The 72,089-nt window shown below is 37.5% G+C and overlaps 5 protein-coding genes across 5 annotated transcripts; all 5 read right to left on the bottom strand.

Moving 5' to 3' along the window:
• Window positions 1-17,537: 17,537 nt before the first annotated feature.
• Window positions 17,538-18,485, bottom strand: LOC101836129 (olfactory receptor 12-like). The gene has a single exon (XM_040754273.1). The coding sequence runs from the start codon at window positions 18,483-18,485 to the stop codon at window positions 17,538-17,540; it is 948 nt and encodes a 315-aa protein (XP_040610207.1).
• A 9,104-nt stretch (window positions 18,486-27,589) lies between these two features.
• On the bottom strand, window positions 27,590-28,534 carry LOC101822597 (olfactory receptor 12-like). Its single transcript, XM_005079796.2, has one exon. It carries the CDS (start codon window positions 28,532-28,534, stop codon window positions 27,590-27,592), a length of 945 nt encoding a protein of 314 aa, XP_005079853.1.
• A 7,449-nt stretch (window positions 28,535-35,983) lies between these two features.
• On the bottom strand, window positions 35,984-36,958 carry LOC101835864 (olfactory receptor 9K2). The gene has a single exon (XM_005079669.4). The coding sequence runs from the start codon at window positions 36,923-36,925 to the stop codon at window positions 35,984-35,986; it is 942 nt and encodes a 313-aa protein (XP_005079726.2). The 5' UTR covers window positions 36,926-36,958.
• Window positions 36,959-44,718: 7,760 nt separating this feature from the next.
• LOC121143349 (olfactory receptor 9K2-like) lies at window positions 44,719-45,723 on the bottom strand. Its single transcript, XM_040755211.1, has one exon. It carries the CDS (start codon window positions 45,688-45,690, stop codon window positions 44,719-44,721), a length of 972 nt encoding a protein of 323 aa, XP_040611145.1. The 5' UTR covers window positions 45,691-45,723.
• Window positions 45,724-70,703: 24,980 nt separating this feature from the next.
• On the bottom strand, window positions 70,704-71,672 carry LOC101835609 (olfactory receptor 9K2-like). Its single transcript, XM_005079668.2, has one exon. It carries the CDS (start codon window positions 71,670-71,672, stop codon window positions 70,704-70,706), a length of 969 nt encoding a protein of 322 aa, XP_005079725.1.
• Window positions 71,673-72,089: the final 417 nt, after the last annotated feature.

The following is a 72,089-nucleotide window of genomic DNA, read 5'->3' as shown; positions in this document are numbered from 1 at the left end:
TCATAGAAGTTCATTTTTCATGGTTTCTAAATAATAATATCATCCACTAAATGAAGGATGCATTTTTGTGTCTTAAGAAGAGCCCAAACCTCTGGCTCTCTCCACACCTGCATGCCTGGCTTCAAATGAGCTTGGGATCCTCCTGGGGAACCAATCCACACCCACCACACCCTCCCTCGATATTCTAGGGGTCCACTCATGGCATCAAATAACCCGCCCACACAGGAAAAATGTGAGTCCTCCCAGAACCCATCCTCAGCTCTCCCCACACCCATGTGCCCAGCTTCAGGGAGACCAGTGGAGACAGAGCGACCCCCCACCTGTACCCACTCTAAGAAGGGATGGGAAGACCATAGTATAAGAATACACTCAGTAATGGAAAGACCAATATGACTCCAACAGAATCCAGAGACTCCACACCAGCAAGACCTGAAAAGTAAAACACAGACGAAGAAGAGATAGACCTTAAAAATTAATTTATGAAAATGACAGAGACCCCCCAAAGAAGAAACGAGAAAATCCCTTAAGGAAATAGAAGAAAAATCAAACTAAAAAATTCAATAAATAAGCAAATCTCTTAAAGAATCTAAAGAGTCAAGAAAAAACAAACAAGTATAGGAAAAAACTCAAATAGTCTAAGTCTTGAAAACCAAAATTGAAACAATAAAGAAAACACAGAATGAGGGGATGCTGGAAATAGAAAAGCTGGGTAAATGATCAGAAACTACATATATAAGTACAACCAATAGATTAGAAGAGATAGAAGAGAGAATCTCAGGTGTTGAAGGCTCATTAGAGGAAATATAGTCATCGACCAAAGAAAATATCATGACCAACAAATTCCTATAACAAACTATACAGGAAATATGGGACACTGTGAAGAGGTCAAACCTGAGAATAATACATATAAGAGAAGGTGAAGAAAACATCTCAAAGGTACATATTAAACAAAATCATAGAGGAAAACTTCCCTAACATAAAGAAGGATATGCATATGAAAGTAAAAGAATCTTACAGAACACCAAATAGACTGGACCAGAAAAAGAAGTCCCCTTACCACACAATAAACAAAACATAAAACCTGTGGAAACAGAAAGACCCCACCTACACCCACTAGAAGAAGAGATGGGAAGAAGACAAAATAAGAGTTCACTCAGCAATATAGAAAGACCAAAGATGACTCCACCAGATTCTAGAGACCAAAGCACTACATAGACGAAGCAGAGGAGACAGACCTTAAAAATTATTTTATGAAGATGATAGAGACCCTTAAAGAGGAAATGAGGAAATCCCTTAAAGAAATAGAAGAAAAATAAACAAAAAAATCCATGAAATGGGGGAAAAGGTGAACCAAAAAATTCAAGAAATAAACAAATCTCTCAAAGGATCTAAAGAGTACCAAGAAAAAACAACCAAACAAATGAAGGAAGCAACTCAAACAGTTGAAGGATTAAAAGCTGAATTCGAAACAATAAAGAAAACACAGAACAAGTGGATCCTGGAAATAGAAAAGCTGGGTAAATGATCAGGAATTACAGATGCAAGTATCACCAATAGAATACAAGAGATAGAAGAGAGAATCTCAGGTGTTGAAGATTCTTTAGAGGATATACAGTCGTCAACCAAAGAAAATCTCAAAATCAACAAATCCCTAACAAAAAATATCCAGGAAATATGGGACACCATGAAGAAGGCAAACCTGAGAATAATAGGTATAGAAGAAGGTGAAGAAATACAACTCAAAGGTACAGAAAATATATTCAACAAAATCATAGAAGTAAACTTCCCTAACCTAAAGATGGATATGCCTATGAAAATACAAGAATCTTACAGAACACCAAATAGGCTGCACCAGAAAAAGAAGTCACCTCGCCATATAATAATCAAAGCATCAAACCTACAGAGTAAAGAGAAAATATTAAGAGCAGCTAAAGAAAAAGGCCAACTAACATATAAAGGCAGACATATCCGAATTACACCTGACTTCTCAATGGAAACTATAAAAGCCAGAACATCCTGGACAGATATTCTACAAATGCTAAGGGAACAAGGATGCCACCCCAAACTACTATATCCAGCAAAGCTCTCAATTACCATAGATGGAGAAAGCAAAATATTCCATTACAAAGCCAGATTTAAACAATACATATCCATGAATCCAGCTCTACAGAAAGGGCTTGAAGGAAAACCTACACCCAATGAACATAACTACACTCACAAAGACACAAGCAATAGATAATCCCAGTTTACAAAACACCAAGAGAAAAAGGGAGGAGAACCTACACACAATAACTCCACTACCAATAAATCAAGCACAAACAAGAATCATCAATCAATGGTCATTAATATCCCTTAATGTCAGTGGTCTCAAATTGCCAAAAAAAAGATACAGACTAGCAAATGGATATGAAGACAGAACTCATCCTTCTGCTGCATACAAGAAACCCATCTCAATGTCAAAGACAGATGTTACCTCAGAGTAAAAGGTTGTGAAAAGGTTTCCCAATCAAACGGACCCAAGAAACAAGCGGGTGTAGCAATCCTAATATCTAACAAACTAGACTTCAAGTAAAAATCAATCAAAAGAGATGAAGAAGGACATTTCATACTCATCAAAGGAAAAGTCTATCACGATGAAGTCTCAATTTTAAACATCTATGCCACAAATACAAAGGCACCCACATTCGTGAAAGAAACCTTACTAAAGCTCAAATTGCACATAAAAATCTCACAAACTAATAGTAGGAGACTTCAACATTCCATTCTCACCGCTAGACAGGACCTCCAGACAGAAACTTAACCAAGAAACAAAAGAACTAATAGAAGTTATGACCCAACTGGGTTTAACAGACATCTATAGAACATTCCACCCAAACACAAAGGGATATACCTTCTTCCCGGCGCCACATGGAAGCTTCTCTAAAATTGACCACATAATAGGAAACATAGCAAACCTCCAAAGATACAAAAAAAATTGGAATAACCTCCTGTATCTTAACAGACCACCAAGCACTAAAATTAGAATTCAACAATAACACAAATCGCAGAAAGCCTACAAACTAATGGAAATTGAAAAATGCACAATTGCACCATCCCTGGGTAAAGGAAGAAATAAAAAGAGAAATTAAAGACTTCCTGGAATTCAATGAGAATGAAGACACAACATACCCAAACTTACGGGACACTCTGAAAGAGGTGCTGAGAGGAAAGTTCATAGCACTAAGTGCCCACATGAAGAAACTGGAGAATAGTCACACAAGATAATTAATAGCACAAGTGAATGCTCTGGAACAAAAAGAAGCAAACTCACCCAGGAGGAGCAGACACCAGGAAATAATCAAATTGAGGGCTGAAATCAATCAAGTAGGAACCAGGAAAACACTGAGAAGAATCAATGAAACAAAGAGTTGGTTCCTTGAGAAAATCAACAAAATAGACAAACCTCTGTCCAAACTAACCAAAAGACAGAGAGAGCATGCTAATTAACAAAATCAGAAATGAAAAGGGGGACATAACAATGGACACTGAGGAAATCCAGAGAATCATCAGGACATACTTTGTACTTCTCAAAATTCAAAAAATTAAAGGAAATGGACAATTTTCTGGATAGATATGACTTGCCAAAATTAAATCAAGAACAGATAAGCAATCTAAACTGACCTATAACCATTAATGAAAAAAGTCTCCATACCAAATAAAACCCAGGCCCAGATGGCTTCAGTGCAGAATTCTACCACAAATTCAAAGAAGAGCTAACTCCAATACTCCTCAAAGTGTTCTACACAATAGAAGCGGGAGGTTCGCTGCCAAACTCTTTTACGAGACTACAATTACCTTGATACCCAAGCCACACAGAGACACAATTAAGAAAGAGAACTACAGACCAATTTCCCTCATGAATATTGATGCAAAAATACTCAATAAAATACTAGCAAATCAAATCCAAGAACACATCAGAAAAATCATCCCAAGGATGCAGGGATGGTTAAACATAGAAAGTTTATCAATGTAATCACCATATAAAAAACTGCAAAGGAAAAACCACATGATCATCTCACTAGATACTGAAAAAGCCTTTGACAAAATACAACATCCCTTTATGATAAAGGTCCTGGAGAGATCAGGGATAATAGGAACATACTTGAACATAATAAAAGCAATATACAGTAAACCAACAGCTAACATCACACTAAATGGAGAGAAACTCAATGCAATTCCTCAAAAATCAGTAACAAGACAAGTCTGTCCAGTCTCTCCATATCTCTTCAATATTGTACTTGAGGTTCTATCTAGAGCAAATAAGACAACAAATGGAGTTCAAACTGATGTAAATTGGAAAGGAAGAAGTCAAGCTTTCACTATTTGCAGATGATATGATACTTTACATAAGTTTCTAAAAAAACTCTACCAGGGAACTCTTAGAGCTGATAAACACCTTCAGCAAAGTGGCAGGACACAAGGTTAACTCAAAAAAATCAGTATCCATATTATATACAGATGATAAATGGGCTGAGAAAGAAATCAGAGAAACATCACCATTTACAATAGCCACAAACAATAATAAATATCTGGGAATAATGCTAACCAAACAAGCGAAAGACCTGTATATCAAGAACTTAGAGTCTTTAAAGAAAGAAATCAAAGAAGATACTAGAAAATGGAAAGATCTTCCATGCTCTTGAAATGGTAGAATCAACATAGTAAAAATAGCATTCATGCCAAGAGCAATCTATAGATTCAATGCAATCCCCATCAAAATACCTGCACAATTCTTCACAGACCTTGAAAGAAAAATAATCAACTTTATATGGAAAAACAAAAGACCCAGGATAGTCAAAACAACCCTATACAATAAAGGAACTTCTGGAGGCATCGCCATCCCTGACTTCAAGCTCTATTATAAAGCTATAGTCCTGAAAACAGCTTGGTATTGGCACAAATATAGACATGTAGACCAAAGGAATTGAATTGAAAACCCTGATTTTAGCCCCCACACCTATGAACACTTGATTTTTGATAGAAGCTAAAATTATACAATGGAAAAAAGAAAGCATCTTCAGCAAATGGTGCTGATATAATTGGATATTGGCATGTAGAAGACTGCAATTTGATCCATGTCTATCTCCATGCATAAAACTTAAGTCCAAATGGATCAAAGACCTCAACAGAAATCCAGCCTCATTGAACCTCTTAAAAGAGTAAGTAGGAGGTACTCTTGAATGAATTGGTACAGGGGACCACTTCCTGAACATAACACCAGTATCAGAGACACTGACATCAACAATTAACAAATGGGACCTCCGGAAACTAAGAAGCTTCTGCAAGGCAAAGGACACAGTCAACAAGATAAAAAGGCAGTCCACAGAATGGGAAAAGATATTCATTAACCCCAACATCTGACAGAAGGCTGATCTACAAAATTTACAAAGGTCTCAAAAATCAAGTCTCCAAAACACCAAAGGATCCAATTAAAAAGTGGACTACAGAACTAAATAGAGAATTCTCAATAGAAGAGTCTGAAATGGCTGTGAGATACTTGAGAAAGTGCCCAGCATCCTTAGCCATTAAGGAAATGCAAATCAAAACAACTCTGAGATACCATCTCACTCTTGTCAGAATGGCTAAAATCAAAAACACCAAACAATTTGTGCTGGAGAGGATGTGGAGAGAGAGGAACACTCCTCCACTGCAGGTGGGAGTGCCAACTCGTATGCCCACTTTGGAAATCAGTATGGAGATTCCTCAGGAAAATGGGAATCAGTCTACCACAAGACCCAGCAATTCTACCCTTAGGCGTATATCCAAAAGATGCAACAAGGATGTCTGTTCCACTATGTTCATAGCAGCATTATTTGTAAGAACCTGGAGGCAACCTAGATGCCCAACTGAAAAGTGAATAGAGAAAATGTGGTACATTTACACAATGGAGTACTATTCAGCGAAAAAAAGAATGGAATCTTGAAAATTGCAAGCAAATGGACAGCAATAAAAGAAACCATCCTGAGTGAGGTAACCCAGTCACAAAAAAGACAAACATGGTATGTACTCACTCATATATGGATTTTAGACATGGATCAGGGGAGTGCCAACCTACAATCCCACTGCCAGAGAGTGTGGGATACAAAAAAGAACTTAAGAGAGATATGCATGGTATCCCAGAGAAGGGAAGTGAGACAAGATCTCCTGAGCAGATTGGAAGCAAGGGGAGGGAGTGAGAGCTGGGGAAATGAGAGGGGGAGTAGAGGAGGAGAAAGGAGGTCATGGGGGAGCAAGAAGGTTAAATTGGGGGAAGAATAGGGGAAAACAATATCAGAAATACCATAATAGAGGGAATTATTATAGGTTTGAGGAAAGATCTGGCACTCTTGAGATCTCAAGCAATCTACAGGGATGACACCAACTTGCAAATAGTGGAGAGACTACCTTAAATGTCCATCCCTGATAATGAGTTTGACAACTCTCTTATATGCCATACTAGAGCCTTCATCCAGTGACCGATGGAAGCAGAGGCAGACACCCACAGCTGAACACTGGAACCCCTGGAACCCAGTGTCAGAGAGGAAGGAGTGATGAGCAAAGGGCTAAAGAATGGGATGGTGAAACCAATAGAAACAGCTGACCTGAACAATGGGGAGCTCTTAGACCCCAGAATGATGCCTGGGGGCCAGCATGGGACTGATCCAAACCCCCTGAATGTGGGTGTCAGTGAAGAGGCCTGGATAGTTTATGGGGCCCTGGGCAGTAAATCAGTATTTGTCCCTGGCATACAAATGGACTTTGTGTGTCCATCCCACAATGAGGGGTGCTCTCTCAGCCTTGACACTTGTGGGAGGGCCTAGGCCCTGCTCTGAATGAAATGACACACTCCTAATATCCCTTGTGGGGATAGAGAGACTGGGGGGCTAGTGGGGGGTGCAAGAGGAGTGGAGGGAGAGGGAGCTGGGATTGACGTGAAACAAGCTTGTTTTAAAAATGTAATAAATAGTGTAAAAAAGAAGAGCCCATTCTCCCTAAAATTTTGAATATGTATTTTCATGTGAGTGATATTCCCAGAAAAAAGTAGATAGTAAATCCAACCATTGGGGCATTTTGGGAAAATCCAAATTCATCATCATTTTCTAAAATAGGTAGTCTATAATATTTCATGTTGTCTGTGTAGTGAGTATTAAAACACTGAGAAGTTTATTTCAAACTGGAAGAGTCTGAGAAGATAGGACCTTGGGATGCAATGTCTACTTTTGATATGGGTACTTTTCTCATAAAAATAGTTGTTGGAAATATTGGTGTAACTTGAGTAAAGTCTCATTTTAGAAGGATTGACATTGATACCTTGATTTTTAATAGTTATATATTTAGTTTTTGAACAAAATGAATTTGAACTCAGTCCACCCACTTACAGAGAAATATTTTATTAATTTACAATTTGAATAAAGCAGATAAAAATAGGTATGTCACAATTTTATAAAACATATATAGAAGGAGTCTGTTAAAAACACTAAAATCTATAATATTTTAAGATGGGCTAAATGGCACATACCACTGAGGCTTGAGATCTGAGTTCAACCCATTGAATACACATAATGGAAGGAGAGAAACAAATTCCCGAAAGTTCTCGCTGACCTCCATATGCATGTCATGGAATGTGTATGCATATGCATGCACACATAGAAACATCCACTAAATGCAAGTTTTGTGGAAAATAATTTTCTCACATAATATATGCTGATTACCATTTTAATTCCCTCTATTTCTCCTGGTTCCTTCCCCTCCAATCTGGTTCACTTCCTTTATATATTTCACTAGAAAACAAACAAGCTTCTAATAAAATATAATAAGACGAAACAAAATTAACACATCTGAATTGTACAAAAAAAACAGAAGGAAAAGAACACAAGAATCAGAGCCAAGTAGTTCTCACTTTCAGGAATCCCATAAAAATACAAACTGGAGATAGACAGACAGACAGACAGATAGACAGACAGACAGATAGATAGAATCTGCTTGAGGTCCATGCAAATCCTGCACATTCTGCTTCAATCTCTGGGAGTTCATATGACCTTAGATAACACTGATTTAGAGGACCTTGTTTTGTTAGTGTTCTCCTTCCCTTCTAGTTCTTACATTCTTTCTGCTTCCTCTGTACCTTGATTCTCTGGGCCCTGAGGAGAAGGATTTGTTGCAGACATACCTTTTAGGACTGTGTTGTTGAATATTATTTTAACTGGGCAAATATGTGTTACATTTGTTTATGCTGCAGAATATTACTTTAACTGTGTAAAGGTGTATTACTTTTGTTTGTGCTGTATTTGTTTAATTATGAGAAGATGTGTTGATGTTTCACCTTGACTGGTCTAATAAAATGCTGAATGGTCAGTAATTAGGCAGGAGAGGGATAAGCAGGACTGGCAGGCAGAGAGAATAGCTGGGAGAAATCTAGGTTCAGGGAGAGAGAAGGAGAGAGAGGGACACTCTAGTGGCCAGAAGCCATGCAACTGCTGCTAGCCAGACGTGAGAAGCAGTGAAACCAAGATACACAAAATGAAGAAATGCAAAAAGCCCCAAGTCAAAAAGTAGATAAAAAGAAACAGGTTAATTTAAAGAAGAAGACCTAGCTGGAAACAAACCTAAGCTAAGCTTGGTTGAGCATTCAAAACTAATAATAAGTTTCTATATTATGATCTGGGACCTGGTTGGTGGCCCCAAAAAGAAATACTGCTTTCAGACTGAGTGTTCCAAGTTTTCTCAATCTCTATATGATATCTGGATCTGCGTCTCAGCATTTATTCTCATCTGCTGCAGTAAGATGCTTTTCTGAGGATGGCTGAGCAAGGTACTGGTCTGTGAATACAGCAGAATGACTTTAGGAATCATTTTATTATTACAAGTTTTGTTGTTGTTTATTTGTTTGTTTTTGTAAGAACAGTATATGGTTTTACCCTATCTAGTCTCTGGTTCTTAGTCAAGCAAGCACTCAAACAGGCAGTGTCAAGTAAAGATTCTAATTCATGAAGTGAGTATTCACTCAATGTGATATTTGTTATGTCACCTTTTTAATTCTAATTTTGTTATTTTGGATAGTCTCTCCCTACCTTTTAGTTATTTTTGATAAGGATCTGTAGATCTTATTGATTTTTCTCAAAGAGCCATCTTTTTGTTTCATTGGGTTTTTTCTTATTTTTTGTATTAAGTTGATTTTAATTCTTAGTTTAATTATTTCTTACAGACTAGTCCTTTTGGGTACAGTTTCTTCTTTTTTGTTCTAGAGTTTTCATGTGTGCTGTTAAGTCACTAATTTAAGATCTCTCCAATTTTTTGAGTGGTATTTAATGTTATGAGCTTTCCTCTTAAAACTGCCTTTATTGTGCTTTATAAGTTTGGGTATTTTCTATACTAATCTTCATTCAATTCTAGAAAGTCTTTAATTTGTTTCTTAACTTGTATCTTGACCAGATTTTCATTTAGTAGTGAGTTTTTCAGTTTCTTGTGTTTGTAAACTTTGTTGTTTCCATTGTTGATAGCCAGTTTTAATTCCATGATGGTCAAATAAAATTTGGGGTGTTATTTCAATTATCTTGTCTCTATTGAGACTTGCTTAGTGTCCAAACATTTGGTCAATTTTGGAGGAAGTTCTATGAGGTGCTGAGAAGGATGTATATTGTTTTGTGCAAAATGTTCTATAAATATCCATTAGGTCCTCTTGGTTTATAAACATCAGTTATATCCAGTATTTCTGTTTTTGTCTTGATAGCCTGTGTAATGGTGATAATTGGGTATTGAAGTTTTCCACTATCAGTGGGTGAGATCCATATGGGATTTAACCTATAACAGCAACAGCTTCACAAAAGAGGGTGCCTTTATGTTTTGGGCACAGATGTTTATAACTAAAATGTCTTCTTGGTGGATTTTTCTTTGATGAGCATGAAGTGTCCTTCCCTATCTCTTCTGATTAGTTTTGGAATGAAATCATTTTGTCAGATAGTCAAGTAGCTATACCAACATTTTTCTTAGGTCCAATTGCTTGAAGTATCTTTTTTTCATCCTTTTACCTTGAGGTAATATCCATCCTTGATGTTAGGGTGTGTTTCTTGGATGCAGCAAAAGGTGGATACTTCTTAGTTACTCTGATTCTTTGTATTGAGGAATCGAGTCTGTTGATGCTGAGAGATATCAATGGACAGTATTTATTGATTCTTGTTATTTTCTTTTTTTTAATTGAGTGTGTGTTTCCCTTATTTTCATTTATTTGTTTATTTTTGGTCTGATATTTATCATAGGCTTTCTTTAATGTGGTTAACCTCTATAGGTTAGAGTTCTTCTGTAGGCTGGATTTGTAGATAGATATTGTTAAAATTTAGTTTTGCCATGTAATATCTTATTTTCATCCTCTATTGTGATTGGAAATTTGTTGATTATAGTAGTCTGGGTTAGCGTCTATGATCTCATAGAGTCTATAGAACATCTGTCTGCCCCTTCAAGCTTTTAGAGTCTCCATTGGGAAGTCAAATATTATTCTAAAAGGCAAGGCTTTATATGTTACATTTTCCCTTGCAGTCTTTAATGATCTTTCTTTGGATGTTTAGTGTTTTGATTATTATGTGCCAAGGGGAATTTCTTTTCAGGTCCAGTCTATTTGGTGTTGTTATGTTGCTCTTGTAGCTTTATAGGCAGCTCATTCTGTAGGTTAGGGAAATTTTCTTTTACAGTTTTGTTGAAAATATTTTCTGGAACTTTAAAGTGGGTTTCTTCTCTTTCCTCTATACCCATTATTCTTAGATTTAGTCTTTTCATAATGTCCCAGATTTCCTAAATATTTTGTGACAGTATTTTTCTTTGAGATTTAACGTTTTCTTTTACCAAAGACTCCAATTCTTCCTTTGAGTCTTCAGTGCCTGAGATTCTCTCTCCCATCTCTTTTATTCTGTTGGTTTGGCTTGCCTCTGAGGATCCTGTTTGCGTTCTAATTTTTTTTCTAAATTTCCCTCAGTTTGGATTTTCTTTATTGATTCTGTTTCCACTTTCAGGTCTTGAATTATTTCATCCATTTTTTTCCACTCTCTATTTTTTCCATAGAGTTCCGTAAGGGATTTATCCATTTCTTCCTAAGGACTTCTACCATTTTCATAGATGCCACCTTAAGGTATTTTTCTTGTGCTTCAGCAATGTTATGATACTCAGTGTGTACTGTTGTAGGCTTCCTGGGCTGTAGTGGAAACTTATTGTACTGGCTGCTATTGATTGTGTTTTTAGGCCGGCATTTAAGCATATGAGTTTGGGAAAACTGTAATTCTAGTTGCTGATATATGTTCTTGTCTTTGTTGAATTCGTTTTTTGTTCCTTGGTTTCTGTTGCCCTTTCTGTTCTTAGGGAAGTGTGGTGGCACTGTGTGTTGCCTAGTAGGAAATACTTCTGATAAGCGTGAATACTTAGGGTTCTGAGTAAAATGGGTTTCTAGATATTGGGGATTGGTGGTGAGGGTGGCTGAGGGGGTCCACAGGAGTGAAGAAAGTGAATCAGGGTGTTCCACCAGTGTCTGCTTTGTCTTCTGGGAGTAGGGACAAATAGTAGCTAGAGGCTACAATAGGTAGCCTACTACAGAGTGGGGATGATTCTTAGAGGTTGTATATGGAGGGAAAGAGGGAGAATGAAGATCTAAAGCTTGCTCACCTGCTTTGCTGGCCTACTTACTTTTCTGGTTTGCTTGGTTAGAGAATTCCCAGAGAATGCCTGCTGTGTTTAGGTGTAGGTGGAAATTTCTGTCCTGTCCAGTTTCGCAGCTGTTTAGTCCCAAATATACATACAGAGGCTTATATTAATTATAAACTGTTTGACCGATGGCACAGGCTTCTTATTGACTATCTCTCTCCTAATTATTAACTGATTTCTATTAATCTATGTATATCCACAGGGTCTAGGCTTACCAGAGAATGTCCAGGTATCCTAACTTCCCTGTAGCTACCTGGCATCTCCATGGCGACTCACTGTCTGTGTTCCTCTTCCCAGAATTCTCCTAGTCTTGTAGCCCTGCCTATACTTTCTGTTTGGCTGCATCCTACCTGCCCATTGGCCAAAACAGCTTTATTCATCAACCAGTAATAGAAACATATGGTCACAGCATAAAGAAAGACATCCCCTGTCATTTGGGGGGTGGGATGACAAGGTGAATAAGAAAGAAGAGTAGAGAATATCTGCATGGTCTGCTGGAGATGGAGGCAGAAAGGTTGGATAGACTGTAACAGGTGGTCTGTTAGAGAGGTGGGGATAAGAATGTGGGTTTGTATTAGGAGGAGAGGAGGGAAAGGGGAAGATCCACAATTAGGCTATCTGTTTCCCTGGAGTAACCTGCAGATTCTCAAGGAAAGCCTGCTAGAGTTGGGCACTAGGATAATATGATGAGTGAGGAAGAAAAGTTGGAGGGGAATATCTGTGTGATCTGCTGGAGATGGGGTCAGGAAGGGAGACTGTTTCAGGTGGTCTGTTATGAAGCTGGGGATGAACCTGGGCATTGAATTTGGAGGATAAGAAGTGAAGATCTGCTGTTAGCCATTGTTTTCCTGGCTAGAGTGATTAGTAGAGATCCAGGGAATGCCTGCTAGTGTTGGGGGCTGGAGTAATGAGATGAGGTGCTAGGGGAAGTTGGAGGATATCTATGTGATTCATTGAAGATTGGGGTCCAAGAGGAAGAGGAGACCACAGTGTGAATTTTGCTACAGAGCTGAGGATGAGTCTGGGAGATTGGATTTGGAGGAGAGAATGGATGGCTGAATATCTGTGGTTAGCTTACTTACTCCCCTGGGTGGAATGGACTGCCAGTATCTTCCATGAAACTTCAGTAAACTTTCTTCGTAATTATAACAATATTATAAAGACACTCATGTATGTTAATATATTATATATGTGTGCACATATGTAATTTCATTTTTATATGTAAATTTTAAAAATATGACACCTTAGAAGATCGTATTAAGATTTAGAATTTTCTCAGGAGCTTTATCCCTTTCCCCTTCTCCGAAGGACCCTGTATGTCTCTCTTAGGGTCCTCCTTGTTTCCTAGCTTCACTGAAGGTATGGATTGTAGGCTGGTAGTCGTTTGCTCTATGTCTAATATCCACATATGAGTGAGTACATACTCTAAATGTTTTTCTGTGATTGAGTTACCTCACTCAGGATTGTTTCTTCCAGTTCCATCCATTTGCCTGTGAATTTCAAGATTTCATTTATTTTTTTTTTGGCTAATACTCCTGTGTAAATGTACCACATTTTCTCCATCCATTCTTTGGTTAAGGATCATCTATGTTCTGGCTATTGCAAACAACATGCCATGAACATAATTGAACAAATGTCCTTGTTGTATGAATGTGCAACCTTTGGGTATATGCCAAAGAGTGGAATTGCTGGATCTTGAGGTAGATTGATTCCCATTTTTCTGAGAAACTGTCATACTGATTTCCAAAGTGACTGCGCAAGTTTGCACTCCCACAAGCAATGGAGAAATGTTTCCCTTTCTCCACATCTTCTCCAGCATAGACTGTCATTGGTGTTTTTAATTTTAGCCATTCTGACTGGTATACGATAGTATCTCAGAGTTGTTTTGATTTGCATTTCCCTGATGACCCTGATGACTAAAGATGGGGGGAGGGGGAAGGGAGGTAGGAAAAGAGAAGTGGAGAAGAGGGGGAGGAGAACATGATGGATCAGCAAGAAAAGAGATACCTTAATAGAGGGATCCATTATAGGTTTAAAGAGAAATCTGGCAAGAGGGAAATGTCCAGAGATCCACAAGGATGACCCTAACTAAGAATCTAAACAATAGTGGAGAGGCTACCTTAAATGTTCTTCTACCATAATGAGATTGATGACTACCTTAAATATATTCTAGAGCCTTCATCCAGTAACTGATGAAAGCAGAAGCAGACACTCACAACTGAGCATTGAGTCGAATTCCTGGAATCCAGTTATAGGGAGGGAGGAGGGATGAGCAAAAGGGTCAAGACCAAGAAACCCACAGAAACAGCAGACCTGACCAAGTGAGAGCACAAGGGCCCCAGTCATAAAGTTTGAGAACCAGAATTGGACCAAACCAAGCCTTCTGAATGTGGGTGCCAGTTAGGAGGCCTGGGCAGTCTATAGACCTCTGACAGTGAAACCAGTGTTTATCTTTAGTGACCAGATGGACATTGGGAGCCCATTCCCTATGGAGGGATACTCTCTCCACCCAGATACAGGAAGGAGGGCTTAGGCCCTCCCCCTAATGATGTGACAGACTTTGATGATCCTCCATGGAAGACCTCACCCTCCTTGGGGATTGGATGGGGTGGGGGGCATGGGAGGATGGGAAGGAGAGGAAACTAGGATTGATATGTAAAATAAATTTTTAAAAAGATTTAGATGTTTCTACCACCTAAAAGAAGCAAGTCTCTTATTGAAGGCAAATTTGTTTCTGTTAAGGCCACATGACCTCCAGCCCTGGTATGGTCAGACATTGAATTTTTTATCAATATAATTGAATTTTATGGTAGTTTTGGTTTTATGGTCATTTCTATTCTCCAATCATAATTGTTAAAAAAACAACCTTATACAGAGACATTACTGTTTTATAAAATGTGCATTAATAATGATGGCTTGCTTCATATTGGTTGGCTGTATGTTTGTTATAAAACTCAGTACATAATATTAGTTATTGCATGATCTTAAGTTCACTCTATAACATCTTCTTACATGTTGCTCTTAAATTCCATTCCATCAAATGAAGAAGACGGAGTTAATTGGTCAGTTAAGATAATTCGGCAGTATCAGCTTTGGAAGAAGAGACCTCAGTAATAAATAAAGTGTGTCTCAACCGATTACAATCAAGACAATGACATGTTTCCTTGGGTTTATAGCGGGATTCTGAGAACTGTCTTCAGAAAGAAGGAGATATGAAATGTAGAGTTCCTTTAGACACCATCATCAGCTCCACAATCAGCAAACTGAATTTCTTCGTCAGCTCCAGGACCAAATGTGTTGGTTTCATTGCTTTGGGTACAATGGGACGCACAGTATGCCTTCATAGTTTCAGCTTCAGCTGCATTGTATTTCCAAAGTGCATAGGCCTTGTTATCTTGCTACTCTCACAGCCTGCCAATAGGATGTCTGAAGTATTTGTCCAAGCATTCCTTTCTCACTTTCCCTCTGCTGTGGCATAAGCATTTACACCCCGAACACATCGTGTCTGACCATCGGTTTCCTGACATTTGGATGGCCTGAGTGCTCGTATGCTGGGACACATCTTGAACATTAGCGCTCACTTTTCAGATTCATTTGCAGTCTCACCTCCAGATTTGTTTATCTCTTTTTCATTTATCCTTGCACACGGTGGCGAAGAGCGGGTGGTGGCACATGGGAGTGTCCTACTGGCTGTGGGACAGCAGCAGATAAGAAGGTGGATGCTAAACAAAGTGTAAATGAAGGTGGGAGGTCATTGCACTGGAGATGCTGGGCACCCCGGCTCCCAAGAGCCCCAGCAAGTGCTCAGCCGCGATAGATCATCTCACATTTTTATATCCTCTGAACAAATTCTTTCATCTTATATTTTACACTTTTCTGTGTTTTATATTTTTATAGTCCAAAATTTTTTTTACCAAGTTAAAATTCTTGATTCTATCATATTTGTATGTACATTTATTTTCTTACAAGGCTGGTACCTTTTATAAATTTTGAACAATGTATATTCTGTGATATGGCTGACCTAATTTTATGATTTCTATGTAAAAGTTCATATATAAGTCCTACTAAACTATTACTAAATTTTTTGTGAACTTACCTAAAATTATGCATTTTCCTCTAAATTTGAAAATTCTATAAAATGGCATCAAATATTTTCTCATTTTTACTTGAGCCTTTCAATATCTGAGGACATACATACTTTCTCATTATATCATGATAATATGATGCTATTTTCTCCCTTAGACATGCAAATGGTTTTACTATAAACTTCATTTTGAGTTTTGTATTTATTTTTTTAAGTATCTTAAGGTTGGTATGTCATTATAAAATCATAAAATGATTTTTCTAAAACTTTAAATCTTTTGAGAAATTTTTCCTATTACTCTGAATTTTCTAATATTAAATCATCAGTGATATATATATATTTCCCCAAGGTACCACTGTGGCCTACACACCCAAGACACATAAATGCTGCCCTGGACTCTTGGCACAAGGTGGGGATGTGCCTCTACAACAAATGTGTGGTGGAGGGGTGGGAAAGATGGAAAGATGGAGCAGCACATGCGCTCAGGAGAGGGGACTGGAGATGTAATAGCTGTAACAGGTGAGGGGGTTGAGGTCTACATACTGTCATTGCCCAGTAGGGCCAATGGGATTGTGTAAAACAGCCTGTAGCTTATGCAGATACACACTCACCCCCAAGCCTGCTGCCCAGCTTCAGGATTGCCCTGGCTCTGGGCAATGATGGAGGCCAGAGATAAAAGTAAGGTTCACTTTCTGGATTGGACCTTCTCAAAGGACAACCGTGGTTGCTACCAGAGGCCATGTTGGTGACAGTGGTCCATGCTGCTGCCCCCAGGCTATGATAATGCCTAGGATCCTTGAGGAGAAATGTGGTCTGTGCTGCTGCCTAATGCCTTAGTGATGTCCTTGGGATCTTCTGTCTCAGGAAGTCATGCTGATGTGAGTGGCATGTGTAACCAACTGAGACTGTGTTGAGGCTTGTGGTGCATGCAGACATTGAGGGCTATGACTGGGTCAATGGGCCTGATATGGCCAAGAGACATGTTGATATCTGTGGCCTGTGGCACCACTAAAGGCCATGACACCCATGATCAAGGCTACTGCCCAAAGCCACATTAACATACATAACCGTGGGAAAGCTGGATCTTCCCCTCAAGGGACAGCTACCCCCCTTGGTGCATTGATTTTGGTACTTTTATAATTTATATGCTTCAGCAAAACAGAACAGAACAAAGACATGTGTAACAACTTGACACACCACCAGAAAATATCCAAAAAATAGATATGAAACTCAAAATGAACTTCACAGCAAAACCATTGGCATGTGATGAAAGCACCAAGATATGAAGAGAAAGTGTGTATGTCTGCAGACATTAAAAGGTTCAAATTATTATGAGAAAATATTTTATATCATTTCATAGAAATAATTTTTCAAATTTAGAGGAAAATGCATAATTTAGTTTAGACATAAAATTTTGAAATAAGGCACAAAAATTTGAACTAATTAAACAAGTGTAAGTGATACTTGACCATCAAAAATGTATTAGATAAGCTGTGGGAAAATTGTTTTTAAACAATATGCATTTAATTTGGTTATAATGCATTTAATAATAGTTTTAAATTATGTAATACCTAGCTATGACACTATTGTTTTATAGAAGAAACAATGAAAATCTAGGATATATGAATCACTACAAGTAAAAAATAAAATTTAATATCCAAAACTTTGCGATACCTTTAATAGGGCTATTTCATAAATTGCTGATTATATTGCTTTTAGTTGACTCCACAGTTTTGAGGGAAAATGAAAGTCAATGCCAAGGTATTTTTCTCAGCAATGTCTTCCTCAAAGCAGTTTTTACCTCAGTATTCCTTAAGCTATAAATCAAAGGATTCAGCATTGGGATGATAAGGGTGTAGAACACAGCTACAATCTTGCTTTTCTCTGGTGAGGAGATGGACCCAGGCTGGGCATACATGAAGAACACAGTTCCATAGAATAAACTCACCACTGTGATATGAGAGCTACAAGTGGAGAAGGTCTTACTCCTGCCATGGGTGGAGGGGATCTTCAGGACAGTGGAAAGGATATACCCATAGGAAATCAGAATCACTGTTGTGGTGGAGATAATGATGAGAGCAGAGAGAATAAACAGCACAATCTCATTCACAAAGGTGTCAACACATGAGATCTTAATCAGAGCTGGGACATCACAGAAAAAGTGGTCCAGCCTGTTTTCTCCACAGAAACGCAAGCTGAAGGTGAATCCTGTTTGTATCATGGAGTTTATACATCCACAGACGTAGGAGCCAGCCACCAAACGAATGCAAGCTGGCTGAGACATGCGTATAGTGTACAGGAAAGGTGAGCAAATGGCTGAGAAGCGGTCATACGCCATCACGGCCAGAAGGAATCCTTCTGTCCCAACAAAAAGGGCAAAGAAAAAGAACTGGGTTGCACATTCATTGTATGAAATTTTCTTTTCCTTGGAGAAAAAAGTAGCTAGAGTTTTGGGTGCAATGACTGTGGAATAGCAGAGATCTAAATAGGATAAATTTTGGAGAAAGAAATACATAGGTGTATGAAGTCTGGAGTCTATTTTAATGACAATTAACATGCTGATGTTTCCCAGTACAATGATCAGATAGATAAGCAAGAACATTAAGAACAAAGGAACCCTTGCTTTTGGAGATACCCAGAATCCCAGCAGAATAAACTCTGTCAGTTCCGTGTCATTCCTGCTCTGCTCCAGTTTCATGACTGAGACCTATCTGAGAAAATAGATCACAGGGCACTGTGGTCAACTTGTGGTTCCTTTTGGGAGGAAATGCTGACATAAATTGATGTGTTTTCAATAACTCATCTGACAAAATAGTTTTCTATTTGGATTAGTCAATGTAGTGTCAAAAATGAATCCATTCATTAGCTCTAATATAATAAGCCCTGACATAGAGTGAGAAATGTGAATATGTAGAAGTAGGCACATTTTCGATCAGATGCTACCCAACCATGTTATAACACTTAGTTTTCAACCTAAATAACTCTAAGATGACATCCAAACTTTCAGTACATCAAAGTGCTCTCTTCTATAGAATAGGAGCTGTTAATAATACCTACTGTATGAGGTTGTTGTGAGGGTTACATGAATGAAGCAGTAGTACTTATTACTCAAACACATAAAAGATTAAATAGTAATCAAATACTTAATCACATATACATATAATCCTTTGAAGTTTAGAAAAGAGAAATCGATTTAATCTACTTCCCCACCAAAAGATGCAATTAATTTGGTTCTTTAACGCAATAATTTATGAAGAAAAAAGCTACAAATGTGAAAGCGGGCTAGGAGGGATATCTGGGATGTGTTCAAGGAAAGAGATGTAAGTGGAAAATGATGTAATTGCATTATAATCTAAAATAAATAAATAAATAAAAATGTCCGGTGTATATAAAGACATTAGGACTCAGGAGGTTGCAGTTTCACAAGGTGGAGTGAAGTACCAGCCTGGAAGTATGTCATGCAAGTGGAAAATCAGTCTTATGTTCCCTGTACTAGCCTTGCATAGTTAACCTCTGTTTTCTGCATCATTTATTGCTCATCGCTGAAGGCCAGTGGCTTCTTTTGGGGAAGCCAAGCCCCAGCACTTATTTTTTTTTACTATTTTAGGCATATAAATTATTTATTTTTGCAAAACTGTCATGGTTGACATTTATGGTTAACTTCCCTAACAAGATTATTTTTCTCTGTATATATTCACAAAACACAAAACAAATAAATAGTGTCAAGGTCTGTATCACAAGGCTCTGGTTTGCTTCTTTAGTAAATAGAAATTAAATAACAGAAGAGTACCTGAATAAAAAATAATGACAAAAATACATGAAAAGTTAATACTAAGTAGAATAGGTGTTATAATCCTGGGGACCTGTCATATTTAATTTCAGACTGACAAAAGCAGTTCTTTCTCTTTAAGGAACCCAGTTAACTTTTGAAGTTTTACATTTTTATTTCAAAATCCCAAAAATATTAAAAGTACAACAGAAACTGAGGAAGTGAAACTGACTTGGCTTCTGTCGCATTTTATGAAGGACAAAAGTATTTGTTCATAAAATCATGATATTTTGGTTCATATAAATTTGGGTTATAGTATCTGCTGTTTGTGTCACTGGCTGTGACACATATGGTTAAATTCCATATGTCTCTATTTTATTATCAGTAACTTGTGGATTAGAAAACTGACTCAATAAATTGTCATAAGGATCACCCAAAGTTACATATAAAAGTTAAGTAAAATATTTAGCCCTTAGAAAAATGAGAAGTACTGAATAAATAATTCATATTTGAGGGAATGAACTGAGAAACAGGAATTAACTGCTAAAATAAGATCTACAGGAAAAAAAACAAATTTATTTTTGAAATCCATATCTGGCTACCTGAAAAGCCTCGCTAACAAATTTTAAAAGCCTATTTTCAAAGTATAATAGTTAACAAAAATATTTTATCTTTGATATAGATTCTTCAAGTATCAAACCACATGCACCATCCAGGCCTATTTGTTTGCATGTATCACATGCCTCACCTCATTAGCCTCAGAAGAAATTCCTACCCTGGGTCTTCAGTTCAAACTTCAAGAATATCTTCTTTATATTAGCAAATGTAAAACTGAGAGTAACTCTTACAAGTGAAGTCCTTTGATCCTGATCCAGCAGCATAATACTCGCAAACAAGGAAAGCAAATCAGAAATTTTATATATATTTTAAGTATATATATTCTACTTAAAATAAGTCCCAGAGGACAATTAGGTCAGCATTTACATTACTTTCTGACTTACTGGAGTCACCTGGGAAGTTGTTTTGCTTTTCTTTTTAATACTGATTCCTGGGTAGCACCTAAGTATTAATTAATCTGAAATTGTGAAAAATCTATATGGGAGCTGAGTTTAGGATAGGATTTGTTCATATTCTGATTCCTACTGACTCTTATAATTTCAGTTTCTACAAAAGAGTTCACAGATAAGTAAAGTAGGCTACAGTGCTTCAAGTAGAATAGATATTTCCTTATGCAAAATTAGTCATTGATTATAAAGAATATTTGAAGGATATTGTGTTATGTCATAAATGCTGCTTCTAGGAGTTCCTGCCTTTACTCAACAAAAACGTAATAAATCTTACTCATTGCTCTTATTTCTGATGTCAGTGCACACTGAAAAGTAGATCACACATACCTAATATTGCTCACTAGATTAACATTTATTTAATAAATACTGATACTTGTTATAAAAATAGAACTAATCCCATTAAAATGTATTCCTTGAGTGTTTTATGATTTTTTTGGTCATTTCTACTTAATTCATGTAGATTTTTCTTGGCTTTGAAAAGTTATTAAAAATAACATGAAAACAGTAAACCTTTGTAGTATACAGTGTTGGATCTTTATCTGTAATATTTGAAGTAGCTTTCGAGTTATGAAATTCAAATAATTCAATATAACATGTTGTGTGTTTTAATTACAACTAATTTTCTTATATTAATTTATAAAAATAAGTGCTGACCTAAAATAATTAGTAATAAAAATGAGAAGTTATTTATCTACTAAGTCAGGAATAATTGAACAATGAAACAACCGTGATTTTTCTTAAAATTTGCAAAATAGCCTTTAGTATTCACTACATAACCAATCAATATGATAATACATGGTATATAACTTCACATTGTATTGTGTTAGCATTTACTTTTAAAGTCATTACATATTCTGACAACAGATTTGTAAAAATATAAAAACTGGATGGGATGAGATCGGGTGCGTTCAGGGTGGTATGGCCGCAGACAAAAGCTGGATCGGAAGATTGCTTTGTGAGTAAAGCACTTGCCACTTAATTTGAGGGCCCGAATTTGGATTCCCAGAAGTCACATAAAGCTGTGTGCAATAGAATGTGCTCGTGATTTCAAAAGTCCTGTAGAAAGATGACTGCGGAGACAGAAGACTTTAAGGGAGCTGTCAGGATACCTAGCCTGTTGTCTGAAGTGGTAACAATAAATTCTTTCTCAAACAAGATGGAAGGTGAAGGAAGACCGGGACCCAGAAAATGGAGTTAATAAGGGTTTATTTAATGAGGTACTTGGGGTCTTAGTGGGTGATCAAGTATGTTTAACAAAACTTTTATAACTCCTAGGCTGATTTTTTCAGAGTATTTTATCGTAACCATCACAAAAGAAATTAAGGCATAAATGTTATTTAGACTCTGTGTGTGTGAATATTGTCTAAAATCAGCTTTACTTTCAATAAGAAATTTTAAATGTTTATTATCTGTATAAAATAATTTTTGTAGAACAGGTATCTCTCAGAAATCCTGGAACAAGGATTTTTTTCTGACTCAGTTTCCAAAATCAATATTTGGAAGCAGCATACCCAAACCATTGTAACAGAAAATTCAAAATTAACATTTTAATTAGTTAACATTTTAGTTAGATATGAATGAGATAAAAATTTGAATAATCAATTTTTATTTTTCTTTCTCACAGATTTTATACTACTAATTAAATTACTGCATTTTACAGAAACTCTTTTCCAAGGGGGGGAAAGAATTAACAGCTCCTATATATTAATGTAGGTTAAAAACAAAAATTATCCTAAAGCAATCACAGAGGGGGGTAAATTAGGTTTGTGTCTTAACTTTTTGAGAAAAAATTCATTTGAACCCATATTTTCAGGTTACAATACATCATTTTTGGTAAACCAGAGACAGCTATTTGAAACAGTTGGCTGTATTTCATTTATAGTCAAAAATAGGAGATCAATGAATCTTTATCCTTAGACCTCTCTCCTTTTAAGTCAATCCAGGGCCCAGCCCATGAAATGGTGTCACCCCATTTTAGCATGGGTCCACCCACTTAAATTAACCCAGTTGAGAAAATCACACACAGACATGTCCGCAAGCCAATGGAGTCCCACCTTGTACAGACTCCATCCTAGGGGACTGTAGATCCTATCAAGTGGACAATTAAAAATAAACATGAAAGGATAACAGGAATAATTCTAATGTATGAAAAAAATTTTACAAAAACATTATATTGTTTCATAGCAAAATTGGTTAAAATGTTCAATGAAATAGAAACAGAACATTTCTAAGAATAATGACCAAAAGATCAAATATGTTATGTACCAGAGCAGGCTACATATCCATAACAGTATTCAACAAAGATTGTCTCTAGTATCTGTACGTGGTATGATCTCACTCATAAGTGGATATTAGACGTAGAGCAAAGGATAACTAGTCTACACTCCACAACCTCAGAGAAGCTAGGAAACAAGGAGGACCTAAGAGAAACATCATACTTGGGCCCCCTGAGAAGGGAAAATGGACAAGATCTCCTGAGTAATCTGGGAGCATGGGGGTAGGGAGTAGGAGAGAGAGGAGGGGAGAAGGGGAGTGGGAGGAGAATATGAGGGATCAGGAAGATTGAGTTTCGGGAAGGATAGAGAAAGAGAGAAAGGAAATAAATACCTTGATAGAGGGGACCATTATGGTCTTAACAAGAAACCTGGCACTAGGGAAATTCCCAGGAGTTCACAGGATGACCTCAACCAAGAATCTAAGCAATGGTGGAGAGGCTACCTTAAATGCCCTTCCAAATGAGACTGCTGGCTAGCTTATATGCCATCATAGAGCCTTCATCCAGTAGCTGATGGAACCAAAAGCAGAGATTCAAAGCTAGTACTGAGCCAAACTCCTGGAATCTAGTTGTAGAGGGAGGAGTAATGAGCAAAGGTGTCAAGACCATGTTAGGGAAAAACACAGAAACATATGACCAGACCCAAGTGGGAGCTCACGAACTCCAGACTGAAGACTAGGGAACCTGCACAAGACTGAACCAGGCTCCCTGAACATGGGTGTCAGCTGGGGGACTTGAGCAGTCTATCGGGCCACTGGTAGTGGAGCTAGTGTTTATTCCTAGTGCATGAACTGACTTTTTGGAGCCCATTCCCTATAATGGGATACTGTCTCAGCCTAAATCCAGTGGGCAGAGCCTCGGTCCTGGCTCCAGTAATGCGACAGACTTTGATGATTCTCCACGGGAGTCCTCATCCTCTCTGAGGACTGGATGGGGGGTGGGATGGGGAGATGGTGGGAGAGTGAGTGGGAGGAAGGGAAGAGGAGAGACCTGGGATTTATTTGTAAATAAGGTTGGTTTTAATTTAAATTTTAAAAATTAATTTAAAAGAAGAAAATAGCTGTGTCCTTGTTGTTGTGCCATATGACTTCTTCACAGATTTTTGTCCTGTCTTACAGTATCTGTGACACAAACTTTGAACCAAAGTTTTTTGAACCATTAATAATCAATACTGTACCACTGATCTCTCTTGCCTGATGTGTTGGCAGCATAGCATGCAGGGTCCATAGCTAATCAGGATTGTGAGTGAAAATTAATCCCCAACAATGAACAAAGTACACTCTGTAACTAAGAAAGTCAGGTAGCAGATACCACTCTCCTCCACCAACCGTTTGATTTCTGCATGTCCTGCAACCAAAGTTTGCAGTATCTTCAACAATATTGACCTACTCAATAGTTCTGTCATGGGATCAACAGCAGTGTCAATAGCCTTAGGGTTTGGGAGGCCTCACTTATCACAATTCATAGGGAGGTAGCTCATCTTAGCACTGAGATTTTCATCTAACATTATGGCTTCTCAGAGTACTTTTTCCCACACATGTATGGTGCTTCTGTTGAAACTCTTCAACTAATTTTGTCCTACCAGAAGCTTCCAAATCCATATGACACTCAAAGGATAATATATAATGGAAATAAAATTTTAAAGAAAATAAATAGGATCCTCAAAAAATTTTCCATCTTCCATTGCAAGCAAGTTCAAGTTCGTTTTGGTATTCAATAGGTAATAAAATAATAAGATAAAACATTAGCATGGTTTGATACAGCATTAAAAATCCTATGACTAGAATGAAACATTACTCAAAAGATCAATGTTGGGGCTCATCAGCATACATGGAGTATATTACCACATCAAGCACTCTCTAATCCACAGTCATTTTCTATGTGGTATTTGGTTATTGTTGTAGGATCACTGCATATCTCTTTATTCCTAGTGGTCTGGAGTGGGCCAGCTTGCTCTACTCAGGCAAACTAAAGCCCAGAGAGGAACAATTTTACCTATGCATTGGCCACACATACTTGCTGAATGTGCTCCAGGTTAGGTGGACATTCTCAGCTGCCATTATTATTATTTTTATTGGGAGATACATAAACAGTGTACTTTGTGGGGGGCGATAATCGTTTGATTTTTGTAGGATAAACTGTTATGCCCTGTGTTTCTTCTATGAACAGTTGCTAGGCTTTATCCAGAAGATAAAAGACACATCACTTGTCTCTCCGTCAGTATACTCCTTATGACACCTTGATTAATAAAATCTTTCCACAGTTACCTTAAAGAGAACTAGATGAGCACTGTTATCTGTTTTGCCCCAGCTTTTCCTCCACCACCTATTTTATGAAGCCAATTTAAATGAGGAACTAATTAATCCAGATCTTTAGAACCTCTTCTACTTCATAAAGATCGTGTCCACCAGGTGTTGGTGGTACACTCCTTTAATCCCAGCACTGGGGAGGCAGAGGCAGGCAGATCTCTGTGAGTTTGAGGCCAGTCTGGTCTACAGAGAAAGTTCCAGGACAGCCTCCAAAACAATACAGAGAAAACCTGTCTCAAAACAAAACAAACAAACAAAATAAAAGATTATGTCCAATTAGGAAACTCAGCAAATCTAACACTCAATACCAGTCCCAAGGTCTCTTCCATATCAACTCCTTTATTAAAACTCCTCAGTGAACTAAGCATCAAATGCTACAGTATGCATACTGAGTTACTTCTGGATGCTGGTTCTTCTTCTATTGTCCTCCAATTTCTTATATCCACGGCCTCAGAGAGAAATAACCAAATTCTTCTTGACTACTATAGCCAGTCTGTCAGGGATAGAGTTCCCTTTCACTGCTTCAGGTTATGGAGCCTGTCTCAAGGAAGGAAGGGTAGAAATATCCCTTTGTTTCTCTGCTTCCACAGCACTCCAAGGCCCTTTCAATCCTATGGCCCCCAACCTCAGAATACAGACTTTAAAAGGCCCTTTCATTCTTTGCTTGCTTCTTCAATAATCAAAGCAGTTTAGATGCAGAGTATTCCATAATTACCATAATTTTCTATCATTATTAGACCTAAATGGTATACTCTATAATTTCATCTTTTTCTCCTCACTGTCTAGTACCTCCTATGCGTTCCAAGTCTTTGGATCCCAAGAAGGAATGTTTAACACATTTCTAATTTGTACAATCTTGCCCTTGCATTGTGATAGCTATAATAAATGGCAAACCAATATTCCATTGTCATCCTTCTTTCTTCCCACATTTCCTGAAAAATTTCAGGCTAATGATCAAGCATCCTCATGCATTTTCCCTACTGTAATTCATCTCTTACATAGCAAAGTTTTTCAGGACAGGTATGTGTGCCTCGGGTCAATGTCTATGGTAAATGCTATGATACAATTGCCAGAGTTTGTTTAAATTCCCGTCCCTTACGTACTTTCATTAACTACAACAGACTCTGTAGTCCACACCCATTTGGTGCTATCCTTGTACTTATGAAGTGGTCCCCATACACCAGTGATGCATGCCACCCTGTTCTTCATAAAGAAAGACTGTATAGGACTTTCCCTGAAAATAGAATCCACTCTTAGATGAATCATTCTTTGTTGCATGATATCACGTATCACAAAGTTTATCCAGTTGTCACAACGGCAAGGGAGCACACCATTTCATAGCATATGGGGAATTATAGACATATACAGACTGCTCCAATGAATGAACATTTCGCCCTCAGACTAATCAGTCTCAATCACAAGTCTTGTCATCAATTTCAAGAGCCAAAGAACCAGTCCTCCAAATTCATCCTTGGGTCTATTTGTTGGTCCCTCTTTGGGTACCAGTTGTGTTAGGTAACTTTTCTGTGAAGACATGAATAAATGTTTACGTATCCCAATGATTCCACCAAAGTCTAGCTTGTTAGATTGATGAATTAATTTGAGGGTATTTATAGGAGGATAGGTGCTACAAAGGTAGCTAAATCACCCCCAAATCTAACCTACTCTTACTGACAACTCATGAAAGTTACATCTATGCAGCTTTCAGCTTAATGTGTGGCCAGCTCCACTAAAGAGTCTTATCTCCACAGAAGTTGTCTACTGTTTTATATCCTTGGAATTCTTACAAGGCCTATTAAGTTTCATGAACTTTCTGAGTCATTAAGTTTCATTTAGCTTATAGAGTCCTATGGGCTCCTCTCCTTCCCATAAGAACATGTTTAAATTAATAGAAAATAGTTATACAGTATTTTATCTAATGTAATACTTTATATTAAGAGGGGGAATGGGTGAATACAGTTTAATAGAATACTATTGCCACATATTTGTGTAAAGAACTTCACATATACTTTTTTAACTCCAAGTATGATAGTTCTCAGAATATAAATGTGGCTACTTTGGCCACAAAAAGCTTTCATCCAAAATGTATGCTATAATGATTATTTCATTTAGCCACTATCACAATGCCTTTGAACTTATAATAAAAAGTGTACTGTACATACATGGCATAATTTTTAACAACTACATAAGGGTAAATTTTCATATTTACCAACCAAATGAAATTATAAAGTGAGAAGTTATATTATTTTACATATTCATTACAAAGTAAAGTTCTATGCATCTATACTAGAATTATTACTCTATAAAACTTATAAAATTACATGTTTGTCATATATAACGTAGAAAAGAAATTTTGTTCACTAAATAAAGGTTTCATAAATATCACTGAGAACATTTTCCACCTAATATTTTTTTCACAGCATCTTTTACATCTCTGTTTCTTAGACTATATATTAGAGGGTTCAGCATGGGTATTATAAGTGTGTAGAACACAGCTACAATCTTGCTTTTCTCTGGTGAGGAGATGGACCCAGGCTGGGCATACATGAAGAACACAGTTCCATAGAATAAACTCACCACTGCTATATGAGAGCCACAGGTAGAGAAAGTCTTATTTCTGCCATGAGTGGAGGGGATCTTCAGGACAGTGGAAAGGATATACCCATAGGAAATCAGAATCACTGTTGTGGTGGAGATGATGATGAGAGCAGACAGAATAAACAGCACAATCTCATTCACAAAGGTGTCAACACATGAGATCTTAATCAGAGCTGGGACATCACAGAAAAAGTGGTCCAGCCTATTTTCTCCACAGAAACTTAAGCTGAAGGTGAAACCTGTTTGTACTATGGAGTTGATGCATCCACAAATGTAGGAACCAGTTACCAACTGAACACATACCTTTTGGGACATGTGCACAGGGTAAAGGAGAGGGGAACAAATGGCTGAGAATCGATCAAATGCCATGACAGCAAGAAGGAAGCCTTCAGTTGTAACAAACAAAGCAAAGAAGAAGAATTGGGCAGCACAACCAGTGTAGGAAATTTTCTTCTCACTTGTCAAGAAGTTGGCTAAGGCTTTGGGGGCAATGACTGTGGAATAGCAGAGATCTAAATAAGACAAGTTTCTAAGGAAGAAATACATAGGTGTTTGGAGTCTGGAGTCCATCTTAATGACAATTATCATGCTAATATTCCCTACCACGGTGACCATGTAGATGATCAAGAGCACTAAGAATAAGAAGACTTGAAATTTTGCAGGGGCTCTAAATCCCAACAGGATGAATTCTGTTACCTCTGAGTAATTCCTCTTCTGCTCAATTTTCATAGCTAATCGGAAGATAAAACTGGAAAATGGCAAAAATACAAAAAAGTGAGGGGTCAGAATTTTAGTAAAAACAACTGCTGAGCCAGCATGGAAGGAAACTTATCTTGGTCATTTTATTTTATAAAACACCACGAGCATAAACAATCAATCTGTTGTTATTGTTGAAGTCTTTCCATTGAATATCTTAATCCAGTGAGGAATTTTCATTGTACTCATTTGTAATAAATGCAAATTGAACCTCTGAGTTCTATGTGGGAAAACAGAAATTCCAGAAAGATGCCTAGAATCAAGAGAAGTTTCATTCTGGATTTTCTCCCTTAATTTTATCACCTGTTTACTGTCATTGAATTTGTGACTATAAATGCTTGGTATTTATTGGATACATTATAATCTTTCTAAAGTATATGACATATGGAGGATATTAGTGTAAAGATATTTGAATGAATTTTGAGCATATATTAAAATTTTATTTGATTTGAATGACTAGTTTTATTTACTAAAAAGTAGCATATATCATTACACACTCACATATATAATATATATATACAATTTTATACATGAGAGGGAATCTTTCCAGTTTAGGAAATTTTATCCTTACACAATAACCTCATGTCATTATTTCCTGTGTTGTTTGTCCATAAGATGATATAAATGCTTGGAGGCATAACTTAACTGCCAAAGTCAGTCATCATTTTGCTTATATTTCCTAAAAGCAATAACGCTAAACTCTCATTTTGCCCCCCATTTCTCCCTCCCTCCTTCCTTCTGTTTCCTATTTCCTTCATTCATTAGTTCACTCTTTCCTATTTTATACCTTCTTTCTTTTCTCAAACTTCCCTTCCTCCTTTCAATCTTTTTCAATATGTAAACGCAAGTAGAAATTTCTTAACTCTTTAAAAAAAGAATCCTCCTTTTGAAAGAACCCTAGTTATATGTGCAATGGTAAATACATTTGTAAAACTACAAGACAATTTAAATATAGCTGCCATTTAAACAAAAAAATTAAGAATTTACGCAAGCAGCTGGGCGTTGGTGGCGCATGCCTTTAATCCCAGAGGCAGGTGGATCTTTCTGTGAGTTCGAGACCAGCCTGGTCTACAGAGCAAGTTCCAGGACAGCCTCCAAAACAATACAGAGAAACCCTGTCTCGAAAAACCAATAAAAAAAAAAGAATTTAAGCAAGCTCCAGTAATCTTTATTTAAACATACACTGTTATGACTGTGATATAGTAACTAAAATACAGCATACACATAGAGAATGGAAGAAAAGTTTATTCCAACTTTATGATTTAGATAACTAAAATATTAAGAATAGATTTAAGTGACTTAGGATCACTAGAGTGAGAAACATGCTGGTCTACTACTCAATAATCTGTCACAGAGTAAAAAAAAGATGCTTATAAATAGTAGTTCAATCACATACTATGAGGTTGACTTTTAAATTGTATAATCATGTACATTAACTTTATAGTATGTATATTATACCCCAAAATGTCTCATAATTGCTCTTGTTCGCACTAGAATAACACTATGACTTTTCATATGTTAATACATTTTGAACCTTTGAAAGTATGTTAGAGTACAATTAGTATATATGTTATAGTTGACCTCAAATACAAATGTTAACAGCTATATAACTGATTAGTATTCACAACTAGAGAAGTGATTTAAAAAATGACCTCTAGCAAGGGCTAGTAACTAAAAAAAACTGTTTTCTTTAAATCCTTAGTTTACATTAACAAGTTCCTGATTTTAGCAGAATTTTCAAAGAATGATTTAGAAATATAAGCTAAAAGAAGCCAGTGTATAGATAAAAAATTGAGGTATGAGAATTTTTCTTATTATCTTGGTAAACACTATAGATAAATTCAAGTATGCTTAAGAATACCCCAAAACATGGGTAAGAAGCAAACCTTTCATTAACCTGAAGTTTTTCCACAACATTGATTGTAATTCCTCAATGTTCAGTTCCTGATTCACATTTGCTGGCATTAGCAAACAGTGACAAAATTTTCAGATGATATCTTAAGGCCATGTTTAATGGACTTACATTTTTTTTTCTTGTGCTATTTCACTGATTCGAGTGGCAAGTAGACCTGGAAAGAATCCAGAAACAAATTTCCCAGTGGGGATGGAAACCAAAAAGCTGGGCAGGCAGAGCCTCCATAAAATATTCCATGGGGATCAGAAGTCTCTGTCATCATTCATATACTTTATGTCATGATGCAGAAAAAAAAGAAAGAAATGGAAAAGAACAGAACATGGCCTGTGGCTTGTTACTTCTCCATGCTGTTCACTTGACTTCCTTTGTGTCTGAATGGTGAATCTCCTGCCTTAGATTCTTTTCCAATGTACCTATCTCTGTCCCAGAAAGTTCAGTCTGACCCCTCCTGCAGAACTATTTGCTGTACAGCTCTTTATTAAGCCAATCAGAAGGTGCTTTAGGCAAATGAGGTAAAATAGAGACACATCTTTGCACAAAATTATCCCAACACTAAAGTTCTGCTTGGAACTTTTGGTTCACATTCTAAATCTAATTCTCAGACTTGCATAGTAGGTGGTGGAAATGATAAGACAGAAGGCAGGAGAAGAGGATCGACTCTCAAAGTATCTTAAGTAGGCTTCAGGATCTGGCTCCAGGCAGATCAGAGGCAGAAATAAGTATATCCTGGATCAAAGCTATGTGTGTTGGAGAGTTCCAGGGCAATGTAAGTGAGCCATGAGGAGCTGTCTTTGTCTTTTTTGAGTTGTTTAAACATAAACATAATCTTTATTCTTTTTTTCTCTAGAAATCCTTTGAGGTTGTTCTAATTGGGTCAATTATTATGGGATTGTTGAAATTTTTTAGAAAAGATATGTTGGATTTTTGCTTGCTTCTTTTGAGATTTGTGCCATTGGAGTTAGTTGACTAGGTAGAAATATGGACTTAGGTGTCCCGCGCTACCGTCTCGCCAGCAAGAACGACGCAGGACACTCGGATCCTTCTGCAGTAAAGCTTTAATACATCTTGAGAGATAGATGATCAGCTTCTGAGAGGGAGACCCCAAGCTAAGAAACCCAGCCCCTTATATAAGCCTAGGAGCTCCGAGTGAGATGTGTAGAGCCGGGATTGGTGGTTTGCTCATCACCCCAGATGACGGGTGAGACACAGCTTAAACGGTAAACTCCAACTGACAGCAGATGTCAGCGCCATCTTCTAATGGCGATAACAATAGTGAGGGCGGCTCCTCACACTTAGGGCTAATGGTTGGGGAGCACTTTCCTGATAGCTCCAAACCCTAAGGGAAATGAGCAAGCATTGTCACTGGAAAAGTTAGGCAGTCCCCTTAGGGGTCAGCAGCAGGAGATGGGACAGGCCAAGAAGTCTGATGTTGTTGGTTTGGGGCGTCCAGTGGCTTTACCATTTTGTAGTGGATGGGTGACAAGAGAGTGAAGGCTAAGTGGTTGCTTTTCTTTTGCTGCTCTCAAAGCTGATTTATTTTATTTTAACAATTATATGATGGTGGATGGATTTAGAGGCACTCTGATCCTTGCGTTTAAATGTCTGCTTTCCTCTTTTATGTTGATACATTTTCAGTCATTATTTATTTAAATAACTTTCTTGCTACTTTTTTGTGTTCTTAAACTTCAGAAATTCACACATGTTTTTGATAGTGCCATAAAAGTTTGGGATATATTTTTTAATTACTACATTGTTTTTAAATGGCTCTTTTGATAAAACCATTTCAAATATATATTTCAACTTTATTTAAAATCTTTGCTCTGATTAAAGCCTGCTGTTTTAATTCCTCTAGTGGTGTATACTTTTTATTCCTAAATTTCTTCTTTTGTTCCCTATTATAGTTCTACCTCTCTGTCCCCAGAAGTCCCACCTAATCTCTTCTTGCCTAGCTATTGGCCATTCAGATCTTTATTAAACCAATCAGAAGGCGCCTTGGCAAAGGCACATCTCCACACAGTGTAAGCAAGTATTCTGCAACATGGAATCATTTGCACCCCTAGTCTATACACACTGGCCTTGTAAAAGGAACAGACTTCCCGATTAGTCCAGCCAGTCCCTAAAAGTATTTGAAATGTTTTTAGGAGACTATGAAATCTCTTAACCTTTGTACAAAATATCACCAAGAGGCATGCCACATTATTTCTCTGTCATATGTTCACAGCACATAATAACCTGTGGTTGACAGTGCCCAAAATAATGGAAGTTCTGTAATTCTACAACACCAACTTCCCCAGATTTTCACTGATTTCAGAAACACTCAGGCAAAGTATGTACATTGCTCCTGACAAAAAACAAAATGACTCCATTCCTTCTGAAAGTTTTCTAAGCAACCAGGATTTTGTGATTCTCTAGCCTCGCCTTATCTCCAGATATAGGAAACTCAAGCTGTATGCTTTTCCCCAACTGTGCCTAGCTATGGTGGATGCAGAGAGACACCCTACCATTATTGCTCTGTATTCTCAACAGTTCCTTAACATCTAAACTATCGTGATTTCATTAGAGATTCAAATGAGTCAAGAAAAATAATTTATTTATTTTTCTGAAAATTCAGTGTGCTGGTTCTGGCATCCAGTCCAATATTTTCCTGAAAAGTAGAAAGCATAAATAAAGGTATTCTCCAGATACTTAGTTGAGTCACCTGTACCTGACTATATATTCCACATAGATAAAATTACCCATTTTGATGAACATACTGTTGACGTCATGGTTTCCTAGGGGTTTTGCAACATTTGGACTGTATTCTGGAATTCTCACATATGTATTTTGTTCTGCATTATTGTTAAAGTTGTGTTTATATAAAGGAACTAGGAATGGAAATTCTATTATCTTGATGTATTCACTTCCACAGCATGTTTTGCATTCCTTTTTTATTAAATTTTTATTTATTTTACATACCAGTTGCAGTTTCCACTCCTTCATCTCCTCCCATTCCCTCATCTCTGTCCACCTTCCATCCATTCCTCAGAAATGGCAAGGCCTCCCGTGGGAGTCAACAAAGCATGTCATATCAAGTTGGGGCAGGACCAAGCTCCTGGGATGTTTTGCATTTCAAATTGTACTTTTTAATACTATATAGAAAATAAATTGATCTTTGTATATTAACCATTTTCCAAGAAACTTAAACTAACTATTAGTTACAGGAAGTCTTGATGCTGCTACTGCTGAGACATTTGAATTTTCTCTGTATATCACCATTTTGTATGCAAACAAGAGCAGTTATTTATCTATCATCAATCATGTAATCACATGAGTTTTTTCAGTCTGCCATAACAAAATACAATTAACTTGGTATAGCTATCACAAAAATATTTTCTCATAGCCATGGAAGCTGGTGCCCAAGATGAAGCTACTCTCCAAGTGAGCTCATCTTAGATCTTTCTCTTGGTTTAAAAATGGCAGTTTTCTTGATGTCTCTGCATATGTTCAACTCTATGCACTTGAAACTCTAGAGATTCTCTTCCCACAAATATCCTGATATACTATGAACTGTGGCCAACTTTCTGTCCAACTTAATTTCATCTTTGAGGAAACTATCCAAATTATAGTCTTATTTTGAGTCATTGGAGATTTGGACATTGACTTAGTCACTGTTCTATTGCTGTGAAAAGGCACCATGACTAAGGCAAATCTTATAAAAGGTACATTTAGTTGGGGGTCTTTCCTACAGTTTTGGAAGGTGAGTTCATGATGGGAAACAGAAAAGCATGACCATGGTTCTGCAGCTAAGAGCTACGTCCTGATCCACAGGCAGCAGGTAGGAAGAGACTGAGACTGGTGTAGGATTTTGAAGCCTCAAAGCCCACTCCCAGTGACACAATTCCAGCAACAAGGCCACATCATTCCCCTATGACTGCACCTGCTAATCTGTCCCTAAACAGTTCAACCCCCTTGTGACTAAGCATTCAAAGATCTGAGCCTAAGGGGTCATTCTCACTCAAACCACCACAGGCTTCAACATAAAAATTTTAATTTCTACAATTAAGCTACAAAACACTTGTTTCCAGTTCTTATCTTATTTTGTAATATAGAATTTCTAGTACAAGCTTAAATAGATGTGTTAAAATATAATGTTAGAGCATCTCTGTTCACATAGTTTTGACTCACTAGTCCTTTAACTTTTGCTTTTATATGTTAATTGAGATTTTTTAAAATATGCCTATTACTCAGTAACATGAGTAAATATTAAGCCCACACTGAGTATTACTCACAACATCAATCTCTCTACTTTCCATCTTATACCTTTTAAATCCATTTTCCTCAAAAAAGTACACACGCTTACCAGCCATCAGCTCCCAGTCACCTCACAACATGATCTCGGAGCATCTTAGGCACGCAGCCTTTGATATTGAAATGATTGCCCAAAGATTTGACTCTTATACTATTTCGTGAGCTTCTTAAAGAATGAAATGATTTATTCCTATGCCTATCATGATACCAAAATATGATCAAATATATTGAATAAAATTTATCAAATATATAAATATGGTCAGAGAGCTAGAAGAATACACTTTAGTTCATCTACTTCTATATTTATTAAATACCCCCATTAATAATTAACACAAGGAATTATTATCAAGAATCAAATTGAGCTAATGAGTACTCCAAACTTGTCAGTGCTTCACCTTCTAATTTAGTTCTTTGTATTCAGATTTGTGTTTTGTGTGGCTCAAAGAACTCCACAATGCCTCGCATTCTCAGAGAAAATTTCAAGTTAGTGTATGTAGTGAGGTAACCCACAGCTTCTTTATTATTTTATTACTTCTTTGCAGAGTATATGTAAAATACTTATCAAGTTGAAGTTTGATGAACACTTAATACATAAGTAACAGTGGGCCGGGCGTTGTTGGTGTATGCCTTTAATCCCAGCATTTGGGAGGTAGAATCAGATGGATCTCTGTGAGTTCTAGGCTAGCCTGGTCTACAAGAGCTAGTTCCAGGACAGCCTCCAAAGCCACAGAGAAACCCTGTCTCAAAAAACAAAAAAATAATAATAATAACAGTGAAAAAAGAGAAAGCCAATATATTTTTAAAAATAAAATTTGTCATTTTGTGAAATATCCAAACTGTATGTATAAGAGAAAGAAAAATAGTAGACAATGTCAACATTAGATTAAAAGTTATTTAATAAACACAATAAAGATTAAAATATTTTAAATGCTGTGAAACACACAATGATTACATGAAATAAAATATTATATATGGGAAGAAGGAATGATTTATAAAAAGCTTCTGCCATTTCTAGGACATCCACATGTCCAAGAATTTAAGGATTACTGGAGAGGCAAAGATGTTATATTTCATGAAGATGAACTGTATACTAATAGCATGGTTATTGTTGATTGCAGGCTGCTAATAGCATTGTTATAATAGTTATGAAAAAACTCATTATTGGCCACAGGAAGTATGAAATCAATACTCAAAACACTACGGGTGGAGCAGGAGAAAAATCAAAGAAGTGATTTTTTCTTGTCAAGAAGTTTGCTTAGAGCATCTTTAACATCTTTGTTTCTCAGAGAGTATATCAGAGGGTTCAACATAGGTGTAACTAGGGAGTAGCACAAGGAAGCCAGCTTACTCAGTTCAGGAAATCTGTTAGGGGTGAGATACATGAAGAAGACAGCACCATACAGCACACTCACAACACCCAGGTGAGAGCTGCAAGTGGAGAAGGCCTTCTTCCTTCCCTCTGTGGAGCCTATCTTTAGAACAGTGGACACAATATACATGTAAGAAACAACAATGACTATGACAGTCGGTAAGATAATGACGCTGGATAAAGAAAAGGATACTATTTTATGTATGAAAATGTCAGAACAGGAGAGTCTCTGAAGTGGACGACTATCACAGTAGAAGTGGTCAATAGCCCGAGAAGCACAAAAGGATAAAGTAAATGTCATGCTGGTCTGAAGAACAGAGCTGATGCAGCCACAAAAATAAGAGCCTGCCACCAGCTGAGCACAGAGACGTGTAGACATGTGAACAGAATACAGGAGAGGGTTACAGATGGCAATGAAACGGTCATATGCCATGGCTGCCAAAAGAAATCCTTCAGCCACAATGAAGAGTGCAAAGAGAAAGATCTGGGCCACGCAGCCTGCAAATGAGATGGACTTGCTCTCAGTCCAAAAGTTGCTCATAGCCTTCGGCGCAACAACAGATGAATAGAAGAGGTCAATGAAGGAGAGGTTGCCTAGGAAGAAATACATTGGTGTGTTCAGCCGGGGATCAGTCATAATAATGGTCATCATCCCAATGTTTCCTAGAAGGATCATGGCATACACAAAGAGAAAGAGCAGGAAAAGGAGGATATGGAGCTCAGGGCCGACCCTGAAGCCCACAAGGATGAAGTCAGTCACTCCTGAGTGATTGCTTGTTCCCCTGTCACCCATGGAGGAGACCTGATGAGAGGCACAAGGCAAAATAAGCAAACTCGTAGCTTGACCTTGCCCTTACAAATAGCTGCCACAAGCTAGAAAACCTTGAACTTACCTTACCTCTGCCTCTTGATTTGTGGCTTATTTTAATTGTGATTTCTCCCTGTGTTTTGCGATTTCAATATAAAAAGGGGGCCTATAGCATAATAAGAGTGTAGAACACTACCAAGGAATACTATTTCCATGGCTGTTTTAAGTGTTGAAAGTAGAATATTGATTAATTTAGTAAATAATTAGATATGTAGATAATTGTAAGTCAAATTAAACTTTTCAGGCCAAACAGGAGTAAGATAACCAAGTAGAGAAAGAGCCTGAAGTAGTCATATAACTAATTTTAAAAATAATGTATTTTTCACTTTTCTTTAATATTGTCTACAGGCAAGAATGCATACTATTTTAATTTTAAGATTTATTGCTATAAATTGATAAAGGGTTATTGCTATAGCTGTGTTTTAACATTAAAAATGAATGTACTTTACTCCCCCTTTGGCAAGACCTTTCTTGAGATCAAGTCCAAGTGTCCTCTGCATATTTACTATCAGCACAGCATTCTGAGTCTGGTAATAGGAATTAATCATTATAACACATACCTATTAGGCTTATAGGAATAGCTGAATGATGTGAGGATATGATGATTCACAATGAGTGCATTATTCAATAAACATATGTCATGAATTTGATAGTTTATAATATCAAAAACATTAGTAAATTTATTACTGAAGAGATTCTACCTTGAGAAAGGAATCCTTCCCAGAATAACTAACAAACAGGAATCAGCTTGTGGCTTTTATAATTTGCCGAATGCAAATGTTGCAAAAGTTTCTTTTATCTTGTGTAGTACAGTAGTTTGTCAGGTTCTGTTAAAGATGAAACAGAACTATGATACTTCACTTTTTGATGTTGCTTGTTGCAGGTCCACAAATGGCAAACATAAAGTTAATTATCAGTGAAAATGACTTTGAGACTAAGAGGAATCCACCCTACAAATGCATATCATTATGGCACTTTTAGAGTAGACCCTTCTCAGAGAAAGGGTCATTTATATCCCTTGTGACTTTATGGATTAAACCGCCCTTTAGCTGTTGAATTCTTGAAAAATGTCTGAGGTCTTTTTCAGAAGAGAACAAAGGTGAATTTCTCAGTGATGCTCTGTCAGAGTTCAGCTAATATTGGGGAATTGTGTTATGCAGCCTCCCTTTGCATCTTTGGATTCTCATACATTTATAAGGAAGAGAGATTGGCTGTCATGTCTAGATGAGTAAAGCCCCTGACCACGTGGTGTCTCTTGTAAGTCTGCCAAAGAGTAAAGCACAGTTATCCATGAGGGCTTTGGACTTGGAATAACAGGGCAATGTTTTCAAACAGTTACAACAGTAAGATTTCTTTCACCTTCTGGGAGACAATTCTCCAGAGAGGGAACGAATTGGGTCAATTATTAAGACATCTATGTTCCAGAACAACAAAGTCCAAGAAGAGTACAAAGAATCTAGATTTGGTAATACAAAACTGTATCAGGTGTAAAATACAGAATTTTATCCTTCCTTCTGTGAATCCTTTTAGGTGGACAAATAAGATCTTCTGGTAGTAAACTCTACACAGAAAAGGAAACATTATCAGTTTACCCTTATAACACAAGTTTTTATAAGGCAGGGAAAACAAATATTAAAGGAACAAAATCTTGGTCAGACTGACAAAACTAGTTTCTGTCCTCTTCCGGAATTCCATTCACTAAAAAGTCTTCCTGATTTCAATTACATCTTGTGATATGCTTGGTGATAAATTATATAAAAATAGAGAATAGTGTATGGGCAATGTCTAGCAAAGGCCATCTAGTTCATCAGTGACATTTAATGATGACTGAGTATAATTAAACAGGTTTACTTCTAAGTTTAGATACCTTAAAGTTGTTTATCCAGCTAGAATGTTGCCACATATTAATTTAATGCTTTCTCATAAGTTGCATATCTCAAATAATTTTAAGACCTAATATTGGCAAAAAAAATCATAATTTGTGTTTTAAAAGTTAAAGAACAATATAGATGCTATAAACATATCACAAAAAAACAGGAAAATGAATGAGCAAAGTAAAGAACATATTGGTACTCAGGGAGTCCTAATATGTTCAGCTAGTCAAAAGCTCCTTCATAAATGGAAGCCATAAGTTGACTTCTAGTGAAACAAGGTAAACTCTAACACAAGACATTGCAATCCTATATTTGTTTCCTTATCTGAATAGGGTCAAGTGGAATCTCTTGCAGTTTGTATTTCTCTGATGTATATTGTATTGAACATTTTTATTGCTGTAATAAAATTTCTCAACAAAAGCAATGCTAGAAAAGATTGATTTACTTTACCTCACATTTCAGAGTTAAAAATCAGGCCTTCCCCTTTAACCATATTAGTGACTACCCTAATTGTCATCATAGAACTTACATCCATAACTGATGGAAGCAGATGCCATGACCTACAGCCAAGCACTGGGCTGACCTCATGGAGTTCAGTTGAAGAGAAGGAGGAGGAGTCATATGAACAAGGGGAGTCAAGATCATGATGGGAAAAACCACAGAGACAGCTGAACCAAGCTAGTGGAAGCTCATGAACCATGGTCTAACAGCTGGGGAACCAGCATGGAACCGAACTGGACCCTCTGAAAATGGGTGAGAATTATATGACTTGATCTATTGGTGGGAGGGCCCATGGCAGTGGCACCAGGACCTATGCCAGGTACATGAACTGGATTTTTGGAGCCCATTGGCTATGGTGGGATACCTTGCTCAGTCTCGATACAGCCAGGAGAAGCTTGGCCCTGCCTCAACGTGGTATACCACTTCGTTGACTCCACAAGTAAGGCCTTACTCCCTCTGAGGAGTGGATGGGGGATAAGAAGATGAGAGGCGGAGGGGAAGGAAAAAGGGAGGGAGGGAAACTGGGGTTGGTATCTAAAATGTAAACTTTTTTTAATTAAACAAAAAAAATTCCACCTTTGGGAAGAAGGAATGGCAGCAGGAACTAGAGAATCATTGCTATTAGTAGCTTGCTTTCTCCTTTTTATTCAGAAAAGGATCTCAGTAAGGTGGGTTTTCCTGTCTTACTGAATATAATCTAAATAGTTCCTATTCCATAGAGTGTCTTAATCTGAATAATCCCTTACTAAAATACGCATGGCTTGTCTTGTAAATAATTATATATCTAAGTTGGGAATGAATAATTCCATTACAGCATGGTTACAATATGTTTATTGGTCAGCTGCACTTCATATGTTGAGATTCCTGTTCTTATTTTTTATTTTTTCACAGGTATAAACTCTCTGTCAGATGTGGAGATAGCAAAGAATTTCTCTCATCCTGTAAACTGTCTGTTCACTTGATTGTTTTAGGTACTGTTCAGAAGCTTCTTAATTTCACGAAGTCCTACTTTGTTTTCTATGCAACTGGTTTCATTTTTCTGATACTAATTTATGATTGTAACAGTAAGCCACTAGGACTTGGTTTAATCTTGTGTTTGTTTAACAAATAATTGTACCAGGTTCTTCCTTAGAGCACATGACTTTTCTAGGCACAAATTCTTAGCCTGATCATGATGCCAGGTATGGATTTCATATGGTGGGCCAGATCTAAATCTAACCTGAAAATTGACAGGATTCACATATGGATAAGATTGATAAACATTCTTTCCTTTGGTAACATGCACAGCACCTTCCAGCACAGTGAAAGCTAGCCAATAGGGATGAAGTTTCTATGTGAATACTAGTCTTATTCCTCCATGATTTATGACTCAGGTATGTACTCTCTTCAGCGATATGGTCTTACTACCAACTTATGAAGTGCAACCAAGAGCATTAGCAATAGTCTGTAATGTTCAGGGACCTCTGGGACCTCACTGGCCAAAACCATTTCTGGCATTATGATTTTTCTATATATGTGTGCATATATCTTAGTTCACTTCTATAGTAGTAGACTTTCTTAAGATTTTTTTTGAAAGGACTATAGTGTTAGTTGTCCCTAACTGTATTCCCTCTTCTCCCTGGCGGATAAAAAAAGCAATATAACTCCTTGAAAATTAATAACTCTAAAACAGTCATATTGCCTTTTTATCTCCCATGCTTTCTCCCCCCACCCTCAGGTTTTTGTTGTTGTTGTCATTGTTGTTATTTGTGCAACTGGAGTAAATTTGCTTATTGATCTTTCTATTTTAAATAATCCTTATCTTTTTAGTGAAAGTATTTGAGATATTCAAGTGGGATTAGGCTGTTCAGAAATTTTTTTCCTTTGTTAGATTGGAGTTTTAGGTCTTAGGTCAGTAGTTAGATTCTTATTCTCAAACACATGCTCACAGTACCATATTCAATCTAGTATCGCCTGAGAAAAGAATATCCTTTATAAAATAAATCTTCTTTTCTCTGACACATGAGCATCTTCTGGTTTTCCATCTATATTTATTCTCACCTAAGTATACATAATTAACATTTAGACACTAGGATCTACATATGAAAGAAAATGTTTAGTGTTTGTCTTTCTAAGCCTGGGTTACTAGAATATTTTCCAATTTCATACATTTCCCATAATGTAATTTTTCCTTGTAGTTGAGGAAAATTTCATTTGTACTTGTACTAGATTTTAATTAACCAGACATCTGTTCATAAACATTGAGGCTGATTCTATTTTCTTGCTATTGTGAACAGCAAATAAAACGGATGTGTTAGGATGAAGAGTCCTCTTTTTCTTTTTGCTGTGTTAGAGATTGTAGCCCTTTTCATCATTTGCCTCAGTGTTCTATTTTAAAATTTGCTTTACCAAAAACTCAAAGTTCAGAAATTATGCATTTAATTTGATCTCCATTATTTATTGTTGCCTAATATTACTGACTCCTTTGCCTTTTGGTATATCCCATTTCTTGCTGCAGCCATAAATCTGATTAACTGGAGATTTGTGGAGATATAGAGTGCTTGGTATAAGTAATTTAACAACTTCCCCTGTCTCTGAATTGATATATCTTGATGTTGTTCTCACAGCCAATAGTCTTCTACAGCTATTTATTTTGTAGTTATCAAGCACTTACATGGAGTATCTTATATTAATAACCAATTTTAGCAGAAGATAACTGACTGCATACAAATGATTTATAACTCACTACTCCCCTATATATATACATTCTATATTATTGTTACAAATTACATAATCTTATAATATATTTATTATTATATTTATGCAATATCTTATTGAAATTTTATGCTTTGGGTTTTTTCCTTTTTTATTCAAATTAGAAACATGCATGCTTCAAATGTCAATCCCAGCTCCCCCCTTCTCCCTCCCAGCCACGTTCTCATCCCCCACCCCCCAGCCTAATCCCCACATCTTTCCCCAGGAAGGGTAAGGCCCTCCTTGGGGGGGATCTCCAGAGTCTGTCATTTCATCCAGGGCAGGACTTAGGTCCTTCCCCATGTGTCTAGGCTGAGAAAGAATCCCTCCAGGTGGAATGGGCTCCTAAAGTTCATTTGTATGCCTTGGTGAACACTAATCTCAGAGATTTCTGAGGTCTCTTCACTGACACTACATTCATGGAGTCTGGATCAGTCCCCTGTTGGCCTCTTAGCCATCAGTCTGGGGTTCAAAAGGTCCCCCTTGTCCAGTCAGCTGTCTTTGTGGGTTTCACCAGCATGGTCTTGACCCCTTTGCTCATCACTCCTCCATCTCTGTCACTGGGTTCCTGTGGGTCAGTTCAGTGTTTAGCTGTGGGTATCTGTCTCTGCTTCCATCAGTCACTGGATGAAGGTTCTAGGATGTTATATAAAGAAGTAGTCTCTCCGCTATTACTTAGTTTTCCAGTTGGTGTTATCCTGGTGTCAGCTCTCTCCTCAAAGCTATAATGACTCCAACTATTATGGTATCTCTCATCCTGGTCTGCTCTATTCTTACCCCAACTCAACCTTCCTGCTCCCCCATGTCTTCTTTTAACTTCTGTCACAATACAGTTTTTTGAAGCAGCCACTGTGGTATTTATAATATTGTATATTTTCCAAATTCAATTCTCTAAATGTAATCTCTACTCTTCCCTCCCAAAATAGAAGTCATGAATAAACACAATCTCTCATAACTGAGCTGAACCTACCTGCTCTTTTCATTCATTTGAATGAAGCTGTTCTTGACTGTTGTTCCTTCCTGATCTCAAAATCACAGTGTTACACTTTGTATAGTCACAATTTTGGTATTGAAAGATAAATTTTCAGCATACAAATTTGAAAATATCACAATTTATTTCTTTGTCTTATGTTGTTACAGAAGACAGTGCTACAAATACAAGATCAAAAAGATATACCAAAGTGTGACATCCTTCCTTTGGCCCCAATTTCCTAATTTCTCATCATTAAAAGTCAGGTTAAGCATAGGGTACCCATGTATGTGCTCACTATTATCAAACCAAGGAATACCCCTTTTGTTGACTTACTGGGAAATCATTTGTGTTTAATATTGTTGTTAAGTTTTGTGTTCGCTTTGTGGTACAGAAGTTCAAGCTCGGGGCCTCCTCATTCATGCCAGACAGGCATTCTGCCAGTGAGCTGAGGCAGCTCTGCTAGCTTACTTTGGAACTGTCACTTTATCACTATTAACACTCATGCAATTTCAAAAACTAGAAGACACAATTCTTTTTGGAACCCTGTCTTACTAATCAGTTAACTTTTCTATGTATATTCCATGTAGCTTTTAAAATATTCCATGTTAAAAACACATGTTTTTCAATACAGGTAAACATTGCAGACTCATGACAGAATTTTACTGATAGGGCTAAATTCTTGGCCATTTAAATTCTTCTGATGCATTCGTTACCTAAGAAGACTTTCAATGACCTCAACCACAGTCCTCAGGTATATTACTTGGTGTTTCTTAGAATATTGTTGGCACAGCAGTATGATTATTAATTGTCTAAGGATTTAATTCATTAATCAATTTAAAACTCTCTAAAAAGTAGACTGACTTACTCCTATGTTTACCATAATGCCAAAATACTAACATGGGTGTTCACCAAAGTTTATCAAATGAGCAAATATGTCTATGTGGATAAAAGAGTAAATTTTAGAATATGTCCTATTTTGATGACTCAATTACTTCTAAACCTCTATTAAGTATTCCCCAGTAATAATAAAAACCAAAATAAAATTTAAAATAATAATATGTAGAAAAGGATCATTCAATAGTATTTTCAACTTTCTGTCATCTAATTTACTTCATTGAAATAGAATCAAGTAACTAGCATTTTATCAGAGCACTACACAATGCCCACAATGCTTTGAGACAATTTCCCAAATAAATGTTTATAGAAAAGAATATTTATACTTTGTTTCTTCTTATTATCAATTTCCTCTAAGTATAAGCTATTTGATAAAGCTGAAGTAGAATAACTAATTAAAAGTGCTAATGAAATTATAAAATCGAAAAAGTTTCATTTAAAAAACATTATCATTATAATACAAATAGAAGGAGAATGAAAAAGATAAACACCAATTAAATTATTGTTAAAGGGTTATAGTAAGACATTAATATTCTTCAATACTATAATATATATACTGATTTCGTGAAGCACATTGTCATTGGAGATGTGATAAGGGAGCATAATCAAGAATGATTTTCTAATGTCTACAGATCCAAGATTTCAGAGAAGAAAATAAGTAATATTTCATAACGATTTATTGCATAAATTCTACTAATAGCATAGGAGAAGAAATATTGATTATAAGGGGTATGAAATAACACTCAAAACACTACTGGTGGAGCAGGAGAAAAATCAAAGAGGTGATTTTTTTTGTCAAGAAGTTTGCTTAGAGCATCTTTAACATCTTTGTTTCTCAGAGAGTATATCAGAGGGTTCAGCATAGGTGTAACTAGGGAGTAGCACAAGGAAGCCAGCTTACTCAGTTCAGGAAATCTGTTAGGGGTGAGATACATGAAGAAGACAGCACCATACAACACACTCACAACACCCAGGTGAGAGCTGCAAGTGGAGAAGGCCTTCTTCCTTCCCTCTGTGGAGCGTATCTTTAGAACAGTGGACACGATATACATGTAAGAAACAACAATGACTATGACAGTTGGTAAGATAATGACACTGGATAAGGAAAAGGATACTATTTTATGGACAAAGAGGTTAGTACAAGATAATCTCTGAATTGGTCGAGTATCACAGTAGAAGTGGTCAATAGCCCGAGAAGCACAAAAGGATAAAGTAAATGTCATGCTGGTCTGGAGGACAGAGCTGATGCAGCCACAAAAATAAGAACCTGCCACCAGCTGAGCACAGAGACGTGTAGACATGTGAACAGAATACAGAAGAGGGTTACAGATGGCAATGAAACGGTCATATGCCATGGCTGCCAAAAGAAATCCTTCAGCCACAATGAAAAGAGTAAACAGAAAAAACTGAGTCACACAGCCTGCAAATGAGATGGACTTGCTCTCAATCCAAAAGTTGCTCATAGCCTTCGGCGCAACAACAGATGAATAGAAGAGGTCAATGAAGGAGAGGTTGCCTAGGAAGAAATACATTGGTGTGTTCAGCCGGGGATCAGTCATAATAATGGTCATCATCCCAATGTTTCCTAGAAGGATCATGGCATACACAAAGAGAAAGAGCAGGAAAAGGAGGATATGGAGCTCAGGGCCGACCCTGAAGCCCACAAGGATGAAGTCAGTCACTCCTGAGTGATTGCTTGTTCCCCTGTCACCCATGGAGGAGACCTGATGAGAGGCACAAGGCAAAATAAGCAAACTCGTAGCTTGACCTTGCCCTTACAAATAGCTGCCACAGTACATGGGTCTAAAATCTTCCTTCAAACTACTTCAACTTAAAGTGAGCTCAACCAGCTAATGTGGACTCTACATAGTATTTTCAATTTAAATTTCTAAAATTGGTATAATTTAGTATTTCCCTTAAATATACAATTCCTTCATCCTAAAATGTCTGCCATGTTCACTGTACCATATATTCCTTTGCTATTTTACACATTAATTCCAACATTATGAAACAATGACAGGAAGTGTGCATAGAGTTTAAGAAATGCCTTGCAGGTAACAGTTTACATAGTCTGGGTTTACAGATACATTCACCTTGGTATTCAAGTTTATAAGAAATTGTGGCTTAACTTAGAGTATCAGTGAATAATTCTACAACTGTGTTCGTGAAGTATTTAAAGATGCATAAGTTCATATTTGTGTTCATATATATGTATATACCTATGTATGTATGTGTATGTGTGTGTGCATTTATATAAAGAAAAACAGAAATGACACAATGACAAGGGAAGAGACTACTTGGAGGGAGAAATAGGGAGAGGGTTCCAAAGGGAGCGAATAGGAAGATCTGGACATGGTCAATGTGGTATACATGAAAGAATTTGTATGTTAAACCAAACTTATAGTGAACATGTGACAATAAAAAGTGACTGATTTATTTTCAGTTACCTATTATGTTTAACTGTCTTTTGTGGATCATAAAAGCTTTGAATTCTGATTGAATTTATATGCAACTTAAAAGGATATGTGTAGTGAATTGCCAAAAAAGAAGCTTAACATTCATTGTAGGATTTTTTTTCTCTCTTAAGTAGACCATAAAATTTCATTTAAAAAATCTTTCTTTCTTTAAGCTCACAGTTCAACATTCTTTAAGAAAAATGTACAGAAGTGTTAAGAGTTATTTGGCAATAGCTACTGAACAAAATATCTATATGTGACAGTCTGGTTACCTTCTATTTACCCTGCATATGACTTTATATGTCATTGATTCCTTTGTAAGACATCACAGACTTTGAAATCCCTGTATTAAAAATAGTCCTACCTTTTTCTTTCCATTTTGAACTACGAGTCATTCAATATGGCCAATAATAATTGTAGCTAACATTTGCGTGACATTTTTATGTCAACACTTTCTAAATGTGTTCATAATAGTTCATTTAATATATTACAATAATACTACATAGATACTGTTATAGTTCCATATTTCCTTAAAAAGTTATATAGAACTAATCTTGTTGAAATTTACCAACTAGCATCAGAATTATAAATTAAAGCAAAGAAATATGTCTCTAGTATCTATGCTCCTGATAAATCATGTTGTATTGCCATCAGGCATCACTCTTCCATAAAAACTTCCTGTTACTTTAATTGACTTACTTGGACTTTAGCATTATTTCTTATCTTTAATAAAAATTCCTTAATTCTTCAACCTGGGTCAAACCTATTTTCCAAGAATAGTAGTAATTATTAACAAATATTAATATTAAATACTGGTTATTTTCACATAATAATAGCTCTCTTAAGCTCACAAATACTTCCTTTCCATATTAGTCAACATATCATTTGTGTATTGCAAATACAAATTAGTCAATATACACTTGTTATAGAAATTAAATTAGACTAATAATAGAGCATGCAGACTCAGGGTCACACCTGAAGGCTGCATAGTTATACAGTTACGTAGCACAGCAAGTTCTTTAGGTTACAATAGACTTCTTTCTAATTCATACCTTGGATACAGTTCCTTAGGAAAACTCGCTTCCTCATATATAAAGAGAATAAGAATAATATAAGTCAAAGTTTTCTTGTGGAAATTATAGGCATACATGCAGAAGTGTATTAGACTCCATGGCAAAGTCTGCAACTGATGCTACTAATCTTACCATACTTTTCTGTAATTGGTCAATTAATTCATACCCAAACAATTAATTTTAGTTATGTTGTAAATTTCTAATATGCATATGGACTTTTGGGATAAGTCAGTCTAAGCTGCAGTAAGGAACAAGAGACATTTTTTGAAGTCTAGGGGATGAAGACCTCAGCGAGAAATGCAATTATATTATGTCAGAAAATCAATGGCTAAGATAAAAGTAATAACCACTATTCAACAACACAGTTTTGAAAATTAAAAATAAAATATGAACTAAATCCCTCAAAAATTGCATGTCCAAATATTATAAAGACAACACAGGCTTCTAAATTAAGAAAGACAGGGTGTGATGGAATATGAGATACTAAAGCAGTGGAAGAAAGCTGAAGAAGTCATATTATAATATTTGTAAACATCATATTATCTTTAATATTACCTAGAGGCAAAGACACCAATACTTTAATCCTTATTCTTAACTCATGTCATCACCATATTTTAATACTAGTGACAAATATCCATTATCCCTTCCACAGTGATAGCTTCTTTAAGGTGAAACTCAACTTGTTCCCTGTGTATTTGTTTTTGAATCCGGCCAATGGTTTTTCGTGATTATAGTACACATTCACTATGTGGATAATAACTGAATGGTGATTAGCATGTACAGTCATAACAATGTTTTACACATGTAATAAATATAGTAGAAATTAACATATAAATATCAGCAAGTTTAAAGCAAAGCCATCCATATCTTGATAAAAGAATTCTTCTCTCAGTACCAACCAAGAAACTAGTCAGTTGATTAAATCTCAAATATTTTTAAAGTTACTTTTACCTTCTAAGATGTGGTGGTTTGTCAGACTCTGTTTAAAATGAAGCAGTAGAATCCCAAGGTTCCTTCTTTTGAAGGGGGTTATTGTTTTAGTTCTATAAAGTATAAATATAAACTTGATTAATTATTCTATCACAAGCATAAGTATTTTAAAATTATTTTAAAATAAATGAACCAAATCCTTCAAACATTCGTTCATGGTCTGAGTTTCAGAGCCTTCCACAGAGAAGCATAACCTATACTCATCAATGGTTTCTGTCTAAAAACGTCTGCTTTACTGGTTGCTTTCTTGAAAAATTCTAGTCTTAGGAGAGAGTCAAGATGAACATTATGAATGGCGAACTGCTAAAACAAACTACTATAATTTGTAGTCCTGCAAGGTGAACCTAAAGAATCAACTAGAAGGATATTCTCTGGGTATATTCTTAGATTCTTATATGCTTTAAGAAAGGAGTTAGGTTACAGTGGATATATATGTCCAGGCCCTGAGCCATCCAGAACCTCTAGTGATATACCACAGCATCAGACTCTATTCACTGGGGCTTTAAACTTGGTATAACATTGTAGGTTTTACAAATAAGGGTAGCATTGAGATTTCCCTCACCCTTCTGGGAGACAGCCCTCCAGGGATAAAAGAAAATACAACTTAATAATTAAGATATCTATGTTCCAAAATCAAGTCGATGAGGGCCATGGAGAATGTAGATATTTTTAAAAATAACAATAGGAATTAAGTACACACTAGAGGACATTTTTTTCCTTAAATGAGTCTGTGAGATAGGTAAAAGGATCTTTTAACTTAATTTCTGCACAAAAAGTAGCACCTGCAGCTTTAACTGGGAAGCATTTTGTTGAACAGGTAATATAGCTATTAAAAGATTTAATGTGCTCTGTAATATAGGCATGGCCTGATTTTTCTTAATTATTTTAACTGTGTTTTGTCATTAGCAATTGAGAATATGAAGCACAATACTAAGATGGACAAGCACAACAATACATCTATTTTATCGTTATGATTAAATTATTAAATTATGACTCACTGGATTTAAAGTCAGATTCAGTTCTATTTCTCAAAATATTTTATTAATTCTTCGATAATTTCACACATGTATGTAATATTTATTTGACATATCAGTCCCCCACTCCTTTACATAACTCCTCCCAGATTACCCCTAAAAATTCTCAATTTAGTCTCCCTTTTCAGAATTATAACCTACCAATTCCAGTTTTTGTTTTCCACATAGTCATAAGATATGAGGCTATGGAGTGACGTTTGCCTTTTAGGACCCACTTTAACAAATAAAATTGACTCTTCCACACTAACAACCATCAGCAGGTAAGGAATCATCACCCTTGACCTTCTGTGCTAGTCAAGGTTATCTAAAGTGACAGACCTGATTGAAAACTAAGCAGTTGTCCTATTGAGTCTACTTAGCATCATTCTACGAATGGATTTCATAAGATATCCTTTTTATTTAAAATTTTATACATTTTATGATGTTTTTTACATTCCACAACTGCTCCCAGATTTCTACCCACAAACCTTTATGTTCTCTCTCAAAAAAAAAGAAAGGAAGGAAGGAAGGAAAGAAAGAAAGAAAAGGAAGAAAGAAAACACAAAAATGAAAATCAAAACAGACAAAAAGGACAAAAGTCAAAATAAAACAAATGAAACCAAAATCAGTCACACACAATAGTTGTTTTGGACAACTATTCCTGAGTATAGGCCTACCCACGAGTGTTGCTGATATACCCATGACACTTCTTCATCAATTACAAATAGCTTCTCAGTTAAGAGTGGGACTTTTGTGTCTACAACCTCTTCTCAGTGCTGGGATTTTGTTTGACTTGAACCTGTGAAGGTCTTGTTTGCACTGTAAAGAATAAAACAAGTGACAACATATGCTGGTAAGGATGTGGGGGACTGGGGACACTATTTCTTGTTAGTGAAAGGTCAAATTGGTGCAGTCACTTTGGAAATCAGTGTAACAGTTCCTCATGAAACTGAGAATCAACCTATCTCAAGATCCAACTATACCACTCTTGGAGACTGGACCACTTTGATTCCCCAATTGGCTGCTCTTGGACTGCCCTCTGCTATCTTCAGCTAAAACACTGTCCATCAAATGCCAGTTCCATCCACCTGAAACACTGAGAGTATGGTTTGGGAAAGCTATGAGATGATGGTAACTGGTTTTGTTGATTTGTTGATTCCTGAAGGTGTATATTCAACCAAAAGTACTTGAAACAATTTAATCCAGATCTTTATCACAAGTCTCCAGGAACTCTGGATGATGACGGGACTACTTCCATCTAGGACAAACAGGAAACTCTTCCCCCAAGGTTCTAACAAACAGACTTGTTGAAGAGGTGAGGTTCTGTTTAGTTAGAAACTCTGCTGTGCAGAAATAAGTCAGAGAGAGATGGAAAGGACATCTGACCTTCACTTCTGGCTTACAACTTCTGTGCGCACCGACGTGGCAGTGGGCACCTATCTACATACATGCATGCACTACTTACAAGTATGAAACATCATTACCACCACCACCGTGACCATCACTACTTCTGTCCCGAGAGAGAGAGAGAGAGAGAGAGAGAGAGAGAGAGAGAGAGAGAGAGAGAGAGAGAAATGATTGTCCTTAGCACAAGAACTAGAATGTCAACAAGTTCTACAAGTAACCTGAATAGTCTCTGTTCTAATGCCAACAGAGTCCCCATTTCCATCTGAACCCTCTTGGCAGTCTTTGCTATGCATGCCCTTCGCAGCCTGTTGCTCTTCAGACCTATGCATTAATCTCTACTTACAGCATTCCAGCTACAGTCATCTTGCAGCCCACACCTCCAAACTTTTCTAGATTTTCCACAAATGAATTTCAAAGGTTTCCAAACTGCATTGTTGGGCGGTTACAGATACAATCTCAAGTCTGGTTTCTCTGTGCTAGACGTATTAGACATATTGTTGCTGTGACAAAAAGTACCTCATCATAACAATTTAAGAGATAATGAGTTTGTTTTGCCTTGGTTTCAACGGAATTAGTGACAGCAAAGAGTGCACAGCAAACTCATGTGGGCCAGGAAGGAGAGAGCAAATAGCTGTATTCGGGGCTTTCCTTTCTGCTCCTCCTCAGTTCGTCCTGGCCTCAAGTCTATGGTTCTCTGCATATTTAGGCTCTCTTTTCACCTAGTGTTTCTGAATCTAAGTTGGCAATAAAGATTGGCTGTCACAGCTGAGTTCTACACAGAGATGAGTTTACATACAACCCAACAGCTTGGAGAAAACACAATTCTGAATCCAAGATGAACAAACAAGGATGACCTTAAGACCAAGAGATGAATTGAGTTATACTGAATAAATTTGTCATAAGCGAGAATACAAGTGATGTGCCCAAGTTCTAAAACCCCAACATCACCAAGAGACCCATTTCGATGCAGAAGCAAAGATCTCTTATTGTGGTTGTCTAACGAGCTAACCCCGTTAGCTTGGGCCTTACATCCATCCACTGCAGTGGATAGCTGGAGAAAGACCCAAGGGAACCATGAGGCGGGGAATATATTGGATAGTGTAAGGGGAGTGTCTAGGGGTACACAACAGTCTCAGGATTGGTGCGCTTCCGGGCTTGGACGACCTGTCCTGTATTGATTGGTCAACTGGTTGTTATGTCCTATAGGCCCTCCCAGAGCACTTGCCATGTTCTGCACGTTACTGTTGTGCACTTGTACATAAAGCACACCCAGAGCCATAAAGCGCATCCCCACAGCTAACTTCTGATTGGTTCCTTGCCATGAGGAGGGCATCTGACCTCCTAGTGACTGGGGCATGGCCAGCAAGGTCAAACATGTGTTGCAGAGGCCTATATGTCTTTTCTGCAGCCTGTCATAACTGCTAAAGCAGGAGGCTGGTCCTTTTATAAGAAACACTCTTCTATTTTTAGTAAGTTTATCTTCCTATAAGCTCAAAAGGCTATGCTCACATATATGTAAATGAAATACTGCAAAAAATCTTACTTTAACTGGGTCTTCAGAATTTAGGAAAATAATTCCTCTGAGAGGTCTTCATATAGATTATTGGCTGACATTTTCAGAAAAAAATATAAAATAGTGGCTGCTCTCCAGATGATTGATTGTCTAAAGAATTAGAAAAAATTAAGAGTAAAATACATACTTACTTCATAACAATACAATTTGTTACACAGATTTATCAAAGATTGATGTTCTTCCAACCTGCATACAATTGATTAATAGACAATAACCGTGACCATACCCTGAATGTCACTTTAAAATAGTATTTCATTAGCTATGACAAACTAACTACAAAGGAAACAATACTGAACTACATATCCAGGTTAGTGAATGTAGACTGTCCCAGAAGAGTAGACTGACCACGCTTTATAGAATACTAACCTTTTGTGTAGAAAGAACACTTATGTTTCTAGGCAATTAGGGTCTTGAATTTGAGTTGCATCCGTGTTTTGAGGGTTACTTGCTGAGGCACAAGGCTAGATGACTAGAATGAAGACTTTGTAGTTCATGTAGAAGCTATAGCTTTTTCTGTTTTTCTCCCCCTATGAAAAACCTTTTTACTTTCCACTCCACATGTTTATATTGTTCTTTCTTTATTCTTGGGCTGATTATTTCACAATTCTGAAGTCGTGAGCTTCTGCCCTTATTCTTATTTTATCTTTATTTCATTCTCTTCTCATCCTTCTGTTATCATCATTCTTCTTCCTTGCCTTCCTTTCTCTCCCCTTCTTCTCTTCAGTTTCTGAAGACTGCCATCCTGTAATCCTGTAGCTATTCAGTGGGGGCAGGGTACGTTTGGGATGATGATGAGAATCAAAAATCAAGAGTGAGAAAGTAGAACCCACACATGGTGAAGTGTATGGTCATACATAGATGTGGCAGCCCAGCCTAGGATATCAGGATTGCGCTTGTGGAGAAATGAATATAGCCACCTGGAACAGATGGATAGTGAGTTCAGGGTCAGGCAGGAATCCATGATTCACGGGTAGTTAGTGGGTTCTGGCACTTGATGTAAGGTCTCAGCTGGGTTGATAATCTCCAAATAGCTGATAAACCAAGAACGGGATGCTGTATCACTGACAGAATAGGAAAGCACTCACACTGGGTTTGTTAGCAATGCCCAAGCAGAGGTTAGAATCTAGATTGAGATTTTTTAAAAACTCATTCAGAGAAAAGAGTAGGTAACAGTAATGAGTGAGATGAGAATGGCAAAAGCATAAGGAAGAACTTGTCAAGGAGAAACAGAAACAGCCACAACAATAGCAATAAGCACATTTATCACCTACCTATTGATCTATTACAAATACATTCTTTTATCACAATGAACCTTAGATAGTTAATTTCAGACATAAGATAGGCAAAGGGCAGAAAGAGTTTTTGTATATTGTTGTGGTATTACATAGAAGAGTGCTTTGCAAGTGAGAATAAATATCAAAAGGCATCTCAAAGAACCCCTTTCTGGAAAACTTTGGATAATTTGAATATTGAAATAAATAATGAGGATAATATAACACAATGAGTAAAGTAGACCTGGGAGACCCTGTTCCCTGTTCACAACACCCTCCCCATCTTTTCTTCCTTCTCACACTATCGTTAGTTCATTTTTCCACAGACAAGTCTTCCTTTTACTTTCATGTCACATCATATATAAAATTATGATTTTATTAATGTCCAGAAACATGTAGAGCACACAAATTGGAGAAACCATGGGTATTTGTTTTGTTTGTTTGTTTCCCTTTTTGGTTTTTTTAGAGACAGGGTTTATCTGTGTAGCTTTGGAGTCTGTCTTGGAACTCAGTATGTGGACCAGGCTGATCTCTATCACAGAGATCTGACTGCCTCTCTCTCCTGAGTGCTGGGATTAAAGGCATGTGCCACCACTACCTGGCAGGATATTTGGTTTTCTAACTTAGTTTATTTGATATAATAATTTCAAGTAGTGTTCATTTTCCTCAAATGATGTAATTCATTCTTCTTTTACAAATGAACAAATATCTTACTGTATAAGATATTCCATGAGTTCTTATAAATTTGTGAGTATGCAGTATGATACTATTATCCAAAGTCAACATGCTATGAAAACCATCTCCATAATTTGTCCATCCAGTCACACAGAAACTTTACACTTTATGCCCAATATCTCCATGCTGTCTTATCCCCTGAAAAGATATCTACCTGCCAGAGCAAATCAATAGAGTTACTAAATGTATCAAATAGCATTATGAAAATAGGATACAGTGTTTTATTTATTTTTATTTGTGGATGTTCTGATATGGATGTCTTTTTATGTAATGGGATAAAATAAAGTCTTATTACTTAGGATTAAAAATCTTAGAACATTACTAAATGCATTATAAATGCTATAAAATCAGTGCTGTGAGCCATGTTATCAAATCTTCCGTCCAACTCTCCTAATCCCCTTCACTCCCTCTGAGATTTATGAACTCTTCTTCTACAGTTGTAATTGTCTCACACTTGTACACATGTACACACACACACACACATATGCATGCATACACTGTATTTTCCTCTTTTATTAAAATATATTCTTTCTCGCCCAGCTAGTCCAGCTTCAGGTGAGATTGGGTCTCTGGCGGGGACCGCCCGCCCTTCCCCCATCCCCCTTGATCTTTGGGGCCGCCCGGCATCCAGAAGACCCGCCCACACAGGAAAGACATCAGCCCCTCCAAGACCCCAACCCCAGCTAGTCCAGCTTCAGGAAAGACATCAACCCCTCCAAGACCCCAACCCCAGCGAGTCCAGCTTCAGGAAAGACATCAACCCCTCCAAGACCCCAATCCCAGCGAGTCCAGCTTCAGGAAAGACATCAGCCCCTCCAAGACCCCAACCCCAGCGAGTCCAGCTTCAGGAAAGACATAAGCCCTTCCAAGACCCCAACACCAGTGAGTCCAGCTTCAGGAAAGACATCAGCCCTTCCAAGACCCCAACCCCAGCAAGTACAGCTTCAGGAGACCTGCCCACACAGCAAAGATGTCAATAATTCCAAGACCCCAACCCCAGTGAGACCAGCTTCAGGAAAGACATCAGCCCTACCAGGACCCAAACTCCGTGTCAGCATCCCCAGCTTCAGCTGCAGGAAGGAAGGAGACCAGTGGAGACGGAAAGACCCCACCAGCACCCATTGAAAGAAGAGATGGGAAGAAGACAGAATAAGAGATCACTCAGCAATAGAAACACCAACATGACCCCACCAGAATCCAGGGATCCAACACCAGCAAGACCCGAAAAGCACTACATAGACGAAGAAGAGGAGACAGACCTTAAAAATTATTTCATGAAGATGATGGAGACCCTCAAAGAAGAAACGAGGAAATCCCTTAAAGAAATAGAAGAAAAAACAAACAAAAAATGCATGAAATGGGGGAAAAATTCAAGAAATAAACAAATCTCTCAAAGAATCTAAAGAGCACCAAGAAAGAACAACCAAAAAAATGAAGGAAACAACTCAAACAGTTGAAGGATTGAAAGCTGAAATAGAAACGATAAAGAAAACACAGAATGAAGGGATGCTGGAAATAGAAAAGCTGGGTAAACGATCAGGAACTACAGATGCAAGTATCACCAACAGAATACAAGAGATAGAAGAGAATCTCAGGTGTTGAAGACTCATTAGAGGATATAGAGTCGTCAACCAAAGAAAATCTCAAAACCAACAAATCCTTAACACAAAATATCCAGGAAATATGGGACACCGTGAAGAAGCCAAACCTGAGAATAATAGGTATAGAAGAAGGTGAAGAAATTCAACTTAAAGGTACAGAAAACATATTCAACAAAATCATAGAAGAAAACTTCTCTAACCTAAAGAAAGATATGCCTATGAAAGTACAAGAATCTTACAGAACACCAAATAGGCTCGACCAGAAAAAGAAGTCACCTCACCATATAATAATCAAAACATCAAAACTACAGAGTAAAGAGAAAATATTAAGAGCAGATAAAGAAAAAGGCCAAGTAACATACAAAGGCAGACCTATCCGAATTACACCTGACTTCTCAATGGAAATGATGAAAGCCAGAAGATCCTGGACAGATGTCCTACAAACGCTAAGGGAACAAGGATGCCAGCCCAGACTACTATATCCAGCAAAGCTCTCAATTACCATAGGGGGAGAAAACAAAATATTCCATGACAAAGCCAGATTTAAACAATACGTATCCATGAATCCAGCTCTACAGAAAATGCAGGAAGGAAAACCTAGAGCCAAGGAAGATAACTACATTCACAAAGACACAGGCAGTATATAATGACACTTTACAAAACACCAAAAGAAAAAGGGAGGAGAAACTACACAAAATATCTTCACTAACAATAAATCAAGCACAAGCAAGGATCACCAATCAATAGTCATTAATATCCCTCAATGTCAACGGCCTCAACTTGCCTATAAAAAGACACAGACTAGCAGAATGGATACGAAGACAGAACCCTTCCTTCTGCTGCATACAAGAAACACATCTCAACATCAAGACAGATGTTATCTCAGAGTAAAGGGTTGGGAAAAGATCTTCCAATCAAACGGTCCCAAGAAACAAGCGGGTGTAGCAATCCTAATATCTAACAAATTAGACTTCAAATTAAAATCAATCAAAAGAGATGAAGAAAGACACTTCATATTCATCACAGGAAAAATACATCAAGACGAAGTCTCAATTTTAAACATCTATGCCCCAAATACAAAGGCAGCTACATTCGTGAAAGAAACATTACTAAAGCTCAAAATGCGCATAAAGTCATACACACTAATAGTAGGAGAATTCAACACTCCGCTCTCACCGCTAGACAGGACCTCCAGACAGACACCTAACAAAGAAACAAAAGAACTAATAGAAGTTATGACCCAACTGGGTTTAACAGACATCTACAGAACATTCCACCCAAATACAAAGGGATATACCTTCTTCTCGGCACCACATGAAACCTTCTCTAAAATTGACCACATAATAGGAAACATAGCAAATCTCCACAGATACAAAAAAATTGGAATAACCCCCTGCATCTTATCAGACCACCATGCATTAACATTAGAATTCAACAGTAACACAAATCGCAGAAACCCTACAAACTCATGGAGATTGAACAATGCACAATTGCACCATCCCTGGGTAAAGGAACAAATAAAAAAAGAAATTAAAGACTTCCTCGACTTCAATGAGAATGAAGACACAACATACACAAACTTATGGGACACTTTGAAAGCAGTGCTGAGAGGAAAGTTTATAGCAATAAGTGCCCACATGAAAAAACTGGAGAACAGTCATACTAGAGAATTAATAGCACAGCTGAATTTTCTAGAACAAAAAGAAGCAAACTCCCCCAGGAGGAGCAGACGCCAGGAAATAATCAAATTAAGGGCTGAAATCAATCAAGTAGAAACCAGGAAAACACTGAGAAGAATCAATGAAACAAAGAGTTGGTTCTTTGAGAAAATCAACAAAATAGATAAACCTCTGTCCAAACTAACCAAAAGACAGAGGGAGAGCATGCTAATTAACAAAATCAGGGATGAAAAAGGGGACATAACAACAGACTCAGAGGAAATCCAGAGAATCATCAGGGCATACTTTGAAAATCTGTACTCCACAAAATTTGAAAATTTAAAGGAAATGGACAATTTCCTGGATAGATATCACTTGTCAAAACTAAATCAAGAACAGATAAACAATCTAAACAGACCTATAACTCCTAATGAAATAGAAGCAGTCATCAAAAGTCTCCCAAATAAAAAAAGCCCAGGCCCAGATGGCTTCAGTGCAGAATTCTACCAGAAATTCAAAGAAGAGCTAATTCCAATACTCCTTAAAGTATTTCACACAATAGAAGCAGGAGGCTCACTGCCAAACTCTTTCTATGAGGCTACAATTACCTTGATACCCAAGCCACACAAAGACACAACTAAGAAAGAGAACTATAGACCAATTTCCCTCATGAACATTGATGCAAAAATACTCAATAAAATACTCACAAACCGGATTCAAGAACACATCAGAAAAATCATCCACCATGATCAAGTAGGCTTCATCCCAGGAATGCAGGGATGGTTCAACATTAGAAAATCTATCAATGTAATCCAACATATTAACAAACTGCGAAAGAAAAACCACATGATCATCTCACTAGATGCTGAGAAAGCCTTTGACAAAATCCAGCACCCCTTCATGATAAAGGTCCTAGAGAGATCAGGGATAACAGGAACGTACCTGAATATAATAAAAGCAATATACAGTAAACCAACAGCTAACATCAAACTAAATGGAGAGAAACTCAAAGCAATTCCTCTAAAATCAGGAACAAGACAAGGCTGTCCACTCTCTCCATATCTCTTCAATATTGTACTTGAAGTTCTAGCTACAGCAATAAGACAACAAAATGAGATAAAGGGGATACAAACAGAAAAAGAAGAAGTCAAACTTTCACTATTTGCAGATGATATGATAGTTTACATAAGTGACCGAAAAAACTCCGCAAGGTTACTCCTAGAGCTGATAAACACCTTCAGCAATGTGGGAAGATACAAGGTAAACTCAAAAAAATCAGTGGCTCTATTATATACAGATGATGAAGTGACTGAGAAAGAAATCAGAGAAACATCACCCTTTACAATAGCCAAAAACAGCATCAAATATCTGGGGATAATGTTAACCAAGGAAATTAAAGACCTGTATATCAAGAACTTTGTGTCTTTAAAGAAAGAAATCAAAGAAGATACCAGAAAATGGAAAGATCTCCCATGCTCTTGGATTGGTAGGATCAACATAATAAAAATGGCAATCTTGCCAAAAGCATTCTACAGATTCAATGCAATCCCTATCAAAATTCCATCACAATTCTTCAAGTACCTGGAAAGAACATTAATCAACTTTATATGGAAAAACAAAAGGCCCAGGATAGCTAAAACATCCCTATACAATAAAGGAACTTCAGGAGGCATCACTATACCTGACTTCAAGCTCTATTATAGAGCTATAGTCCTGAAAACAGCTTGGTATTGGCACAAAAATAGGCAGGTAGACCAATGGAACCGAATCGAAAGCTCTAATTTTAACCCACACACCTATGAACACTTGATTTTTGACAAAGAAGCTAAAACTGTACAATGGAAAAAAGAAAGCATCTTCAACAAATGGTGCTGGCATAACTGGGTACTGGTATGCAGAAGACTGCAGATAGATCCATGTTTATCGCCTTGTACAAAACTTAAGTCCAAATGGATCAAAGATCTCAACATACATCCAGCCACACTGAAACTTTTAGAAGAGAAAGTGGGAGATACTCTTCAACGAGTTGGTACAGGAGACCACTTCCTAAACATAACACCAGTGGCACAAGCACTGAGATCGACAATTAACAAATGGGACCTTCTGAAACTAAAAAGCTTCTGTAAGGCAAAGGACACAGTCAAAAAGACAAAAAGGCAGGCCACAGAATGGGAAAAGATATTCACTAACCCTACATCTGACAGAGGGTTAATCTCCAAAATCTACAAAGAACTCAAGAAACAAATCTCCAAAACACCAAAGGATCCAATTAAAAGGTGGGGTACAGAGCTAAATAGAGAATTCTCAGTAGAGGAGGCTAAAATGGCCAAGAGACACTTAAGAAAGTGCTCAACATCCTTGGCCATCAGAGAAATGCATATCAAAACAACTCTGAGATACCATCTTACTCCTGTCAGAATGGCTAAAATCAAAAACACCGAAGACAATTTGTGCTGGAGGGGATGTGGAGAGAGAGGAACACTCCTCCACTGCTGGTAGGAGTGCCGACTCATACAGCCTCTTTGGAAATCAGTATGGAGATTCCTCAGGAAAATGGGAATTAATCTACCACTAGACCCAGCAATTCCACTCTTAGGCATATATCCAAATGAGGCAAGTTCATACAACAAGGGCATCTGCTCCACTATGTTCATAGCAGCATTATTCGTAATAGCCAGAACCTGGAAGCAACCTAGATGCCCCTCAACTGAAGAGTGGATAGAGAAAATGTGGTACATTTACAAAATGGAGTATTACTCAGCAGAAAAAATAATGGAATCTTGAAATTCGCAGGGAAATGGATAGCACTGGAAGAAACCATCCTGAGTGAGGTAACCCAGTCGCAAAAAGACAAACATGGTATGTACTCACTCATATATGGATTTTAGACATGGATCAGGATAGTGCCAGTTTGCACTTCCACTGATAGAGAGTCTGGGAAACAGGAATGAACCTAAAAGATATGCATATATGCATAGTACCCAAGAGAAGAGGATGGAGACAAGATCCCCTGAATGGATGGGGAACACGGCGAGGAGTGGGGGGGAGTTGGACCTGGGAAGAAGAGAGGGGATGAAGAGGAAGAGAGTTGGTCATGGGGGAACAGGAAGTTGAGGGGGTGGGGGTAAAATAGGGGGAAGAGGGAGTCATAGGATCGAATACAGATCAGGCACCAGAGCGACCTCGAGTGATCTAAAGGGTAACACCAATTGGCAAGCTAAGCAATAGTGGAGAGACCACCTCGAATGCCCATTCCTGATAATGAACTTGATGTCTATAACCATCCGGGAGCCTTCATCCTGTGACTGAGGGAAGCAGAGGCAAACACACAATTAATCACTGAACTGAACCCAAGGAACCCAGTGACAGAGAGAGAGGAGTGATGAGCAAATTGGCAAAGAATGGGCTGGCAAAACCAGCAGAGACAGCTGATCTGAACAGGGGAGAGCTCTTGGATCCCAGACTGACAGTGGGGAGGCCAGCATGGGACTGATCTGGACCCCCCAAGTGTGAGTGTCAGCAAGAAGGCCTGGGCGACCTATGGGGCCCTGAGCTGTGGATCAGTGTCTATCCCTGATATACAAACAGTCTTCGTGTGCCTATAGCACAAAGAGGGATGCTCTCTCAGCCTGGACTCTTAGGGGAGTGCCTGGACCCTACCCAGAGTAAAATGACAGACTCTGATATCCCCTATGTGGAAGGATTTGGCAATAGGTTGGGAGGGTGGGGGGAAAGGGGAGTGTGGGAGAAGGGGGAGAGGGAACAGGGATTGACATGTAAAACAAGTTATTTTAAATAAAAAATTGAAAAAAAATATATTCTTTCTCATACAATATATCCTGAATACAGTTTTCCCTCCCTCTACTTGCCCTGGTTCCTTCCCACCTCCCTTCCCATCCAGATCCACTCCCTCCCTTTCTGTCTCTCATTAGAAAAGAATGGGCTTCTAAGAGATATTAACAAAATAAAATATAGTAAGATAAAACAAAAACCATCACATGAAGTTGCACAAGACAAATGAAGAGAAGGGGGGAAAAAGTCCCAAGAGAGGGCACAATAATCAGAGACCCAGTCATTCAAACACCTGAAGCCCAATGAACTCTAAACTGAAAGCTGTAATATATACATAGAGTTGTGGTGCAGACAGTTCTCAGCTTGCTGTTTCAATCTCTGTAAGTTCATGTAAGCTTTGCTCATGTTAATATGGAGGGCCTTGTTCTCCTGGCGTCTCCCATCCCCTCTGGCTCTTAGACTTTTCCTACCTCCACTTCTGTATGGTTCCCTGAATTATGGGGGGAGGGATTTGATGGAGATAACCCATTTGGGATTGTGTTTTCTAAGGTTTCTCTCACTGTAGGCAGTGGTTGGCTGTGTGTCTCAGTTTTTGTTATCATCTGTCACAGGAGGAAGCTTCTATGATGATGACTGAATAAGGCACTAATCTATGAGTCTATCAGACTATCATTAGGAGTCATTTTATTGTAACCTTTTTTCTGGTCTGTAGTATCTGGTTATACTGAAGTTCTCTGCGATATTTAGTCTATAGTCAGGTATGTGTTCCAGCTCATAGAGTAAGTCTTAATCAAATTAGATATTGGTTGGTTACTCTTATAAGCTTTGTGCCATAGCATATTTTAAAGTCTAGACAGTAGATTAAATGGTTTGTGACTGGGTTAGTGTTTTGTTTCCATTTGGGTATTGTGCAGAGTAATTTTCTGTACCAAAGATGCTAGCATATAGGGATAAAAGCTTTATGTAATTACTACCTTGACATATCCATGTCCATTGAGTTGTGTTGTTGTTGTCTTCAGCAATGGGGTGCCTTGCTGCAAGTTTGAAGACAGCAACGTATAGTCTTATCAATAGCCTGGGCTGTTTAGGGATTTCCATGGAACCCCTTTGACCAAAACTCAATTAGATATAGCCCAATCCCAGTACTGGAAGCTTCATTTGGTGACAAAAGATGACCAGTTGAGACTCCATCTCCCTCATTATTTGGAAAATTCAGTAGGATTTCCTCCGTATATTTTATCCACTTCGCTGAGTTTCTATACCAACCCTCTAATGCCGCTCAATTCTAGCTGTCTCTCCCCACATTTTCTCCCTCTGCTCCATCTCCCCTCTCTCTCCCCACCTGATCTTCTCATTCCCATTTTCCTCTCCCCCAGCGTAGTTGAAGTTCTTGTCCCACCAAGTCCCAATGCCCTTCTCTTCTCCAAATAAGCACATGGGCACTGTATTAATTATTAAATTGTTAGCTGACGGCTAGGGCTTCTTATTGGCTAACTCTGTCTTAATTGTTAACCTATAACTACTAATCTATATATTTCTACATGGCCTTATCTTACCAAAGAACACCTGCATATCTTATTCCTTCACCCACCTCCCTGGTCTCTACATGGCATCTCCTTATAGTCTCTCTCTGCCTACCTTTCCAGAATCCTCCTTGTCTCCTAGCCCCACCTATCTTCCTGTATCTATTGGGCAAACAGTGTTTTATTCATCAATCAATAAGAGAAACACATATACAGAAGGACATCCCCCATCACCCCAGTCTATCTAAGAAATCTATTCTATTTTCTCCTACCACACACTGTATTTTAAACAAGCTTATAAAATAGTGTTCCCCTATTAATCTACCATTAGACCCAGCAATTCCACTCTTAGGCATATATCCAAACGAAGCAAGTTCATACAACAAGGGCATCTGCTCCACTATGTTCATAGCAGCATTATTTGTAATAGCCAGAACCTGGAAGCAACCTAGATGCCCCTCAACTGAAGAGTGGATAGAGAAAATGTGGTACATTTACATAATGGAGTATTACTCAGCAGAAAAAAAACAATGGAATCTTGAAATTCGCAGGGAAATGGATAGCACTGGAAGAAACCATCCTGAGTGAGGTAACCCAGTCGCAAAAAGACAAACATGGTATGTACTCACTCATATATGGATTTTAGACATGGATCAGGATAGTGCCAGTCTGCACTTCCACTGATAGAGAGTCTGGGAAACAGGAAAGAACCTAAAAGATATGCATATATGCATAGTACCCAAGAGAAGAGGATGGAGACAAGATCCTCTGAATGGATGGGGAACACGGCGAGGAGTGGGGGGGAGTGGGACCTGGGAAGAAGAGAGGGGATGAAGAGGAAGAGAGTTGGTCATGGGGGAACAGGAAGTTGAGGGGGTGGGGGTAAAATAGGGGGAAGAGGGAATCATAGGATTGAATACAGATCAGGCACCAGAGTGACCTCGAGTGATCTAAAGGGATAACACCAATTGGCAAGCTAAGCAATAGTGGAGAGATCACCTCGAATGCCCATTCCTGATAATGAACTTGATGTCTATAACCATCCGGGAGCCTTCATCCTGTGACTGATGGAAGCAGAGGCAAACACACAATTAATCACTGAACTGAACCCAAGGAACCCAGTGAGAGAGAGAGAGGAGTGATGAGCAAATTGGCAAAGAATGGGCTGGCAAAACCAGCAGAGACAGCTGATCTGAACAGGGGAGAGCTCTTGGACCCCAGACCGACAGTGGGGAGGCCAGCATGGGACTGATCTGGACCCCCCCAAATGTGAGTGTCAGCAAGAAGGCCTGGGCAACCTATGGGGCCCTGAGCTGTGGATCAGTGTCTATCCCTGGTATACAAACAGTCTTCGTGTGCCTATAGCACAAAGAGGGATGCTCTCTCAGCCTGGACTCTTAGGGGAGTGCCTGGACCCTACCCAGAGTAAAATGACAGACTCTAGATATTGCCTATGTGGAAGGATTTGGCAATAGGGTGGGAGGGTAGGGGGGAAGGGCAGTGCGGGAGGAGGGGAGGGAGAGGGAACTGGGATTGACATGTAAAACAAGCTATTTAAAATTAAAATAAAAAATGATAATAAAATAGTGTTCCCCTACAATCCTCTCAAGCATACTCAGTATGATCTTTCATTATTTTCTTTCCTTCTTTACCTCCCTATATGATGATGATTACCATACAAGTGATAAGGATGTCATAAGTATTTTTATTGAGGAGAGATCATTTACATGAGAAACTGATAACCCAGGGTCAATGCACCGAGCATCCAATCTCTGCTGCTCTCTGACCAGAACCTCAAGAGAGCGATCACCTCCCCCCTCCTTGGGCTTATATCCCACATGCCCCATACACGCCTGTGGCCATGCCCAAATGGGTGTGGTCAGAGTCACAGGTGCCTAGTAAGATCTCTCCCTACAATTCACCTTTTAATCTAAAGAAAAGATTTAGGCTTGGTACAAAACTATATACAAAGATGGCAAAAATTCAAGTATGCACTAGGAGAAGGAAAAGTACAAACATACACCCTCAAGCTCTAAAGCTAGTAAAACAACAAGAGCAAATAGCAAGAACTACACATCCAATCCCATGGCAAAGGCATAGCAGAGATTACTATAGAGCTGTTCTAAGTTGGAAGGGTTAAGTCTTGTACCTAGCATATCTATCTGGGAGAGAGAACAATAATTGTGACAGTCTAATCTTCAACCTCATCAAATGTTCAGTGAAGACAGAAACAACAAGCTACCTGGACAGTCACCCAAAGTCTCACAACAGCATAGGGGCTTTGTCTAAGGCCTAGAGTGTCTGACCAACACAGAAGCAGGGAAGTAGAAAGGCTGCCTTACCCCTACACCTCCCCCTTCAGTTATATATACCCCATTTTCCTTCTTTCCCTATTATAGTACCTATAAAGCATGATGAAATAAACACAGAGTCAGATAGAGAAATAAGGAGATATATGCTAAAAATATGACTTAGGGAATGTTAAATAGTTAATATCAAATGCTACAGAAATTTGAAGAGCAAAAAAGCACTGTCTGTCTCTCTCCGTCTCTCTGACTCTCTGTCTCTGTCTCTCTCTGTCTCTCTGTCTCTCTCTCTCTTTCCCTCCCTCCCTCCCTCCCTCCCTCTCTCTCTCTCTCTCTCTTTCTGAGAAAGTGTGCTTTATACTTGGTGTTGATGGAATGGAAATAAGAATGCTGAACAACACTCATTCATGTTTTAGCATTTAATGTCTACTCCAAATAAGTAAAGATGAACTAAATGTTGGGTTAGTAATCACAAACCACTAATCCTAAAACATCTCAAATTGGTGTGATGTGTCTTTTTAAGAATATTGGTAAAATACAAGAGTGTGAAAGTGTTCTCTCTGCTATTAGTAGCAATAGTGGTTCAATAGAATTCAAGTTATGGCATTTGACTGAGTGGATTAAGGAAACAGGTCTATATGATAGTAATTAAAAGCCCAGAGGCTATCACCACTCTATTCTTAGTAAATCAAGAGAGCCAATAATGAATGAGTGGAATAATTATAGGGGCCAACACAGTCATCTTGATTTACTTTCTATTATTGTGATAAAGATCATGACCAAAAGCAATTTGTGGCCTTCATGCCATTTCAGTTTCTAGTATTTTGTTTGTTTGCTTGTTTTAATTTTGCTTTTCTTGGGTTCTGTTTGTTTGTTTGTTTTAAGCCTGCTTTTAAAACACCATCCAGGCTCACCTGCCCAGGGGTAGCACCATCCCCAGAGAGCTAGGCTTCCTACACTAATAAAGAAAATGTCCAACAAACTAACCTACAGGCCCCATCTTATGGAGGTTTTATTTTTACTTTTATTTAACTCTTCTAAGAGGACTCCAGCCTGTCAATTTGACAAAACAAGTAAAGCCTCCTCTTAGTCCCTTTTTCGGTCTGGTTTGCAGAAGGGACTGCTGGACATCTGAGTGACATACTCTAACACTGAAGGTGTGAGAGGAAATGTTTCTAGTCATTCCTATTTATGTATTTTGGAGGCTGATTTATGGATGGTCAAATACTAAATAAAAATAAATACACAGATGTTTCATTGACTTTAAGTAATATTAATAGAATTATTTTTTTATATTTTAGATTTGCTTTATTTTTTTTCTTTCTTCCTTTTTTATTTAGTTAGAAACAAGCTTGTTTCGCATGTCAATCCCAGCTCCCTCTTTTCCCCCCCACACCCTCCCTACCAGGTCCCCCATTCCCCCACCCAATCTCGACTCCAATACCCAGGGAGAGTGAGGCCCTCCATCGAGGATCTCCAGAGTCTGTCATTTCATCCAGGGCAGGGCCTAGGCCCTCCCCCATGAGTCCAGGCTGAGAGAGCATCCCTCATTGTGGGATGGGCAGCCAATGTCCATTTGTATGCCAGGAATAAATGCTACCCAAGGCCCCATAGATTACCTAGGCCTCCTCACTGACTCCCACATTCAGGGGGTCTGGATCAGTTCCATGCTGTCCACCCAGCCATTAGTCTGGGGTCCAAGAGCTCCCCCTTGTTCAGGTCAACTGTTTCTGTGGGTTAAACCATCCCAGTCTTAATCTTTATACTGTATTTTAATACACTTTCTCATTCTTAAACTAACTGCCACTAACAGAGAAAAAAGAAACATGATGAGAGTAGAACAAAAATTATTTCCTAATAATAAGAACTTTTTTGATTCAGGGCTTGCCCAGAAGAATGGCTATAATTGTTCAAAAGCTGATAAGATGCTGAAGGGACAAGTGTCTGTTTTACTGGAATTTAAATTTCCAATGGTGGAACAAAAGCCTAATATGTCTTGAAATAAGTAACACTGGCATATGATAGTTTGGATTTGTTTGGAAATTACTTCCTTGTTTTCCATTTTCTAGTTTTCTGGGATACAGACTAGGACTACAACTCACCTGGTGTAGGTGCTGTCTGGAGCAAAGGAAGACACTCTTTTTCCAAGTTTACTTTATGGTAAAGTCATCCAATGTTAATTTATACATCTCACAGTGAAGAATCCTAACCACAAGACCATCGCCTGAGGAAACTAACAGCAACAATTATCCTGCAAAGGCAGTACATAAAGGACGCTTTTAAAGTGTTGACTAAAGAAAGAAGAAAATGCTTTCAAACAAATCTGCAAACCAAGTCCTTTAATAGAAAGAAATGTGGACAGCAGTCTTTGTTTATAGTTTTACAATGGATTCCCTTAATCAGACTATTTTTAATTCTTGAAATTAACCATTTTAATACCTTTCCCACTTACTCCCTCTTCATTCCCTCTACATCGCATAACTGACATTTTTTCTCCACTGAAGTCAACATGATGATAATTTTGAAATGCAATATTTTATTGATTTCATGACCTATCCTAGCACCATGGACCTGGGGCAAGTGGTATCTCATACAAAACTTGTAAGAACAATATCATAATTTGATAGTATGATTTTTTTACAACACCATTGTACTTTAGCTGTGCCAATCATCATAATGTAAAAAAAATCCCATAATGAGTTTAAACCATTCTAAGATAACACAAATGTAGCATGGTCTGGATACCACTGTACACTCTTTAATTTAATAGTTTTAATCTACAGCATGAAGTTTAGACTGATTTGCAATTAGCATTTGGAATTCTCTGAAAAGAACTTTAAAATCCTGGTAGTGGAAAACACATGAAATAATGATAATTAATAATAATATAGTCATTAGGTAGGTAGCCATCAGTAATATGCAAATTTTGTATCCAATGGCATTATTATACAACAAATATAAGTGCATGTCCAAAAGTTCTATCCAATGAGGGTGAACAATGCAGTACAGGTAAGAGTTTTGAGAACTTTAATGTGACCATCAGCTTCTCGAGGTCATAACATCATATCTTCTTGAGAATTCTGTATACAGTTTTAAGGTCACCTCTAAACAATGATGTATACCCTTTAATGTCTCTTGGATGTTGTAGCATTTAATCAATACATCAGTGAAACACAAAATACTTTGTTAATGAAATCCAGCAACATTTTGGTATGAATGTGAGACGTTGTGATAAAATCACAATGGCACAAGCAACAAGAGAGTAATGCTACCCATTCACTAATTGTACAAAAGTTATGAACTCGGAGAAAGATTTATCAAGGAAGGACACTACATAACAGAAATCAGAAGATAACACTAACACTTTGTTAGTCTAAGGACATTTACAGTAAATTAAGAGAAGCAGCTAGTGGGGTTATTAAGCATTGAAATACTATAATCTGCTCTGGATAAGGAAGTATATTTCATTCTCTTGAAAAATGAAACCAGCCAGGCACTGGTGGTGCATGTCTTTGATCCCAGCATTCAGGAGGCAGAGGCAGGCGGATCTTTGTGAGTTGGAGGACAGCCTGGTCTACAAGAGCTAGTTCCAAGACAGCCTCCAAAGCCACAGAGAAACCCTATCTCAAAAAACAAAAAAAAATGAAAAGAAAAATGAAACCAAGCAAGTCTAGGTATAGTTTTACCCACAATTTGGTTGAGTTTTCCAAATAATCCTCAATAACCCATACTTGGCAGATGCCAAGAAGAGCAAATGGAAATAAGTAAAACCTATATTTGGAAAGTGAACCTCCTAGGTTCCAAGAAACCATTTCCCAAGTGACTTGGATTTCTATTCATCCTCAAATGTCATCTGCTGAAAAATCAAACATCAAGACAAAGATCAACAAGTTTGGAAGGAGGGAGATAAATAGAACCCTGATTTATTTAGTCATATAGTTTTCCCTTTTTTAATTAAGTAATAATATTGACTTAACAAATTATTTGCTCCCTCAGGCAATAACCTGCTAAGATATATGCCTTTGTGTATTCAACAAAGGAAATCCTGCTACCTAAACAAAAGCAAAAGAAAGACTGAATCAAGGGTCTGTCTTCTAGGTTACATGGTGTTGAGTCTATGGCTGTAACAGGCACATGTACTCTAGTTCTTGGACTTAGTTTTTGTCTCCAGTGATAGCTCCTCGACTTAGGCACTGTTTGCCTGAGAATTGCCTAAATTATTTGCAAAACAGTGACTTTAGCATGGTTTTCTTTCACATCCAGCTTCCCTTGACATCTACCAAATCTGTGAGATGCTATCAGAGTAACCCTTGTCTCAACTGATGTTTGCTGCTTATTGACTTTTTCCTATATCCCAGAGCCAAACCAATGTGCATATATGTATACAAATATAAGCAAATATACACATACACACAAGGGCTCTAACTTCTCATACGTATAAATTTAAAGTCTTAGATTAGTTTTAATTATGGTTTCCAAATTAGACTTATTTCAATACCAATAGTATGTCTTCTTATTGGGTTATCCTAAAGGCAGTTTGAACTGAAGCATGTTATAAAACTTACATTTTTTATATATTAGAGGAAATCAGAGATGACTTATGCTACTCTAAGAATCCTGTTTAATATTTCCTGATATATCTTTGGTTTTCTGTTTGGACTTTTTGGTTGGTTGGTTGGTTGGCTAGTTTTTCTAGATGGTTTCTCTGTGTAGCCCTGGATATTCTAGAACTCATTCTTTAGACCAGGCTGGCCTCAAACTCAGAGCCTGAATCTGCCTCCCAAGTGCTGGGATTAAATGTGTGTGCCACTATTGCCTGGCTCAAAGTTATTTCCTATGTTCTTTAATTAAGCATAGATCTTCTCAGAATGTTTCCTTTCTATTTTCTCTTCATCACATACACATGCTCTAACACTGTCACATGCTATCAAATACAAAACAAAACACTGGTATTATAGCAAGTATTATTTGTATATAAGCCCATGTGAAGGCACAGTTTTCAAGTTAATCATGGTATGAAGTACCTTATCCATCTAAATTTTACTTGTGGATATAAAATATTCTACTTTTCTATTCACATAGCAGAGTGTTATTTGCAGAGTAAGAAACAATTGTTTACAGAAAATGCAGTCAGTCTTCACCAATGCTCAGAACTCTCACATTTAAGAGAAATTATTTGGAAGTTATTTACAGGAAATTATTAATGCTGTATATTAGAAAAGTTGAGATCTGCCATCTCCTTCTTAAAATACACTTGAATATTAAATGCCTAAATGGAGACAGACAACCATCGACTAATACAAGAATCAATAAATGGAGTGTGAGCCCTTTTAGAATAAAACATCTTTCTTGCACAAGACTTTTTTCACAGCCTCTTTTACATCCTTATTTCGTAAAGAGTAGATTAAGGGATTCAGCATAGGTGTGAGCAAAATGTAACATACCGAAGCTATTTTACGAAGTTCAGGGTTGTTTGGAGGTGTGAGATACACAAAGGAAACAGTCCCATAAAGTAAACTTACAACCCCCAGATGGGAGCTGCAGGTGGAGAAGGCTTTTTTTCTCCCTTCGCTGGACTGGATCTTTAAAACTGTGGATGCAATATACATGTAAGATACTACAATAACGATTATTGTGGGCAAAATAATGAGCACAGCCAAACTAAGTGATACCATCTTATTGATAAAAGTATTAGAACAGGAGATCTTTTCGATTGGGTTTGAATCACAGTAGAAGTGGTCTATGACCCTAGAGGCACAAAAAGTCATGGAGAATGTTACACTGATTTGGAGGATGGAACTGACCCAGCCACAGAGATAGGAACCAGCCACCAACTGGACACAGACACTCCTTGACATGCGGACACTATAAAGGAGAGGATTGCAGATGGCAGTGAAGCGGTCATAGGCCATGGCTGCCAGCACAAAGGCTTCTGTTACCATGAAAAGGGCGTAAAGGAAAAGCTGAGCCACACAACCCACAAAGGATATGGTCTTTTTCTGAGATAAGATATTGACCATAGCTTTAGGTACAATGACAGTAGAGTAGGAGAGGTCAATGACAGAGAGGTTTCCTAGGAAGAAATACATTGGTGTATTCAGCTTAGGATCAGTCACTATGATGCCAATCATGCTAAGGTTCCCCAGAAGAACCATCCCATATATAAACAGAAATAGAAGAAAGATGACACTGTGGAGCTCTGGACGGACCCTGATGCCTACAAGAATGAAGTCAGTCACTTCTGAGTCGTGAATGAAGTCAGTAACGTCTGAATAATTGGCTCTTTCCTTGTCACTCATGGCAAATTTCTGCTTCTGGTTATAAAAGAAAATCAAAACATAAACTTCCCATACTTTATCAGCTATCACAAATAAAACATCACATTAAAGAAACTTACAGCTGACATACGGTTTCATACCCACTACCCAACTAAGCTTACACAGTGGAAAACTATAGATGAGAACTACCTCGCTGATGCCTAAGGCAACACAATTGGATCAAAATGTAATGGTACTCAGGAATAGTGTTAAATATAATGTAGTTTTATATTTCTTATATCTGCACTGCATATAAGAACCTGTGAATTAAAATTTATGATTAAGATAATATCAAAAATTTAAAGAGTGATAAACTCATAATACTAAAAATATACTTTTCTAAAATTTTAGTTTATTTTTTATTATTTATTTTTCTCATTAATAACAAGTTTGCCTTTT

Source organism: Mesocricetus auratus, unplaced genomic scaffold (assembly GCF_017639785.1).
Source record: "Mesocricetus auratus isolate SY011 unplaced genomic scaffold, BCM_Maur_2.0 Super-Scaffold_100011, whole genome shotgun sequence".
Taxonomy (NCBI): Eukaryota; Metazoa; Chordata; class Mammalia; order Rodentia; family Cricetidae; genus Mesocricetus; species Mesocricetus auratus.
The sequence above is the reverse complement of the archived record's forward strand: the minus strand, read 5'-3'. Positions and strand labels throughout refer to the sequence as shown.

Excerpts from the sequence above, each read along its gene's own strand:
- LOC101835864 (XM_005079669.4), bottom strand. The coding sequence starts at position 36,925 with ATGGGTGACAGGGGAACAAGCAATCACTCAGGAGTGACTGACTTCATC.
- LOC101836129 (XM_040754273.1), bottom strand. The coding sequence starts at position 18,485 with ATGAAACTGGAGCAGAGCAGGAATGACACGGAACTGACAGAGTTTATT.
- LOC121143349 (XM_040755211.1), bottom strand. The coding sequence starts at position 45,690 with ATGGGTGACAGGGGAACAAGCAATCACTCAGGAGTGACTGACTTCATC.
- LOC101835609 (XM_005079668.2), bottom strand. The coding sequence starts at position 71,672 with ATGAGTGACAAGGAAAGAGCCAATTATTCAGACGTTACTGACTTCATT.
- LOC101822597 (XM_005079796.2), bottom strand. The coding sequence starts at position 28,534 with ATGAAAATTGAGCAGAAGAGGAATTACTCAGAGGTAACAGAATTCATC.